Source organism: Rosa chinensis, chromosome 4 (genome assembly GCF_002994745.2).
Source record: "Rosa chinensis cultivar Old Blush chromosome 4, RchiOBHm-V2, whole genome shotgun sequence".
NCBI lineage: Eukaryota > Viridiplantae > Streptophyta > Magnoliopsida > Rosales > Rosaceae > Rosa > Rosa chinensis.
The window spans coordinates 62660970-62729231 of NC_037091.1; the positions used below are offsets into that span (position 1 = coordinate 62660970).

Sequence of the window (68262 nt, forward strand, 5' to 3'; positions counted from 1 at the left end):
TGGCTCGAGTAGCGGTAGTGAAACTTCAGGTTCACTTGTATTATAAATATTAAGTATGCTTAATTGATAAAACATATAAGATAAATTTAATTAAATAAATATTAAATATATGATAAATAAGGAAATAGCAGACACATATCCGTTATGTTAACAACATAAATCATAGATATATATATATATATATATATATATATATATATAAGGAACGTGTTAAAGCATACTTATTGTTCCGATCTTTGTGAAACAATATAGGAAACATGTTATTAAGTTATGAACCCAGAAATCCTTTTTATGAAACTATTCCTATTTAATTGGCACTGATGGTGATATAATGCCCACCAGAGCTTAAAAAAAATATTCAGTACATCAAATATATGCCAGTAATTAAACAATCAAATCTGCCCTCTCAAATATATGCTTGCGCACACCTTTTTTGTGCCGTACGTCACAAATCCTTACTTGAAAGAACACAAGTCTAAGTATGGTCTCTCAATTCTATGTACAGGAAAATTAAGGTCTATATAAATCAACAAACACCAAACCAACTTATACACAGATACCATTAGTATATTGATATACACAATAAAACAAAACATGATTTGCTCTCATATATGATCATATCTCATGCATATTTAGGGGATGAAGATAATTAGATATAAATCAATGATCATAATGATAAACGAAATTGGCATCGCAAGAACTTTCATTGAACATGAACGATGACCCATATATATATATATAAGATCTATTGGTATATACTAGATAAAGAAGAACATTTAGATGATAAACCCAATAAAACAAGTCATATATCCTATGCACTAAGCTATCGTTATTGATCAATACAAAGGTTTGATCAAATGAGTCTGCGATAAATAAAATCAATGTACAAGATAAAACTCATAGATCCAAGTTATTGGTCAAAACAATACGATTGCACCATAAACCTCATGGATCATCATAAAGTTAAATGAAAAGATGATAGAGCAAAACGTGCTGATAACGTGTTAAAAAGTATTGACTTACTTTGTAGAGAGTAAGAAACGTATAAAGAGAGATGAGGGGAAAATAGAGAAGTGTGTCATTCAGTCTTAGAGGCCTCCCTTATATAGAGGTAGGGTTTACATGATAAGTGTTTAAACTATTGAGATATTATATGTAGGTCCCTAACCAATAACGTGGACAGCCACATAAGAAATAATATTTACAACATATATATATATATATGGATTAAATACTTGTTACTCCTCAAATTTTTGCCTGAAAAACAGTTTAGTCTCTCGTCTTTCAAATTAAACTGGATAGTCCTTATTCTCTCTAATTCTTATATAACAAGCTCAAAATGATCCGAAATGACTATTATGCCCCTCATTTTCTTTTTCTTTTTTTCTATTTTTTTCAATTTTTCTCCCTTTTTTTTATACTCTCTCTCTCTCTCTCCCTCCCTCTTTCCCTCTACCTCTCTTCTTCTTCTCTTCCTCTGCCATCACCGGAGACCACCACTTCCGGCCACCATCTCACCAAAAACCTAAACTCTCCCTTTCTCTCTTCTCAGCCTCGCGTCCTTCTCTCTCTCCCAATGCAATCACATTTTCAACACTTTCATACACAGTAACAGTAAAAATTGAAGCTTTGGTTATGACTAACTATATAAGGGGATTAGAAACCTACATTATCTTACCTCCCTCTCATTGCACATAGGGATCTGCAACAACACCATGGGATAATCCTCCACATTCTCAGTCCCACCCTCCTCCTCACTAGACGGTGTCGTTTTGTACTCCATGGCGGTCTTGGGCTTGACTCGCCGAAACTTGATCCAGAAGCATCCGAGCACCAGAATGACGCGGTCCACCGACTGTAATTGACTCTGACGTGGAGCCAATTTGCATATACGATTCCGATGACCTCGGCGGACCCCACAGTTGGCGGACTGAAATGCCAGCCCTTAAAGTAGGCGACGAGCTCAACGCAAAGCAGAAAAAGCACAAAGATCAGGAACCCCTTGATGACTCGGTAGAGCCGCGACGAGGCGGAGTCGGCCGGAGAATCGGGCAAGGCGATGCGGTGATTGGTGGTGCGGACGAGGCCGACGAAGGAATTGGTGACGGAGGCGAAGGAGGCGGTGATTTGTTGGAGTTTTAAGAGCCAGAGCCAGGAGAGCTGGCGGGCGCTCCTGGTGTGGTCTTTGTCAACCGTCCGATCGGCACCGGGGCTGCTGATCTCAACGATGACCAAGTGACTGGAGGAATCGTCGCCGTTTTCTTGACGGAGAGAGAGAGAGAGAGAGAGAGAGAGAGAGAGAGAGAGAGAGAGAGAGAGAGAGAGAGAGAGAGAGAGAGAGAGAGAGAGAGAGAGTATAAAAAGAAGGGGAGAAAAATTAAAAAAAATAGAAAAATAAAAATAATAATAATAATAGAAAATTTGGGGTAGAATAGTCATTTTATAACTGTTTTGGACCTGTTGTGTGAGAATTAGAAAAAATAAGGACTATCCAGTTTAATTTGAAAGGCGAGGGACTAAACTGTTTTTCAAGCAAAAGTTTGAGGAGTAACAAGTATTTAATCCTATATATATATATATATATATATATATATATATATGTACAGGGCTCTTCCGGTGAGGGATATCTTTTTTGGTCTTTTATAGGGATAGGGCATTAGACCAACTTTTCAATCATATTTTGGCATCTCAACTGTTCAGTTTTTAGATCCTAATATGTAGATCACTTCTGCAAAATTTCAGCCAAATTGATTATCATTAAAGCATTCAAAATAGCAATTTAATATTATAAGTATGAACAGTTCAGATTTGACAGATTTTGTTCGTCAATTGATTTAATCTAGTTTGATACCTTAACGATCACCAATTTGGCTGAAAATTTGCAGAATTAATCTACACATTAGGACCTAAAAACTAAACGGTTGAGATGCCGAAATATGATTGAAAAATTGGTCTAATGTCATATCCCTAGAAAAAGCCTAAAAAAAGAATCCCTTAATGGAAGGGCCTTATATATATATATTAGCAGGTTCCACTCACTATGTGTGTGGTGAGAAGTTAAAGGTAGTGGGAAAACTTTTTGTACAACTACCACATTTTCTACTATTTTTTGTTGTAGGAAAATATGATTCGAGAGAAATTGTGAGTTCAATTATTGATAATAGGAGCCCTTTATATAGGGATTTACAGAGTACATACAAGGTAATAGAATCTGAATACAATTAGGAAATCTAGAACCTTCTCCTATTATAACTCTAGAACTAAACCCTAGTTTGAAGAGGTACACTAGAATACAACATCCTTCAACACTCCCCCTTGTTCCATTCAAACTTGGTGATGACGCTTTGATCGTTGCCTTACTAAAAACCTTGCCAAGTAACAAAAATCGAGTGGGACAAACATAACCCTGGTCAAAGGACAAAAAGAGCACAACACGTCCTTCACTCTTTAAGATCGAACATTTAGACATCGTCCTCCCCCTGATGTCGACATCTCCCCTTGATTGCTACAATCATGGGAGTTCGGATAACTTTCTCAATCCGATGCTCTTCACATGTTTCTCGAAGGTGGATTTAGGTAACGACTTAGTAAATAAGTCTGCTATATTATCCTCTTATCAAATTTGATTTACTTCAATCTTTAGAAGTGATAGTTGTTGCTGATTGTAAAAGAACTTAGGCGATATATACTTGGTGTTGTCGCCCTTGATGAAAGCTAATTTCATTTTCTCAATACAAGCTGCATTATCCTCATAAATGCATGTAGGCTCATCTGTGGTAGACTTCAAACCACAAGTTCCTCGGATGTGTCTAATTACAGACCTTAACCATATGCATTAATTCATGCACAGCTTCATGTAGGGCAATAATCTCCGCATGATTTGAGGAAGTAGCAACAAGGGTCACTGTTTTGTAGACCTCCAAGATATCGCAGTGCTTCCCATAGTAAAGACATAACCCGTTTGGGAGCAACCTTTGTAAGGGTCAGAGAAATACCTTGTATCAGCAAATCCCATCAAAACATCACTATCATTTTGATGGAGGGGAGGAGGATGACGCCAGCCACCTTTGGCGGCAGCGGCATTGCCGGTCACGACGTTTTGGACGACGCATAGGGCTAATGAAATCCATTCTCATTCTTCTGTCATTATTTTCTCTCTGCAGGGATAGAACAAACCCATATCTATTGTACATTTTAAGTAACGAAAAATTGTCTTTATACCAGTCCAATGAAGTTGCGTTGGCGCTGAGCTATATCTAGCCAACAAGTTTGCAACAATTGAGGTGTCCGATCTTGTATTGTAATAAGTACAATAATGCGCCTATTGTACTCAGGTAAGCACTTTTGTCATTAACACGTTTTTGTCATCATCCCTGGGACGAAACGGATCCCTCTTAGGGCCAAGACTACGACGACTATGGGAGTGCATCTTTGACATTATAAAAATTCCTAAGCATCTATTGACACGGTATACAAGTTCTGAATCTAGACAAAACCGTGTTCTCCCAAGGTCCTTCCTCTCAAACTTGGATTTCAGGTGTTCAACGGTTTCCCTTAACTCTCATAGGTTCCAATTATGTTTATCAACATAAACTGCGACAATTGCAAATCCAAAACTTGTCATGAAAATGCGTGGGCATAGTTCATCATATCCCTTCCCAATCAAGTAGTCACTTTAGTGAGCGTTTCAACCTCGTTGCAAACGCGCTCCGTGGTCTAGAGTCACTTGACTTGGGTAAATAAAATTCACAAGAACCTTCATTATATTCCGTATCTAGATCCCCATAAAGATACGTAATGACCACATTTGTAAGCTGCATGTTTAGTTATTCAGAAACTACCAAACTGACGAGGTAGTGGAGTGCAATGACATCCATTATGAGAGAATATGTCTTCTCGTAGTCGATTCAAGGGCGTTTTGTGAGAAACCTTGCACCATAAGGCGAGATTACCATATCTTTTTCTCATTACTCTATCTAATGAAGACCAATTAACGTCAACAGGTTTTATGTTAGGAGGTGTTGACATCTCAGGCCTGAAATCATTCCTTTTCGTTAGTGAATCCAATTCAACCTGGATCACAACTTTCCATTTAGGTCAATTTTCTCTACGTTGGCATTCTTTAACGGAGCAAGGTTCGATGTCATTGGTCTCAATAATCCCACGTCCTCATGTACACTAGAGTAATTTGTAGAGATCTCTATATTCTCAAGAATTGGTTCTAACGTTGAGGCGTCCCCCAACGATGTCTCTTGGACATAACCACAATCCAGAATATTCTCATGAGACGGATTTTGAGTATCAATGATCAATGGTTCAAGTTGTGCCAAAACTTGCTCTCTTCCTAGGGAAGAATCCATCGAACTTATGGGTCTTCTACGCTCTTTAGCGGAACTCATGGCCTATGACGCCATTATGCCACATTGTGGCTTCACTATACCACCATTTTGCAGCAAGTATATGTGATCTCGTCACTTTTAGGGGATCGAGATGAGACATAGTGGGGACAGACCACGACAATTCTTGTCGTTCCTGTTGAACGTTGACGTTCAAATCTCCCCCTAATGACAGAAAGACTGTCTCATCAAAGTGACAATCCGCAAATCTAGCGGTAAAGAGATCGCTTGTCAAGGGTTCTACATAGCCGACGGATAGTTGGAGATTTATATCCAACATAAATATATATATATATATATATATGCATTCATTGCAATGACCCATTTTGATGTGTTGTGGTGGCGCAATTAGCACATAAATCGCACACTCAAATATGCATAAGTACGAGATATTTAAACTCGCACCCAGTCACTAGCTGTAACACAAATAAAAGTTGAGTGGCTATGAGTCGTAGACAAATTAGCATAGCTGCATGTGATATTGCATAACCCCAAGCGAAAATATTAGTGCGCATTACCAATGTCCGGGCTACCATCATAGTTGTTTAATGGTGGCTTTTCCGTGAGACCATGAGGGTGTGTTCATGGGAATATGATGCCTAATATCAATCCCCAATGATAAGCAATAGTCATTGAAAATTATTTTGATGTAAACTCTCTAGTATTATCAAGTCAAATTGACGGAATGAGATGATCCGGGTAGTGAGCCCGTAGCCATATGATCTGGGCCAGGAGTTTATCATAAGCAGCATTACGAGTGAGCAATAGAGCGACACGTGACCAGCGTGTCTGCACATCAACCAACATCTAAACAGTCCGCATGTTGGTTGAATGGGTCAACTTAATCCCCTTGGATTCTTTGTAAGAATGAAATTATTTCCGTTGGGTCCTTTGCATAGGATGGTCTCGATCCTAATTTTGCTAAAGAGCAGGCTTTGTAAAACGAACGATGGGCCTTAGAAGCAACCAAGGAAGAATTTGGTTGAGCCACAAAGTCATAATGGACTTTAGAAGTAGAAAAATGGGCCAAGGAGGCATTGGTGGCGTCAAAGCCATCTTTGGGCCACAGGGGGTAGGCGGAGCCAGCCATTGATGGCTAGTTGTGCATAGGGACTGCGCCGTGTGGGGCATGTGCCCTTCCTTGGACCGAATTTCAGTTTTTACTTCTTTTCGTTTTGAAAAATGGATGTTCGTGTGAAGTCTTTAATATATGGATCATCATATCATGACCTGGGTGTCCCCAACGGTCGTGCCAAAGCCTATATGTGTCAGAATCTCATAAGTCATCTCTCATGACATGGTTGGGTTCAGTGATGTGAATAGTGGTTGCATACAATCCACTAGAGCGACTCATAAGTTTCTCTAATACTCGTTTATGTCCGTAGTAATTAGAGGTGATGCAAATGAACTCTTATCCATTCTCACAATGTGTTTCCACATAAAAATCATTGGCTCTTATATCTTTAAAATAATAAAATTCGAATTAAATTATGTCCAAGACATGAAATAAAAGAATCGACACTTTATTAATAGTCAATGATTACATCAAAGTTTCGTAACCAAAAATCTAATCCAAAATTTACATAATTCTTGGAAAATAAAAGACTATAAAAATCTGCAGCATTTTATCTTCATCGCCAGATTTGAAGTCTTCTTTGACTCAATGTCTTGATCACCATGAGGTGGCTTCCTTCTTATGTACATTGCAAACTTAGGTCTATTGATCAGACGTTCGAAATAGACACCATGAAGAGGATTCTCCCTTGATTGAGGCGCATTGGCGCAATGTGCATGGTCCTTAGGACCTGAGGCATTGGAAAATTATGACCATGGCCAATGTTGGCTTCATGGTTTCCAACTCTTCGTCTCTCAAAGTCACGGCTTCTACTGTCGCGTGATCGTCGCCTTTGGCGATTACCTTCATGAGCCTTTCGATCATATGGATCATGACATCTATGGCGAATTTCTCTAGCCCTGGAACAATGCTCTTGGTCGCCATCTCGAATCCTATCAATTTCTTTTCTCACAAGCTCGTTGCCATGTCTTTTAGCAGTGGCCATAACTTCAATAAGCTGTTGAAAACTTGTGATCCGTCTTGCGTTTACATGAATCAGGAATAAATTAGAGGACCCCATAGCATAGACAAGGAAAGTATTGAGGGTTTTCTCAATCAACTGGTCTTCTGTGATCATCTTGGCACAGATGCGCATCATTGCTTTGATGCGGCGAGCTTCCAAATAAAATTGCATGACTATATCAAATTTAGAGAAGCGAAGATCATTCCATTCTGCTTCTAGAAGGATGGAGTCACGAACATTACCATAACCTTCTTGAAGCACTTGCCATAGATTTATAGCGCTATCCTCATTCATGAACTCAAACTGGAGTTCTCTATCCATATGATGCATCATTAGGGCAAGTGCCTTGGAATTGTCAATCTCAGTTTGAGGGTCTGGAGCAGTTCCTTCAGAACAAAGCTCTTGGATTGTGTGCAATAGATCACGGGAAATAAGATGGAGCTCAATGTCCTGAGCCCACAATAGGTATCTTTTTCCTGCATAATCCAATGGAACAAAATTGAGTCCGTTCGAGTTCGACATCCTGAAAAGTGAAACAAGAACGAATTAGTTTAGGAGTCAATGCTTTCACGGAAACTAATATTAATAAGATTTCCGAACTATGCTACCAAGAAATCGATTTCCAAGTTTATTTGGATTAGACCGAAACAATGATGTTTAATATGGTCAAAGATCGATGCTTGAGGACGCTTTTAGTCCTACGATCACGAACACTCTTAGTTCGTATATAGCGTGAATCCCCACAATTCTGCTTATTTAAATAATCGAACTCACGTTCGTATATTGCAAATCCTGCAGAAAATAATGAAATTTAAAAGACAAGAAAGCAGGAACTTTAATCATAAAGACTTACTTGTTGAAATTCGGAGCAGATTCGCTTCTGAACAGCTCCCACTTGGATTGATGTACAGGTCCCAAAACAACTCCAATAGGGCTGAAATTTGGAGATTAGATAGAAGAGACAGAGGTGAACAATTTGATGAAGAAAGAATTTTGATCAGAGATCCCAAACTAGACGTTTCGGAGCATGCAAGCAGACTGATATGCACAGGAACGAGAGGAAAGGTGAGAGGAGGAGGATGCAACAGGCATGCGGCGGTGCTGCAGGGGCAGCAGGCGGCACATGGGTGCGCAGGGACTGTAGGGGCAGCGCACGGTATGGCTAGCTAGGGCTAGGAGCTTGCGACAGTTGGTATTGGCCGAAACAGGAAAAACTGGGCAAAAAGTCGTTTCTGCCGGTTTTTCTGCAGGAGGATCAGTTGGTGTGACCGCCGGTTCAGGGGCTTCTGGACTGGTTCTTGGAGTATCGCTTCCGGTTCCTAAATCCTAAGACAGAGACGGTGCTGTTGACAAAATTTGGTGGCAATTAGGTGTCCGGAAGGTGGTGAATCGGTGGAGAGATCGCAGCGGATGGTTTGGGGCTTCCGCGGCCAGTTCGGTAAGTTTCCGGCCGGTTTTGGTTGTGTTGCTGCCAGTTCCGGACTCCTTGGGTCGGGGGCTACTAGTTGGGAGGCGGAGGCAATTAGGGTTTGAGGGTTTCGACTTGTTTTAGGGTTTTGGTTATTTGTTTCAGGGTTAGGGCTCGTGCTGATAACGTGTTGTAGGAAAATATGATTCGAGAGAAATTGTGTGTTCTATTATTGATAATAGGAGCCCTTTATATAGGGATTTACAGAGTGCATACAAGGTAATAAAATCTGAATACAATTAGGAAATCTAGAACCTTCTCCTATTATTACTCTAGAACTAAACCCTAGTTTGAAGAGACACACTAGAATACAGCATCCTTCAACATTTTTTAAATTTTTGTTCTTTTGTTTCTATATTACAATGTACCATATTATCCCTATTAATTAATTATATTTCATAGTTTTTTAATATAAAAAGGTTAAATTGGTAAAAAAAAATTCAATTTTGGAGAGCAAGCTCTCTTCTCTTAATAATAATATAGATATATATATATATATATACATATATAATTTACATCATTTATAACTAACAAATAATGATTTGATTTTACTCATTCTACAGTAACAGTTTTCCGGGTAGAATTATACAGCACAACGTGTAATAGACTCAATGAATCGACAGTGAATGATGGCAAACCGCCTTTCCACCTGATACTCAATTATTCATCATCACTTTGGCATTAGCCGACTAGCCGCAATTGCACAGCTCAGGCAAGTCCTTCCTCCTCTTGCTTCAACTAAGTACATTATTCTATCTAGGCAACCTTATTGATCTCCCTGTATTCGACTTTATATACTCAGATAATGAGATGCTTCCCAGTGGAAAATTTAAGATGCTTCCCAGACCTTGTAGTCTCTTCCCTCAAGGCTTTTGGACCATTTTTTAGGCTCATTTGGGGGTTCATAGTGACCTGGTCCGATCTTCATTGCTACTTTTTCATCAATGATAGCGGCATACACATCTCTTTCAGCTTTGGTAATTTTAACCTATAATACAGTGTAAAAATTAAAATCAACTTTCTATAGGAACATCTATCTCATGTTGCTCAACAAATGAAGCTTATTATATTATCGTTGATACTTACTATGCTCCGACAGTTGATTGTGTTCCGGTTTCTCAGAGAGATTAGACCTGCAATTTCAGATTTGTAGTGTGAGAAGATGTGGTCATAGAAGACTGCAGGTGTTCCTGGATGAGTCAGAATGTATGCATATCCTTGAATTTCCTTGTCATGTGGAAACCTCCAGTGACCCTTCAAAAGGAAAGAAGAAAGTAAAATTATGCAGCTGGATGGTAATCTTACTGTATCCAAATGAGCAATAACATTATAAACATACGCAAAAACAGTCTCTGCTCTCCATTCATCTGATTCTGTGAGGTGTGAAAGTAGGTAGGAGGTAAGAGATAACTTAAATTGTATAGTGGTCTATCCACAATGTAAAAAAGACAGATATCGTCCAGCTAGGAAGGGCTCCTACAGAAGGCCAATCCTGGATTTAAAACCCAGGCAATGAACTTTAAGTTTGCCTAGCAAGAGAGTAATTCACTTTAGGAAATGCATTTCTTCTCAATCGGATTAGTATCGTGTTGAAAGGTACAGCCTGGATAAATATCAAATCCTTTTTATTTTTTGTTTAACTCAAAAGACAAGGACAGTGCACAAGCTTGTTTAGTACACAGAGTAGGTAAGTGGAGGAACAGATCAGTATCCTTCTTGGCTATTACATAACAGAAAATATAAAATAGAAAGTTCGAACCTGAGTAGAACCAGTATCGTGATTCTCTATGAAGGTAACAGCACGAGATGGCCACCATCCAACAACCCCAGGAGGTTTTCCCTTCTGATCCGATAATCGCCAATACTCACATCTTTCCAACGCCTATATCATATATTCCATTTGAATAAGAGTATCATCTACCATATATTCATGGAAAGCAAATAGCTATTGTTCTAGGAAAGTGATTACTGTATTCAGCAGCCTCATTCTTAGAAACTGATCTCTTCACTGAAGGTTGAACAATATCACATCCTAAATGAGAATAAGGTAACTTAGATCATCATATCACATGTATGATTATTTGAACCACTTTGGGGTGCAAAATTTTGGCCAACACTTGGGTAACTGGGTTTTTTCTTTGTAGGCCTTGGACAAGATCAATTGCCATCATAAGCACTTGAAAGCCATTTTATTTCGATTTTAGAAATATGTTGTTTAGTTGTTTACTACAAAAGTGACAAAAGGTGCTTCATATGGAATTAGCAAAAAAAAAAAAAAATACTGGCGTAGCTATAAAGAAAAATCTTACTGTAATCTGTGATAATGTGGGAAACAATTCATGGATGCAAAAATCAGTTCACTGCGCATATATATATATATATATATATATATATATATATATATATATTTCTAACAAAACCAACACTACAGTTTTGAAGGGAAAAATTAACATCCATATGAATCGAGATAAGAGGCCATTTTATGACATTCTGGTGCATCTTCACATAAACAGGTATTTAAACGGTAACATAGAGACCAATTGAGTACAAAGGTTGCAATGTAAAATTTACAAAGATGAACACTTACAGCATGAAGGATGCCTTTTGTTGTTACATCAAAAGCACCAGCGGCTCCACTAGTAGCATTAATCCAATCAATAATTCTCTGCCTATGTGCATCTTGATTGTGATCCATCTCACCATACGTATAACTTAGGGAATCCCAAAACTCACCAACAGCAAAGTATGGCTCGCTAGCATCCATGTAGTACTTAACATAACCACCCCAAAATCCTCGAACAAAATCAAGCCTCCATCCATCATACCCAATTTCTTGCCTGTGATGGTCACCCATATGTCCATAGCAAAAACTTTCAACATAATATGTCAATGAGGAAATGCAATTCAATGGATAAAATACACACACACACACACACACACAACTATTCAAGGTTGAAGCCAACACTGATATCACATGACATAATATGTATGAGACAGCCTCATCCCAAAAACTTCATAAGTGTCCGTTTACGACCAGGATGGTACCTTAGCAGACTACCTCTAAACTCAGAGCATGACCATAAATCCACTGAAGAGATCACTGCATTTATTTTAGTCAAAAAGACATGGTCCTAATGCTAGATGACACATTATGACTTCGGTCCCTTAATAGCTTTGAGACACTTCTTAAAGATGGATTCGAGGTATGCGTATGTGGCACATTATGTGTGTTTTTTATTTGAAACATTAAAAAAAAGGTAGAGAGGAAAAAAAAAAAGGTGAACCATTGACATGTGTGCTGTGATAGAGAGGTGATCGAGGTTGAGGATCTGTATTGCAATATCAGTGTTTAGTGATACAGTAATACGAAACTAAGTTAAACTTGCAAACAATAAGGATAGAATCCCAAGAATTGAGTAAATAGTCCAGACTTTTAACCTTAGCCAGCATAACCATTCTTTGATATCCTTCCTCACAAACTCTTGTGAATGATCAATGTTTGGTGCAGCATGAAAATTATCTCCACTACTTTTGTTGCCCCTACCCTGTACAATACAAAGAAGGCACTTTCACAAACCTAGAAGTTATATAGTATATTCTTTCTACATATCACATATATTTCTGTTTTCTTACAGTGTACCGTGTGTATGTGTGCATTTCAGTGTTTTGGCCTGTTTTTGTTTTGGAACTTTTTTCGGGTCAATTTCAGTATAAAAATTTTACAGACAGAGAGTAAGCTTTGATCTTATCACTCTATGAAATGTGTAGTGTATGATGGGAATTGGTAAGTTTAATCTGAACTTGTGGTGAGTTGTCTTGAAAATTGTAAGGCATCTACTCAGAATCTATTGTATTCTATATCAACTTGGTGTCTTATATTTTGATATATGTAGCATTCCAATTCCAATCATCTTAACTTTGAAAGAGCTATAACTATATAAAGTTGCTTCAACTAATTTCAGACAGGGAAATGCAGGGATCCAAATACCATTTCTTTAGGCTGGCGGAAAACTATTAAGTTCCATTTTCCTCGTTTTCTTTTTTTAATTCTTCTTGAAATCTCAAACCTTTAGGGCTCACCTCTTTGTTCGACCCAGACCAAAAACTCCGTGTGTATGCTTTCGTGCAAAGCTCACAATGTCATAAACAACACTGTCACATTTGCACATGCATCCACATGGAATGAACTAAATATCACATCTTTCTAAGCATACCCATGAATGCACTAGGAAAGAAGTTTAAGTCCTTGTGTATGTTATTCACATGCCAACAAGGGCACGAACTACATTATCACATGTGCCCATGTGTGCACATGAAATAACATAATTATCATGTCTCTTTCTATTTTGTTAATGTGCCTATACAAATGCGATCAGTTTTAACCTGTCTGCATGTTAATGGAAACAGGACTTCCGATTCTGATGTCTGAGAAATGCAGAAAAATCAAGGCATTCCCAAGAAAAACACAAAAGGAAAACCAGTATTCATGTAGATGTTACTAGTTCAAAGAGCATTTAAGATTGCTAAGAAAATCATTAGGAATGAAAAATTAGATACCTGAAAATGCGGATCATCTGCAACAACTGCACGATCATCCCAATTTAAACGACCACCAAATATATTCCATACACCATTGCTATTCTGATACTGCGCACAGCGGTGATTTAGAACAACATCTCCAAGTACTTTGATACCAACTTTATGGAATGCCTTCACAGTCTCCTTCAGTTCATCCATCGTGCCATATCTGAGAAGTGTGAAACAAAAGTAATCACTGATGTATACAGCATCCCTCCGGAACTCCCAGAACAATATTAAGAATACTAAAGAAATGGAACTCCCGAAACAAAGGAGTGGAATTTAATACCAACCAAGGTAAACCAAAAAAAAGAGAGAGAGAGTGAAGAAGAAGAAGGGTTCATCTTCAAGACTTCAGAGTTCAGACCAAAAGGAAAAAGAAGGATAAGGTCTGAAACTTTGATGGTCAGTACATGCTTGGTCCAACTGATTAGAAGTGCATAACCACGCAAGCAGAGGTTTGCGAAACCACCTTAAATTTTTTTTTTTTACCCAACGAAAGTTGGCCTTTTTTTGTATAAAGTTACTGCAAAAAAATGCAGTGTACAGCTAGCTGATTTATTTGGAGTCAGTAAAAGCTATGAAGATCATGCAACATTATTTTGTAGTATAAATTTATCATAGGGTACCTGCAGTTCAGATTATACAAATCCGTCGGCATGTACCCTTCAGGTGACACAGAATCTGTAGGCGGTGGTAACCAAATCACAGTGAAACCTAGTGAAGATAATTCAGCAGCTTTATCTTTGAGCTCCATGTACCATCTTCCAGATTTATGAGATTCCCAATTAAAACCTTGGCACAATATTTCAAACCCCGTGCCTGTCCCTGAGGTTATTTTCACAGAGGGTGGTAATTCTTCAGTTTCTGAAATAGCTTCCTCAGTAAATGTGGGAACAGTGCTTCTGAAGATACTATAGGCTTCAGCAGCCAATTTTTCTATTTCTTGAAGAATGCTTTCTTGCGCTTCTTTGGATTTTGTCTTTCGACTCTTCTCAGAGGAAATGCCACTCACCAGGGTCCTTATTTCATTTATTATTCCATTGGTATATTCAGTAAAAGAACTTTCATCTATTTCTTCTGCACTTCTCTCATCTACATTAGCACCTTCAGATTGATCCTCTTTTGCTGCAGCAGGTGAATTATTTGCGCTTGAAAGGGGGATGTAGAAGTCATTGCCCTTACATTTCAACCATGTACTTTCACTTAGCTTGAAAACAAAAAGAAATCCTGCGGTTCCTTCATCTAAAGTAAACAATGCCCAACGTCCATTTGCTCCCTCTTTTTGCTATAGACAGGAACCGAGAAAATAATTTATTAGCTTTGTAAAAAAAATCTCTTTAAGTAGCCACAATTGAGTAACATGTTTTTCAGCTTTTTATAGACAGCTTCGAATAAAGATGAAAGTAAATGAAGGCTTTCATTAAAGAAATTGTTCCGAGCATGAGGATTCATATAGCCAATACCGAATGCCACTATTCTCTATCACGTAATGGATTTTAAGTCGTGGCACTGAATAAAGTTCTAGTAAAATCCCTACCATGAACCTTTGATCACATGCATGCTCAAAAAAATATTTCCATCTTCTCATTGTCAGGGTTCCATAACCTCCAGAGATGACGATGGTGAATAATAATCCAAGTAGAAACCTTTTTCTTTTTTTGGTAATGAAGTGGAAACCTAAAAAGTGGCACTACCTATGCATGACCAAAGGAGAAAAAAATGTACAGTACTCCTTTCCCAGTAGTAACTTAATATGTTGTCATGCAGACTTAAGGGAAATTTTCCCTTCCCGAAAAACAAAAAATTAACCACAGTGTCAGAGCTAGCATATGAGCATATAAAAGAAGTACACACTGTTTATAGGAGAAACCATGGTACACACTGTTTATAGGAGAAATAATGGCCAAGTCCAGCCAGCAAAAAAAAAAAAAAAAAGGGAATCAAATAAGGGAGGAAAGGTAATAGCAAAGATGATAAGGTTATACAAACCTGCAGTCGAGTTCGCAAAGCCTTATCCTTGAACACTACTGTTTCTGGCGGATGTGGGGCTGCTGGAATTTCCCATCTTTTAGCATCATCTTTGCAAACTCCCCAATGAACAACAACATGATCAGGTAAATCCGTTTCCAAATATAGAAGATTCTTAGCTGTCTCAGGGCACTTCCTGACAGAAACAGTTACTGAATTCACTACAGCAATTTGTTTTGCGATAGGTAGTTCTTCGTAGAACCCTTCTAGAGACCTAGTTTCCTCTTTAGTTCCTCTGGATTCACTACTGCTATTTTTATCTTGGGAGTTTGATGATTCTGCCTTGAAAAATAAGTTGGATAACTTCCCCAAAGCTCCTAGAAGGAAGAAAGAGACCGAGCAATTTCTTTCAGTTCATGACTAAGCATAAATTGAAATGGAAATGACTGGAAAGAAACAACTGAAGATCCTCAACCACACACTAGTTTCAGACACTATGGATTCAATATGATTCTTATGTTTAATTAGAAAAATCATCACCCCTCTGGCTTTCTTACACCTTTTTTGGAAATCGTGAGTAATTGAGATTGAAAATACTTGTACTAAGATCAAAAAATGTAATGACCAAATAAATAAAGTAAAACAGAGCATATAATGATTGACAACCTGGCAATATCCCCACTCCCTTTTTTGCTCCAACAACATTGCCATATTCTTGCAGGTAGCCCACAAGAGGCACTTTGAAATCTCTTCCTTTGTACTGATACCAAGTGCCAGTTTCTTCATCCTGCATCACCAAAATACCCCGGAGAAGGGCAGAAACTCTAAATAATGATGGAATAGCCAGCATATAAAACATAAAGGACTGAAATTCTCAACTGTTAACATCTGAAATTCAGAACCTTCAGAACGAAATTTATGGCTGCAATTGCACCGTCAAGATGAAAATCAATCTTCACTTCCTGAGAGGTATCATCTCCAACAGATGATGCTGATTTCTTCAAGGGTGTTTCTATTGCATAGTCCTGAAAAGGCACATGTACTTAAGAATCATACTGCCAATGCAAAAGCTTCAGCTCTGCAATCAACTTAAGGAACGCCACGCTTACCTTAATTGGAATTGAACCAGGTGGCCTCATTTCATCAGGAGGTTGATCCCATTCACTACAAAACATTTCAATTCATTAGTGCACAAGGAAAAACATCCAAACACCACAGACAGAAAGTCTAGAAGCCACTCCATCTCCTACTTATGAGATCTACAGTAAAAAGCAAAACAACAAATCAAGCCAGAGTTTATAAGCCTTGATAATACACATTCTTCCTAATCCTAATCTATCCAGGCCTCTTAATCACTCGAAAAGATCACTAACAACTACTAGAACAGTAATACAAATCAAGATCATTAACAACTACTAGAACAGCAACACAAATCAAGCACCTACATTCATCAACAGAACAATTCTTCTCCAAATCGAAACACTACCGTCCTAGCTAAATATGAAGTCTAAGCTCTACCTGCCTACGTCATCAACATGTGAAACTCCCCAGTGCAGAATCCACTTTCCGGGAAGAGTACAACCAACAGTGAGAATCCAATTCCGAGCCTTCTTCCCGTGATCTAATCTCACAAAGATCTTTCCCTCCACCTGAAATTTCAAATCAACCAAATCAGCTCTCCCTAAAATCATCAAAGAGAGTCCTACACCATGAAATTGAAGCTTTTGAAGGATTGAAGGAGGACTCGAACCAGTTCAGTTAGCTCAAGAGGAAATGTTTCCTTGAAGAAAGGCGCGGTGGTCGCAGCTACGGCGGTGTCAGTAGAAGAAGCTCTGAGAGTGAGAGCAGTGGGATGCCGGAAGTTGCACAAGCTCCGGCAACGAAACTCGACCTTTTTCGGAAAGACACTCAAGGAGGAGCTGAGGTGGATGAGCTGAGGCGTTGAACGGTGCCGGGAGTTTCCCCGGCGACAGTGGTGGTGGAGAAGAGGCTCAATGCTCACCGTCGACATTGCCACCACTCGGACTGTGACCAACTCGAACAGAATTAGAGATTAAAAAGAAGAAAAAGGTCGATTCGTTTTTTTAAAATTAAAGTAAATTAATATCTGACCCTTTTTTTTTTTGATGAAAAAAAAAGCGTCAGATATTAGTATCTGACGCTTTCGTACAAGAGTCTTGTGTAAATTCGCAAAAGGTCTGCACAAACTTCAAAGCCAAGTCAAATCATTATTTGAGAACGTCAACTCCTGCTTCAAGGGTTCATGTTAAATTTGAGAAGGAAAATAATAGATATTTTCGATAAGGGCCAAAAATATTGGCCACTTGATATTCGACTCCGCAGTCGACAGGGAGGAAAGTGAACCTTCTGTTCATTATTGATTGTTTATGGGTACCCTTGTTTTTATCATGCAAAAACGTTTACGGTTCAAGCTAAAGTTCTTGGATCTTGATTTGCTTTGATTGAAAAGAACCACTTGTTCAAATGGACCACTTGTGCTTTGAAAATTTTGTTTCGTTAATAATTGTTTTGCGGAAGACGATAGCGGTTTCGTAAAGAACTGAATGATAACTATATCATCTCCGAAATGCCGTTCATTAAAAAGCTTGGTTCAGAGTTGCTAAGTATCAGATTTCCAGCCCTACAGCTTTCACAGTAACATTGCAGAATAACGAGTACAAAACTTGGGAAAGCAGGAACTGGAATACAACAGACGGGAAAAAACTCGGATATTTAAATTCTGTTTAAAGTACACCCTCCACTAGCATTGAGATGGGTGGAAAATTCGAAAGGAATTTGACATCTTGTTCGTGCCAATTATTTTTTACAACCCATTACCACCAAGATATGAGAAACCAATAGCACCACAGTAAAGGACCACGAGTTCATGACAGAAATTCCCTCCTATCTACCTAGCTTATTGCCCTCTACCATGCCAAAAACAAAACCCACCTTCCATTTGCACCTGATGCCTGCTTAGCTCATGGCTTGAGTGCCAAGGCCAAACCGATCTTTGCACTCTTCTCAATTGCCCTCGTGTCAACCTCTCCTGAGATAGTGAACAAGGACTTGGGACGCCACTCATGCTGGATAAGAGCACTTGCCCTGCCATAGTTGTTCACCCGAGCCTTCACTGAGGTTAAGGGGTCAAGTGCATGCTGAGTGCCGATTGTGAAAGTGTTCTCATTGCTAGAAAAGCTATGGGACATCTCAGCACCAACAGCAGTGTTAGTAAGGGGGCTAACAGTCTGGTAATAGGAAGCTGTGAGAGTATCACCCTTGTCATTCCTGTGTTCATCAACAGAATCCATAGATCAAATACAAGAAGCATCTCAACAAGAATACAGTTCTTTCCATAGAGAACCTGACATATATCAAGAGCAATAAGTGCTACTAAACTAGACATGATAATATTGATCAATATGATTCTTCTTTTCTTTTTTTGCTAAGAGATAATAACTCACACAAGCAGGGAGGCAATGAGGTCAGTATGGATGAAATTCAACCCAGCATTGAGTTTGGTCAAGTTCCCAGAGGCAGTGTCAAAGGAAACATCTGTTCCAAGAGAGAGAGCAGTGTTCCCAACAACACCAGAAAAGTTAATAACAGGGTTGGCAGTCAATCCAAGGCTAGTACTTATTCCAGCATACTCATGCTGGTATTGAAGTTCCACCTGTTTTCAAAAGTACCCAAAGATCAGACTACTGCATAACAATGGAGCTCATTTATATCAAGATGTATAGGGCAATTCCATTATGAGGGATACAATATAGTTGATACAACTGAAGGAACACCATTGCTTTGTAAGAACAGAAATTGATTTACCTTTCCAGATTTTTGATCAGGTACAATGAAGCTAAAGATTGCCTTGAGACCAGGTGCGGGTTCGTCAATAGTAATGGTTGTGAGAAGCTGTTAACAAACAATTATCAGTCAAAACATCAATGCATAGTGAGATTCAGATAGTGAAATCATGTCATTTTTACGTAATTTGATGTAGGTTTGCTTTTCTGATAACATTTGATACAAAAGATAATGCTTGCTTGTACGTTTGTACAGAACTACTGGTATGATATAACAACATGACTAGAAGAACCATACATCAATGTTGTTGCACTAACATGAGCACTAACTTTGGTCTGTGAGATTGCACTAACAGCATTAATGATTAATTCAATAATTTCTGGTTTAGTTTACATGAAAACCATCTTCAAAGTATCAAGAAAAATATGCAAACACTACTCATAGTTTGGTGTTCGCCATCCATGATCATAAGTAAACAGCCAACAGCGACTACAAGGCGAGTTGGTTTCTGGTCACTGCACAGACTAATTTACATACTAACAATGTAAAGGGAAAAGTAACTAGAAGTGCCTGATTAACTTACATTCGAATTGGTATCAACTTTAACATCAGTTGTGATGTTCTTGTTCTTCAGCTGAGTGCTCACATCCCCCAAAAGAAGATCACCTTTCTTAATTCCACTCGAAGTGATTGCCTGGAGAAGTATAACAAATGAAAATATCAGAACGGAACATGGATTGCATTATCCATCGAGACATAAAACAAAATGTTAACCATATACTGCAAGCACATCAATAACACTAAATGCATCAACATATCCGTCTCTGAGAACAGGTTCTATCACTAACATTATGCAAAGAACAAAATCCTGAAAACACTAAAACTACTGCGACAGTAAGTAGCTGAGTACAGCAAAAGCCAATTGTCTAGAAACACCATCATGCATCCAAGATTTCAATATTATATTTTCAAATACAACGAAACTATCAACTATGTGTTTCTCCAACCTCTCGGTAACCAAACAACTGATATATCAATTTTCTCACAAGCAGTTAGAATCCATTACAATCACCACACAACTAGAGCTTCCGAATAGATTCTGATCATATTTACATGAAAGTTATGGATCTTCTTTCTTTATATTCAACAAATTTCAAAGAAACCAAACAGACTAGCAATTAAACTAAAATGAATCAATATCCTACTCCATTAGCAAAACCGAAAAAGATTATAACCAAAAAAAAAAGGGAAGAAATAATAGCGGCGAAAAGAGCTTACAACTCCGGTAGAAGTGTAAGTGGTGACGGTGAACTTGTGGTCGGTCTGGTAATCCCTGTAAAGAAGATCTGGACCAAGAAATTACAGACTATGAGTGAAGAACAAAATATCAAAAGAATAAAAATAAATAAATAAATAAAAATTAATCGGAAAAATTAAAAAAGAAATAAGCATGGACCTCTGGCTTTCTTGCCGATATCTGAGTAGAGACCCGGACCCTTCACCATGATTGTTCGATAAAAATTGAAAGAGAAATAGGAGAAGAGGGTTTTGTGCTGTAGAGAGAGGGGGGGGAAGAAGAATGGGAGTGTGAATATAAATCGTAATGGAGGAAACCCTAGAATAGGTGTTTGGTGAGAGAGTGGGTTTGGGGCGTTGGATTTTGGGTAGGGAGGCGGTGTGGTGTTTTAGGCCGTTGATTTGGAAGAAAAGTCTCGGGGCCTTTCGATGACCTCGAGTATCGCGAGGGAGAGTTGTGTTTGGCATATTCGCCGTTTTGGTGCTGTTTTAATGCCACGTTGCGAAAAGAGTAGCATTTTCTTCTTTTTGGTGTGCTGTGCTGTTTTCTTCTGTAAACTATTATTTCAAATTTAGCTAAAAAAAAAAAACATTTTATACCTAAATATATTGGCTTCAATTTTCTCAATATTCTTCTCCTATCATTCACTAAAAAAACCACCTTGTGTAGTAAGATTAGTTGAGCGACCCATGTCATGTTTGAGAGATCTTCAAGTTCTTGCATTCTGTGACAGAAGATTAGTTTGACTTTACTGGAATATTTTCATAGACCTTAATTAATTGATTCAAATACTGACTGAATGAATGCGTTATTAATATCAGTGTGACTTACTATTTTACCTCCGATCAAAATAAAAAAACGACACACAAAATGAATACCTTCTCAATTTTTCAACCATATCGGATAGAGGATAATTGTAAAAGAATAAAAATCACTGACAAATCTTAGAGGTGCAATGACTTGGTAACTCGCTCATAAGCTCTTTCTTCAATTTTTTTTTTCTTTCCCGTTGGCCAATGGGACAAATTGCTTGTTGAGAATAGATTTGAAAAGAATACCAGAACCATCAATTCACAAAATTGAAAAATTAATAACCAAATAATCACCTTGGCATTACTACATAATACTTGGCCTATCTGAACGAATTCTAGGCTTATTCAGGTATGGTTTTCAAAAGAGAAACCCTGCTGCTCAGAAAAAAACTAAACCAGCCATAGTTCACATCGCTTCTAACTGAATAAAATATAGACAACCAACTATGAACAAGCATATAAAAACGTTCAAATCCACCTCCTATATACCATGTATGTCAAATGACGAAAGCACACCCAAATTGATTCTTAGTTGCCTTGCATGATAGAGCTAACAAGTAACCGTTGAAGCTTATAGACGCCGCACCTCCAACTTCATAGTTCGTATTAGGACTTTACTGGTGAGTTGAATTTCCTTGAAGGAGACCATCTCTTATCTGTGAAGCAATGTCTTTCACAGCACCAGGTCCATGTGGGATGAAAACCGAATTGGACTTTGAAGATGCACCGATCTCTTTCATTGTATCGAAGTACTGGGTCACCAGAACCATATCCATGACATCCTTTGATGATGTCCCAGGTACATTCTCAGAGAAAGCCAGCACGCTGTCTCTCAGCCCGTCCACAATAGCCTGGCGCTGCCTTGCTATGCCAAGCCCTGACAGATATTTGGACTCTGCCTCTCCCTCAGCTCGCTTAATCTGTAGTATCTTATCTCCTTCAGCTCTCTCAGATGCAGCCAACCTCATCCTAGCAGCTATTAATCACAGACAACATGAACATATTAGTCGTCTGCAGTTTTAGGAGAAAAAATAGGATACATAATGTCCCCAGATACAGGTAATATGGTGCAATTGTTCAAAGCAAGAAATTTTATTAGAGGTGCTCGTGTTAGCAAAGAAAAGTAATATTCCCACAATGCTTAGGCAAGCAAAGACTCCACTAATCCCCAAATCATACTGACGGTGAAAAATAAAGAAGCATCTGTATAAAACCAACTTCCAGGATTCCCATTTGATTAATAGTTCTAAAAAGAAATAAATTATAACCATATGACAAGTTAATTCTTATTTGTGATGAAAGCAGATAAACAAATATGACTATCAAAAGAAAATGCATTCTATGTATGTGCATTCACTATATTTACCTGCATTAATCTCATTCATCGCTCTCTTCACATGCTCATCTGGTTCGATATCCACAATCAATGTTTGTACTATCTCAAACCCATAATGTGACATGGCCTGCATAAACCACAACCAAAACAGTTACCAAAATGATACATGTTCTGCATTTGAATTCTAATCCAAACAACAGCGGACAGATCCATACCTTTTCAAGTTCTTCTTCCACAGCTTTGGCGATATCATTCTTCTGTTCAAAGGTTGAGTCTAGATCCAACTTTGGAACACTTGCCCTAATAACTGAGCAGAAAAAAGAATTCAATGAATTCTGAAGGTGCATTGTTAAACGATTAATGTCTAAACTCTAAAATACGCTCCTCTCCAAGGTGAAAGGTAAGATGACATGTAAATAAGAATTAGCTAGAGGTTCAGTGCAGACCTCAAGCCTAACAAATATTCTGCACCTAAACTTAAACCATAATAATGCAAATAAAAAATTATTAAACTGCAATCTCCATTTTCACACTCTCCTTGAAGGTAAAATGGTCCGGTTTATGAATAGTTCCAAATCAGATGTAGAGAAAAGAAAAAGGGAAACGCCAACAGTAAACTTATAACAATTTTCACAAGCTGCGCTAGCTATCTTTGTGATAAGTGATCATTCAAAACACAAGCTACAATGAATACCTGAATTCTTACACATGCATAAAATAAAATAAAACAAACAAACTTATGTCATTAACAAATCCGTACCATCAAAGACATAAGACTGGATCTGCCCCCTGGTATTGCTGAGCTTGTAGAAGGCATCTGAAGCTTTGTCAGCTAAAGCTCGGTATTGAATAGAAGCAACCACAGTAACAAAAACGTTATCCTGAAGACATACCATAATTCAGAATTGGCATATAAACTGAACATCAAAGTTTTCCTAATTTGTTTGTCAGCAGGAGTGCTAAGAGATGCATACATAGTGCGTGTGAAGTGCTTACTCAGTGTATATAAGGTTATAGCAATCTTTTGTGTTTAAAGGAAATTGAAAACAAACCTTGGTCTTTGTTTCACAGCGAACATCCAATTGCTGCACTCGTAGAGAGAGATGACCAGCTACTGCGCTACCCAAACACCAAGGCAAACAATGACAACCAGGTTCGAGCACATCATCAAACTTCCCAAAAGTTTCTCTTATTGCAACAGTAGACTGGTCCACCTGGATACAACCAAGGCACTGTCCCATTTTCTGATTCTGCCGAAGACAGTAGAAACAATGGTCATCAAATGCTGAGTAGCAGTACAGTTTTTTTCTTGCATAGTCAACAATTCTCCAAAAATTGTGTCAACATTAATAAAAACACATGCTACTGAATCAAATGAGTGCTAATATTTTGCCAAGCAAACTGAAGGTGCATCTCAAACCATTGCTGCCACATCAATAATCATAATTAAATAAAGTAACAATGATTCTCAAACTTCTGTTATGCATACAACCATTAAGTAATAGTCAATGTAAACACTAGTTTCAAAGAGAAACGTCACAAAAATGAACCCGATGATTAATTCAATAAAACTCAAGTCAAGATTATCTAGTTTCTAGGCCACAGTAATATGTGGAAAAGATTTTTTTTTTTTTTTTTTTTTTTTTTTTTTTGTAAGAAACAATGACGATTATGATTTTAGTAAACAGAACTAACCACTTTAAATTTGAATTTCCACTCAAACAAAAGTTTATACAGGAAGGGCCTGCTTAGGAAACTTCTATCTGAGTATATAATACTCGGTGCAGAGCTTGACAAGTGCTGAATCAACACATTACAAAACAAAATATAAACCTTTTCCCAGTACGCACTCAGAAAAACATATAAGTACATAATAGCATAGATAAGCCACCAAATGGAGCAATTGACTAACTGCTTCAACACTGAATTGATCAAGGGGAGTAGGTTTATTAGAAACTTAAAACCTTAAAAGTACTATACTATACTCCATAAAATAACAACAATATAACCTAAAACGGGCTGTAGCACTTGTATATCTATAACATCTCTCCAATAATTAAAATAACTCAGACGAATAGTCTTATTTTCTTTTTTTTATGAGTATTTTTTATATTCATTCAGGGATTCAAGAGCCTGAAGCAGCGTGTGTGCCGGGGAACCATAGAGGCAATATTTATATGTATCTTGCAATATGTAATACAAATTTATATATAAAAAGTCACAGAGAATAAAGTAAACAACCTTGAGATAAGAAAACGTAACAAACTACTGTATCAAAAACCAAAAAAAACTAATAAAGTAATAGTTATTTCAATTCGAAAGTAAAACTCAAATCCTTTGGAATTTCGTATTTCTCCTACTGATTTCTCTCAGTTTCTGAAAAAAATTGAGAGCTGAACAGAAGGTGAAAGCGAATTTCATAGCAGAATCATAAAATTAACAGCGACAAGAATTCATGTAAAATTTTGAAATTCATGCAAGACTTTCAAACACCTAGGGAAAATCGTATTAATCCTACCGATTTCTGAAACTTAAACGATACTACACTACAAAATTCAGAGCAAAACTAGAAGGAGAAGGCGAATTCCACAAAGAAAACATACAATTTAGCAACTACAACTGTGAAATGTGAAAAATCACAGCGTAAATTTCAAATCGGAGTGAAAATCCATGGCTAAGGAGCTCCGAACTGTAAGCGTACCTGTTCGAAAATACAAGGCAAGAGAGCGAGGAAGTGACGGAGAAGATTCGCAGAGAATTAAGCATTTATAGGGAAAGGGAAAGGGAAAGGGTGCGAGTGAAACGTGAGAAAAGTACTTTTACCGTGGCGGTTAAGTTGTTCCGGGGTAATTTTCGTGTGAAATAGCATGGAAATTTCCTGTGTGGAGGGGAAATGAAATGGTTTTTTTTTTTTTTTTTTTTGAAAGGGTTAAATTGTAAATTTATTTTAAAATAAGTAATTTATTAGAGATGTCTAAAGGGGCGTTAACCGGTATTAAAATACTGAGGATAAATTCTTAATGATAATAAACAAGGTAAAATGTAGGAATTACTTTAGCAAATAGATATTGAAGGACTAAAAGTCAATTTTCTATCACATTAAACAATAATTAAATGAATGATTAGAGATAGGGTAACAATTGTACTTCGATTAGTTCAGGATACGGCACCGATACTTCCACACAAAAGATCTAACAATATCTAAATCTATGGCCGATAAAGACTCATGGGAATAATCGATTCTTTGCATTTAACAAAAAGTATTTTCTTCAGCTCTTACAAAGCAATTGTTTGTAAGGTCACCTAATCCATTTTGCTATGAAATCTTCCGACCAGCACTCTTGAACAAATATGAGATAAGACAAGAATTTTGCTTATCTGTAAATATATGAATTAATCTTAGATCTCAAGCTCTATGTTGACTTGTAATGGTTTTGAGCTCAGCTCTTATCCAGAATGGACGTCCTACGCAGCACATCTAATTATGGTCTTCTCGATCTTATCGGTCTTACACACTTTCCCTTTCAATTTCAAAGCATGAATCAAAGATAAATCATATACTTTGTGCAAACGCCATCAGTTTCCAAATTTGTTAAGAATTTTTGCCCACCGAGTTCTTCGTCTTCGTCAATCACAACAGTGAGTGGATGAAGATATTTTGACAGTGCAAATGGAGGCGTCTTTTTCATGCTTACACACATTGTCTTTGTTTCGTGTCCCAAGCAGCTTGAGAATCTGGACATATTGGGCCTGGTAACTATAGCCTATTGGGCCATTTTAGTCTTATTGGGGACGTCGCTTTGTGCGCTTTCGTGTCCCAAGCAGCTTGAGAATCTGGACCTATTGGGCCTGGTAACTATAACCTATTGGGGCATTTTAGTCTTTTGGACGGATAAGTTTACTTAAGTGAGGCCCACTGGATTGAGCGCAAACAATCTAACAAAGCTAGACTTAGTTGGCAATGGCGGACTTGAAGTGTAAACCCACACAAGTTCGATTCCCCTTACCAACAATCTCTCATTTTGTGGGCAATCTAGAAAATATCCTGCATAATTCCATACCAATGGGCTGGGCTGGGCTGGGACACTGGCCAATTTCGTAAGTCCTGTTGGGTTGAGGTCGTAGGTTTGCCATGCCCCTGGTAGTGTAAGGAATCCTCCCTTTTACCTAAACTTTTGTTAACCAAAAAAAAAAAAAAAAAAGCTAGACTATTGAGCCTCTACACTCACAATATATATATATATATATATATATTTTTTTTTTTTTTGAGAAGACCACACTCACAAGTTGAGCGAATGAATAATGCAAGATGAACTATTTATCTGGGTACGATATTTATCCATATTGACAATTAATGTAGAAAAATCACATTATTTAATAAAATATTCTGATTAGTTGAGTTTTATACTACATCAGCTAATGTGAGTGATACTTAAATATGTACTTTATCTATTAATTCTATGATAGAACATATATGTTGCTTTTCTTTTCTACTTGAAGAAGCATTGATGTATCCCATGCTCAACCTCACTAATCTCATGAAAAGAAAAAATTACAAAAAACCAACTCTAACCCCATGTAAAAAGTGTTACGAATCCGACTTTTTAATTACATAAATGCACTTTCTCAATTATTTTTTAATAAATTGGCTCATTTTTACAAAACTAAATTCTAAATTTACACGTTTATCATCTGTTTCATCCCTAATCATTTTTTTTTTTTTTGACTTTGTCAAGGGGAACCCAAAGGCTTCCTAGGCCCAAGATAAACCCCTTCGGCGCATGTGAAATGCTCCAACTGTACATTGCAGCACAGTGCCTGACCACTTTGACAGCTTCATCCCTAATCATTATTTTTCTCATGAATAAATGGATCCCCTAAGTTGCAAAGAACTCGCCCTCACTTTCGGATTACTCCAAATCCATTTCTGAATTTTTAAATTCCATCCATATCTTCTTCAGTTCTAGCATCGAACTCTCTTTTATTTTAACATAGTATGTTTGTCTCTTTTATGTTTATTTATTTTTATTTTTTTTGTCACACGTTATAATCTGTACTCAATAATTAATTATTAATTGTTTGTATATACGTACGTCACCAAAGATCGATGGATCCATGTGGCGGCCAGACAGAACAGGAAGCAAGCAAACGCCACTAAACACATCGAAGAAGTTCAGCCAAAAAAAAAACACATCGAAGAAGAGAAAGAAGATCAAAATATTCCATACCACACAGGATTGTTTCCATTCCAAGGTTGAAGAAGACATGATTACGCGATTCTCCACCACCATGACCATGTTAAGAAGCTCCTCTATCTCCTCCCCATCACTTGACTCTCTCATTCCTCGCCAACCCAACAGTGTCAATCCCACCAGGAATCTCATCTCCCTCACCAAATCACCTCTTCCCCTGAATCTCAGATACTCAATCTCCATGAACAATCAAAATCTCGGCACCGTTTGTAGCTCCAAATCAGACAATGGATCCCATGACCCTTCTTCTTCTCAGGTTCTGTACATATAGACCCCATGATCAGTTATACATGTGTGCATGTTTATGTTTGGCTAATTCATATCAAGAGTCAAACGGTGTCGTGTTGCAGGGAGGTGAATCATTCTTCAGGGGAGTGTTGGCAAACATGGAGGCTGTGTACTTGAGCAGGAACCCTACAGCAAAGTCAGTGTTGGAGCTTGTTGGGTCTGATGAACAGATTAGCTATGATCATTTTGCATTCAGGACCTTTGGGGTAGATCTCTTACTTGTTCCCTCTATGTGTATTGATTTCGATCTTTATGTTCATTAGCATTGTTATTCAAGTTTGTTTTGTTATGTTTTAAATTGGAACAATAGGTGAATGGTTATGGGATTGATTCCATGGCTAGATTTTTCTTGGATTTCGGGTACACTCCCCGGGAGGAGTTACGATTCCCGGCTAAGAAATTGAGGGCATTCTGGTTTGCTCCTCCTAGTTATACCATTTCTGATGGTGGTGCTGGTGTTAATGGGCCTTTGCCGAGAATATTTATATCCGAGCTTCTTGTAGATCAGATGAGTCCACAAACTCAGGTACATATATATTTTGTGATGTTATATGTTCATGGCAAATATGGTTGGGACTTGGGACTGACATTACTATCTTTTACTTTGGCTTCTTTACATGCAATAGGAGCTTTATTATAGACATTATTATTCAGATAGAAAAAAGGAAAAGGGTATTGGAATCCACATTTACATTATTATGATGATTTCCTACTTGAACCTTTCCTATTTCAATTAGTTGAAGCTGTTTGTTTCAAAATTCAGGAGATAATCCGTAAGTACACTGAAAACTCTGGTTCTGGAAATAAGTATGCTGCTCTAGCAAGTGCGCTGGGAACTTTGACGTGGGAAAAGCCGTTGTACTCAGAATTTCAGCAATTGGCTAGGTACTTAATTTTCTATGTGCATTTCTTAACGTTTACGTAAGCGAAATTGCGTGTTCATGCCAAGGAGGTTGGATTTGAATGTGGTAACGTAACCTGCATTATATTATCTTTTGGAATTTTAGCATTTTAGGAACTTGATCTTGATCTTGATCTCCAGAGGCTTATATCTGGTTAATGGATACATAGGGAAAGTGAATATGCTGCCTGGACCCTTGTCAATGGGTATGCAGTCAACCATGTCACAATCTCTGCTCACCAGCTGAAATCTAAATTGAGAGATATTAAAAGCCTCAATCAATTCATCGAGGAGAATGGGTTCAGGTTGAATTCTGAAGGCGGAATTCTGAAAGGTATGTTACATAATTGTAGCACAACAAACACGTGTCTGGAACTATCTTAGGATGACATAATGTATAATTGTGTATGCTCTATTTTGCACTTTGATGCCACTCCAATTGTAGATTAAACCATGTTGGAAAAGAAGAGCCAAAATAAAGGAAATATGTAGAGAACGATGGCAGGATAATCAGAAACCGATACATGTGTCTTGAATCCAAAAACTGATATGTTTGTTGAAACTTTTTGCATATCGTGTGTTGCATCAATGACTTTTTGTTAGGATAAAATTGAGTTTAGGTGAAATTTCTTGAAATCTCTTGTATGGCATATGTGTTCCAATGCTGATTATGACCATATTGCATTTTCAACTTTGGAAATGTTGATGTAATGACTACTTCTTCCATTAACAGTGAGCCCCGATGGTCTTCTGCTGCAAAGTTCAACTGTCGCAGATCCAGTTAATTTCCAATTTAGGGATGGTCAAATTGAGTCGGTCCCCTGCTCCTACATTGAGTTTGCTCAACGCCTGGTGCTGCCCCAGTACAGCAATCTACCAAGCAACGAGGTAACTATAGTACTCAACCTCGTAGCCCTCTGGGTTGTTTTTTTAATGCACAAGTATGAACAATTTGAAATACAACTACCACAGGTTAAAGAGCATCACAGGCGAGATGGCTTTGAGGTTGGTAACGCGGACAAGATCTTTGAGAGCACATCAAAGGAGCAGCTGACCAGGAGGGCTGCATGAAAGACTTGGTAAACAACTGCATACTACCAAGGCGAGATCGGTTTCACTCTTCATGAAGCACCAAAAATAATAACCTCTGCAGGGATTAATCTTTGGTACAAGAAGCAAGGCTGACATACTAATTAGCTACTTATGCTCCAACATTAGAGAGGTTGAAGCATGTAAATGTATTTGTTAGATATTTTTAATAAATGAAGGCAGGTCCTATGATTTGCTCCATTGCAAAATAACTCTTTCGTTCTTTTAAGACCATGGGAGGGCAATTGTCCAAAATCAAAAATGAAATTATAAAAAATAAATAAAGAATAATAATGATAAAATGAAATAGAAATGCTGGAAAGCTTAGAGCTTTGGCATCGGTAAAACTTGTGGAACAAGATGATGATGATGCAGAGTACTGTTCAATAACTCCAGCTTATCGGCACATGAGTGGCACCAGATTCCGATAAGGTATTTACTTTGTTTGGTGAAACATGATAAGGGGCACTCCATTTTCATTTATTTTCTTCATCTAATGCCATCTGATTGTGATGGCACTAAATTTTATCCAAGTTACAGAATCACGGCCAAAAAAAAGAGACGTTGCTTGTTAGAAGTTGCTATATTCATATATTTGAAGCTGCCAAACCTGATATCATGCAATTGACCAAATTGATGATGAACTTGGGTAAGAAATAGATCAGAAGTTGACTAATGACTATGAAACAGGGACTTGTATTAATCGAAGGAATAAGATGACAAAGGATACAATGTAAAGGTCGGTAACAATCTTGGTAACCAATATGACATAGACATTTTGCTGGATAAGCCGCACCTGCCTTTACATTTTCCCTACCCGGAGGTCACCCCTCTAAACATAACATCAAGCAAACATGTCTCTCTGTTGCCTTTTCAGTTGTCCAGGAACAAATGATTTAACAGATGATACATCTATACTGAGGAAGAAGAGAGAAAAAAGATAAGGGAAAATGAATGCTGACTAGCGGTGGGAAATGATACAGATAGCTGCCAACCCTACCTTAAGTTTTTCCATTAGGTTTCGGAGATGGATGGGGAAATTGATGGTGATATGGAGAAGCATGGGAGCCATTTGGTATTGATAGGCTCCTGTGCCCATTCCTTGTAAGCAATCCTCCTTGTGTTCTGACACCATTTCTGGTATTCGGACTGGATCCAACTCGGTCACCTTGCATGGTCTGGAAATAATATGATGAGCTTGCCATATCCTTAAGGTTTGGCAATGGCTTTAATGCTTCAACAACATCGCTCATTAGGGGCCTTGCTTTTGGATCTCGACTAAGGCAATGGGCAGCTAGTTGTGCAGCTTTCTGTACACCTTTTATTGAAAAGTGACCTTCCAGCCGAGGGTCTATTAATCGGTAGAATCTTCTTCTATCTCCTAGATGTGGTCGAGCCCATTCCACAAGGTTATGTTCACCATTAGGTCGATTTTTGTCCATAGATCTTCTGCCTGTCAGCATCTCAAGTAAAACTACGCCAAAACTATAGACATCACTCCTCGATGTAAGATGTCCTGCAACAAATATACCAGTGAATCTAATTGGACTTCAACAAGTCTCGCAAGATATTGCATGTATCAAACAAGTAATATACTACAGGATAAGCGGTCATTGCATTTACAATTGCAGGACCTAGCTCCTACTATATAGACAACAGACGCAATAACAACACACACCAAGCTAGGTAAGATGAATGGATAAATTCCATCTTGATGGAAACCAAATGTTTCTTTAAGTCACTATGAATATGCACAATATGCAGACAATCGCTGAGAGGAAAATAGACGATTCAGGATAACTTCACATACCAGTCATTACATATTCTGGAGCTGCATAACCATAAGTTCCCATCACACGTGTGGAGACATGAGTTTTATCACCCTCCGGGCCATCTTTGGCAAGTCCAAAATCAGAAAGTTTGGCATTGTAATCCTGAAAACAGCTGTTCATTAGAAAGATGAATGATGCTAGGGAGAATGTTCAGTATGTCAAAGTGTTCAGCACATACTGCATCCAATAAGATGTTGGAGGTTTTAAAGTCACGATAAATCACAGGTCTTTCTGCCTCCTCATGAAGAAAAGCAAGACCTTTTGCCGCACCCAATGCAATTTTCATTCTAATAGACCATGGAAGAGGCAGGGACCCTGCATATAATAATAGATGTTATCAGAATACTGAAAGAAAATACTCCTAAATAGGTGAAATAAACAAAAATTATATTGTCAAAAGAGCAGTTACTTACTCCTAAATAGGTGGTTCTCCAAGCTCCCTCGAGGCATGAACTCATACACTAGCAGCCTTTGATCATCTTCAATGCAGTATCCAATAAGTTTTACCAAGTTTAAATGGACAAGGTCACCAAGGAAATTTACTTCAGCCTGTCACAAAGGAAGCCGAACAAAATTCCATGATTTAAAACAACATAGGAGAGAGAGCCGAAGGTTAAAAAGTGAATAATTTAAAAGTTAAGAGGAACATGTCCAAACCAGCCATTCTTTATGACCCTGAAGCCCATCATGATTAAGAGTTTTAACCGCAACAGTAAGTCCTGTGCCAGGTTTGACTGGAGCAGTTCCATTTTCTTCTATCCACCCCTTGAACACACAACCAAAACCACCTTCACCAAGAAGACTTTCAGGTCTGAAATTTCTTGTTGCCAATTTAAGATCGTTAAAAGCAAATTTTCGCAACCTTGAAGCAACTTTAAGTTCCTCTTCAAATTTTGAAGTGGATGCATTACTTTCTGTGTTACTAGTGGTTGAGTTAGACACTGCAGTAGCCGTCGGTTGGTCTCTGCTTGTATCATTTGTAGATTTGATTTCTGCAAAACCAAACGAAAAAGACAATGGCAATACATTAGACTACTGAAACAAAAGAATGGGTTTCTTATGAAAGTAAAAGGGAAAAAAAATTGCACTGAGTTGCAAACACGTCACAATAAGCAAGTTTCAATCACAGATAGAATTTGTGTAAGAACTTGACTAGAAGAATACACATTGCACAGGAAGATAGACCAACTTGTGTAGTTGATAAGATTCTCAGGAACCCAACACAAAATAAAATCTAAATGGAAAAGATTTAGCTATGATATAACTTGGTAAGTGCTAATAGGGAGACCATCTAAACTAGTCACCATAACCGACAGCCATCTAAATAGGCCATTTATTTTTGAAACCAGTTTATATCTACTCTTTCATGCCTAACTGGCTAATTGAATGAGCACTCTTCTAACCTGTGTCCTGTTGAAGATATTCCTATCCCAAAATCTGTCCTCTAACAACAGCTATATCAACTAGACAATTTTCACTATTTTGCTCATTACGTACAATCTGGACTCAAGATATTGTTACCCAGCCATAGGAGATATTGTAATAGGAGATAGTATACATGGATATGTCTTAATCTCAAAAGCAAGCTCACATGTTTCTTTGAGGATCATGAAGCTTATAGCCATCAATCAGCTCTCCTCTCATAAGAGATCAAAAGGACCTCACTTGGGTCTCAGCAAGCTCACATGTTTCTTGCAGATATACTATTTACAAATTCTGGGAATTTTCATATACTTGATTAAAAGTAATCATGAGTATGGATGTAAACCACTTGATCACAATTAATGTGATTGTTGATTTTGTGTATATACATTCTTAGTCAACTGTCTTCAATGCTATTGTTTAGGCTCAATTAACAATTCATTGTACTACAAAGACCCAACTCCAATGCATGAAAAATACACACAACAACCAACTTCTACAGACCATGGTGATAATGCAGCCGACTTACGGTTGCCCCGAGCAGAAATGGCAGTGTTACCAGTAATTAGTTGTAGATTACTTGCACTCCTATGTAAAGTTATAACTATATGGCAAACAAGCTATGACTGACAAGGGAAGAACTGTTTACAGTGCGCAAGCTAAAAGAAAAACAACAAACCACTCCCGAAAACACATCTGAACACGAAAAATTGCAGCATAACAGCTAGTAAAAATTGACTCCAAGAAACACAGAAAGTTACCACAGTGAGTACTGGTGCCACTAATTGAGCTATCAACTTTGGATCTTGAAGAAATGCAGCTCCCAAAAAACCTCAGCCTTAGCCAGCACCCGGTCTCCTCTTCCTCCACATCCACATCATCATCATCATCATCCACTACCATCTTCTTCTTCCTCCCCTTGGATTTGCTTATATCCCAAGACTCCACTTTCACTTTCCCATTCTCAGCTCCCAAACCCATCTCTCACAAACCCTATAGGCCTAAACAATGAAACCCAATTACCATTAAAAGCCCCAAAACCACCAACCTTCCCACCACTACAAAAAACCAGTCAAGCTCTCTACACAACCCACATAAAAAAAAAATGGTTAAAAAAACCCACCAAAAGCTCTCAAATTTCAAAACTCCGTTCCACACCCAACAAAATTTGGTTCCAAAAAAGATGACCCAGTTGAGAAAAGAGGTAGATCATAGAGGGAGAAGATCAAACAAAGATGGCAAACCCTTGTAAAAAGCTCCAAACTTGATCAGCCTTGTGAGGAAAACAACAAAAACCCAAAAGAGAAAGTGTCAGTTTCCAACAGATAGAGCAAACAAAACTCAGTTTATCCCACAAATGTCTGCTCAAAGATGCATAAATCTCAGAATAAGACTACTTCCCTTCCCCACAATCTGACCAGTTTAAAGTTGGGTGTGAACAATTAAAAAATTAACAAAAATAAATAAATGTTTTTGCCAAAAAAAAAAAAAAAATCGTTATAAACTTACAAATCTAAAATAGTACTCAGAATAATTCACACTCTCTCTCTCTGTCTTCTTTCTTTTCTATTTTTAATTCAAGTGAAGACTACAAAAAGGCAAAGGGAGCTGCCCGGAGAAAAAGGGCAGTGGTGTGGCTGCCCGGAGTGCCCCTATGTCGCTGGCCGTACGAGGTGCTTTGGGAAAGGAGGGCGGTGGGGGAGGGGCAGTTCGGTCAGAGAGAGAGAAGTGGAGAAAAAAGAGGGGACAGTCCGGGCAGGAGAGAGAAAGAGAGGGCGGGACCCATTGTGATGGTGAGGTGTCTGGGTTGTGTGGGCGGACGTGAACGCGCGCGTCAGGGCTGATGTCGTCGATTCGAGCCTGCAATGAGCAAATGCAGGATCTCTTTTCCTCTTGTTCTTGTTATGCTATCGGAGCCGCTCGTTTAAACGACGGTTTTTGAGGAAATGTAAAGAATAAAGTGTATATTGTGCTATCTTACCGCTGAAAATTAAATTTATGATTTTAAGTGGTTATAATTTCGACATTTAAATTTTATATTTTTAGTTAAAATTAATTTGATTTTGTTATATTGAAGAATTGTTTTAAAATTTTGTCTTCAGTGAAGAATTCTGAAGAGATTTTTTTTTTTTTTTTTTTTAAGAAAAAAGAATTCTAAAGAGATGAAACCTATAATATCGTAGTTGGTTATGAGTTATGACTATTAGTTGTCATACACAGATTATTGGAGTCGTTTAACAAAAAAAAATTCTTCAATAAACAATGAATATTTTTATCACAGTCAATTTTAGATCAGTCTTTAAAATAAGAATTTTTACCCTGCCAGTACTGAAACATCATTAAATTTCTTATTAGTTGGCAAATGTTCTACCACGTACTGTCCAAAGATAGTTTGCAACATTGTGAAGCAAATGTTCCACTTTTATATCTAATTATAACACGTTTAGTTTGTATTGCATAATTTCTGATGATTGGCACCATTATAAAAAGTGATTGGGTAAGGTTATGCCACCCTGCCCTAATCATGCCAAGAAGGTAATGCCGTAATCATGCCATTAAGGTAACAAACTGAAGACCAGCACCTATCAGCCTGCATTTTCAGGCATAACACATAACAAGATATTATTGTTTACTTTATCATATAGCACTTCTATATTTTATACATTTGCGAGAAGACTTTGGCACCTCACACTTAAGAAATCAATTATACATTTTGTATTTTAAATGGGATAATCAAAATCAAATATATAATATTAATTGGGAGTCAAATTCTCAAATGAGTGGGAATTCCAACTAAACAAAGCAGGGTGACTTACCCAAAAAAAAAAAAAAACTAGGTTAACCTCTCTGCCTGTTGTTACTTGGGATATTGCCGCTGGATGACTACAACAAGTATCTGCAGGCAAGGATGCTGTAGTTGCATTAAGCTTCTATACATACCAAGCTATATAGGTAATACCTGTTATGCAAGAACATGATACTCCATCAGAACAACAAAGTAATTCTAATAGTTAAGCACTTAATTTCGAGGGAGGAATTGCGGAGAGGAAAAGAACAAAACCTGCATAGATGGCAACCTTAGCGTCTTTTCTGTCTAGTCTCTTTTCTTCATATGCATTGCACTATGATTACCAGAAGGAACTGATCTTTCATTTTGTCGAGATTTTCAAGTGTCTCCAGGACCTCTTGATCACCAAGCTGCCAAAAACACCCCAAAATCCCACAATGAATCCCAGTGTGATGCTTACATACAGTCCTTTATATCCGGAACCATCCTTATCGATCATCATCTTCTTCTTCTTCTTCTTCTTCTTGTCCCGGATCATCATTATCCGATGTTGAGCATTGTGTTGGCAATGGCGCCCCAGAAAGTCCCGAGTTTCCTTTATACATGCATGGCAGGGTCATTGAAGGGCTGGAATTGGTTGGCTGATGGAATTGGCCCTGACAAGTTGTTATAGGACAAGTTCAATTTGCTCAGAGAAGTCATGGAGGTCATGCTGAGAGGAATTGGACCGTGAAGATGGTTACTAGAGAGGTCAAGAGTTTCTAACAGCTGTAACTTTCCTATACCCTCTGGGATAGTTCCTGTCAATTGGTTCGGAGATAAACTCAAGCTACGTACCCAAATAGGAAAGATTCGTTATCTCTTCTGGTCATTCACCCCATAGATTATTGCTTGAAATGTCTACGCTGTTTACAAGCCTTAAGAGATAACTGGCATATTCATATCCTACTCCTTTTACATTTAGGTCCAGATGCTGAAGATCATGGTAGGGCCTGTTCATGCTTGAGGTTGAGAATGACTCATACTGTAAGGTAACTGTTTCATATGTTCCAAATTGCCAAGGCATCGAGGGATGAATCCCGAAAGATTATTCTGAGAAAGGTATAGAAGATGAAGATAAGGGAGGTTTCATATCTGTTGAGGAATACTTCCGGTGAATCTGTTGGCTTCGAGAATTAATGCATACAGATTTTTTCCAATCCATGCTGGTATGCGTCCTGACAATTTGTTCCCTCCAAGATCAAGCGTAAACAGTCTTGTAAAGTTTTGAAAGGACTGGTCAATCTCCCCTGAGAGATTGTTGTTGCTTAATCTCAGCCAGGAGCCCAGGACACTGATCTAAGATGGTTGTATGCACATGAAGCGTGGAATTTGACCAGATAGATTGTTGTTGGAAAAATCTACGGTGCTAGTCATTACTAACCTGGGCATGGTTCCAGACAGATGATTCCTTGAGAGATCAATCGAAACCAATTTCTTCAGTTCTGTTATGGAAGCGGGGATGCTACCAATCAGGTTATTCCTAGCTAGAAAGATCTAGGGTCACCATCTTTGGCATCTCCTCGCCAATGCTCGTGGGAATTGGTCCGGAAAATGTTACATTTTGCCAAAGTGGAAGAGAACCCTCCAAGAAGTTGGTATTCAAATTAACGTATGCTCCAACACAAAAATTTACTGTGCTTGGAAGGCGTCCTCTCAATTGATTATCAGAGAGATCCACAGTAAACCACCAATCATAATAAGATTGTGACATTTTCCAAAACCAATCAGGTATTGAATCTGAAATTCCAACGTTTGAGAAATTTATTTCATCGAGGAAACTCTGATTTCTGAGCCACATTGGAAAAGCGGGATTCATCAGTTTGCAATCACTGATGGAGAGAAACAATAGATTGAAGGGAGGAGTCCAGTCAAGACTGACATGGAAAACCAAAGAGTTTGTGGAAGACAGAGAAAAACTTATCAAACTAGAGAGATTGTGAAGATGAATTTCAGATATAACACCTTCCCATGAACCACCCCAGACTCCCAGAGTAGCAATGCTCTCAACTCTGAAAGTTGTCCGATACTTTCTGGGATGGTGCCATTCATCATGTTGTTGAAGGCCAGGTCCAGGACCTGCAAATGTGACAGATTTCCTATTGTGGCTGGGAGAGGACCCGAGAATGAGTTCACTTTCCAAATATTTAAGGGATCCCAAAGATTCAGGCAGTGATCCATGGAGATTACTTGACATGAAATCTAGCACTTCTAAGCTACTATTACTGCATGTAGACAAATCCTCAACAAATTGTTGTACATCCATACTTAACAAAATTATATGATAGGCCTAAAGTCTGCAAACTGCAATGTTTATTTTTCCATGCACTTTCAGGAAGGGAGCCAGTAAATCTAGAACTAGAGAGACATACTGTGACAAGGGTACTGAAATTGAATAGCCACTGAGGAAATGAAGAGTGATGCGAAATTTAGATATGGAAGAGTCTGTGGGAGGTGATGAAGATGAGAAAAAGTCAAGTCCAACTCTAGCAGTGAAGGAAGCTTATTGCTAGCCGGAAGCCAATCAGCTGATGCCATGCTAAGATTCACCTCTGCCAAATTGAGGTATTGCAAGGAAGAGAGACTACAGACCCAATTCAAATCCGAAACCCACAAGCACCTTTCCCCTAATAGTGCATCTGAAGTGAGAGCAAGATGCACCAAGTTTGACAGATTCCCAAGATGAGGAGGGACCATTCCGCTAAAAGATGAGCTGGAGAGGTCAATTAAGGTGCCTCAACTTGTTGAGTGAACCTATGAAACTTGGGATAGGAATTCCATTGACCTTGTTGTGACTCAGGTCCAAGTAATTCAAGTATGTCAAGTAAAGAAGAATCTAACTCACCCCCTATGCATGCCATCGTGAAAGGTTTCATACTCTGTATACAGCAGCAATAGCTGAGGTCAAGCTTGACAACATTGCCGGTTTTGTTGCAGCAACCTACGCCCAGCCAGTTGCAGCAGTCTTCTCCAACCCAAGAAGAGAACTTATGTAAAGGGTCTTCCAGGCCTTGTTTGAATTTAAGAAGTGCCTTCCTCTCCAGCTCAATGCAAGCTACTTTGAAACTGTTGACACCAGAGTTAGCCAATCTTGTGGCTTCAAGGAAATCGAGCATTCAGTAAACAAAAGAAGGATAAAAAGAAGTTGACAGGAGGGATGCAGCTAATGCTAGCCATATTTGTCCCTGATTAAACAGGTAACAAAGTTAACTTGTTGGCTGAATTGGAAGTGCTGCTATATGCAAGTAAATTGGATCAAATTCCTTTGCTTTTAGTGAAAAGAGTTATCATTGAATTTCGCAACCTCCGCAGAAAAATATGCTTAATAGTTCATACTTGGTTTTTCGTCTTTGTTTTCTGGCGCTAATTCGACTTGGTCAAGTAATATTTGCATATTTGGATAAACTGTCAGCAACAGTTTGCACGGACTTCTGTAATTACTTGCTCTCTATATTGAGGCCTCCAATTGATTTCATTTGCAAAATCTTAGGTTTTAGTTATGGAACACATCTATTAGCTGAGGACCTACTCTCTGAGGCTCTGGCCTTGACACGACTCATGCCTGTAATATAAACATGATGTTGAAAGTTAAACTACCTATATGATTTGTATATAATGGGACACTTCTATATTTTATGAATTCGTGACGAGACCTGGGCAGCAACTCACACTAATCAGAATTTATCAAAACATAGTAAACAGAATCAGGAGAAATAAAAAAGAAACGTAAAAGTCAAGCCAGTGTTCATGAACAGGTGTATAACTTTTCTGCATTAATCGATTACATTTCACACAAGTAAAGATTCATTTACAAAGAATATAGTCTCTCCCAATAAGGGGTATGCTATAAAAATCCCTATTCTCAAATCCCGGTTTACAACCACATACTGTGAGGTTGTGTTTTCTAAGACAAATTGACATGACAATTTTAACTGAACAAAGCAAGGGAAACCTCAGTGCCTGTTGTTGAGAGCCTGATGCTCAATGACTACAGAAGTTGACACTTCAATACGAATGTGGAATGAAATGCATGTTGCACGGGATGTTTCTTAAAGAATCCCCGAGGAAATACTAGAAGTGGCATTAATCTTCAGCGAGTGCTCAGGTATGTAAGTACGACCTGTTATGCCAGAAAATATTACCCTCCGTCAGAAGAAGAAATCTATAGTTGCGTTTTGGCACGTAATTAAGGGCAGAAGTTTTCACAGGTATATAATGTTATGCAGTCAAATGGATGACCTATAATCCGCAGTAGAAACAGGGGGATAACTACCTTTTTCCTTGACATCAATCTGAAGAGTGTCCAGCGTAATTATGCCATCGGTCAATGGAAGTAGCTCAAGCTTGATGGTGGCCGTAGATTGGGAGGGAACACATCTAACATGACCGTAGAAGATTATAATAATTGGAATAACCATGAACATAAAAAAAAACAAAACGAGACGGAGTTGAAGTATTACCCTAGTGGAACTCTACTCTGAAGCCACAAATGTGTACAACCTAAACCAGCACTAGGAACAACATCAGATACTGGAGAAGCTTGTTCATTAGAAGAAGCTTGTTTCTGATTTGTCAATATAGAGGGTGCTGAGTTCAGCCTCTGCATTGTAGAGTTATGTCTCTCAGCAGTTGTTCTTCCTGTAAACCCAGGAAAACCAACAAATGGACTCATTGGAGAAGAAGGTGAAGAATTCAAGGATACGACTGACGGTGGCGAAGTAAATGAAGCCGGGGCAAGAACCGTCAGAGATAGATCTTCAGTTGTTAAGTTTGAAGCCTGAAGAGTTAAGACCTGACCAATTGAAAAGTTTAGATGAAACCTACTTCACAAACATTAAACAAAAAAAAGGACAGCTCCCACATACACATATGATACAAGCTATCAGTATATGAAACCTGAACAGGAAGTTGGGAGACTCCAGCATTTGGTGCACTAGATTGTCCAGACATTTCAGACGCAACAGATATCATAAGATCCCTTGAAATACGCGGTCGCCAACTTGTTGGCTGTTTAAAAAACAATCTTGACTCTGCAGACATACATAAAAGAATCACAATTAAAAACAACATACTCAAATTCCCTTTATATGGTAAACTAAAGGAATATAATTACCCGTGTAGTTGCACCGACAGGATACCATAATTGCATACTGGTAAGCAGTTGAAGCAGCCCTTTTTCCTTCAGCAGTCTTCAATGCTAGACGTGAACTTGATGCTGCATTTCCAGCCTGTGCTAGTGATTGTTGAGTGCTTCTATCACCACCAGTCTTGAAATTCTTCCACAGGGTTGTTGCTGGTTTAAGAATAAAAGAATGCTCTTCACCTCTCCTGTCACAAGAAATTCTAGTGAGATCAAGAGAAAGAAATAAGCTTAAGATTCCAAAACTAAACAAACAAACAAAAAATGTCTAAATTAAAGATTCCCATGATAGTATTGAACATCAATTTCACAATGTTTACAATAGCAACCTTAATAGCTACCGGTTAGCTACTGCTCTCTAGGTCTTAATCCTGATATCTACTCCGACAGGTTTCACAATGTTACGTATTTTCCCAACTTTTCTTTATTCATGCAAGTCAAATTCAAGACCCACAAAGACATGAACCTCCAGCCTCAAGCTTCTGTCTCCCTTTATGACTCATTGTTGCTGGATCCGTCTGCCAAGGCAATATCTATTATCACAGAATGAAGGTGAACATTTTCTGTGCACAAGGTGCGCATTGTGCTGTGTGAAAACCTGCCAACGAGTTAGACTGAGGTTGTTTCCCTATGCCAATTTGGTGTCAAAGCAGATGGAAGCTGTTATTCTTTTGTTCTGTTGGTCTTTAAGCTTTTTCAACTGTCCTAGGATTGTGCCTACACTTGTGCATATAAAGGCATTACTCCTACGTGAACACAGAGCAGCAAGCAATCAGTCCTCAGACAACTTGACCCCAACTCCTTGGCATTTGCAACTCATATAATGTCCAAAGTCCTAACCCTAGTTATATATTTCAATTAAGATTTAGAAAACACAAAAAATAGAATTTTTAGGAGTAACAGTAAAGATTGCAGTGTTACTGTGTGATAAAAATGAATTCTTAAATGACACCAAGACATAACAATAACCTGAGTGCTAAATTTGGTAAACTATGGTCACTTCCTGCTTCCACACATACAATTGGTAACGATACGGACTGTCCACCTTTTGAAGCCTCCTCAGAGACAATCGTTATAGCATCTACATACACCACAATATTTGGTGCATGTGCTGGAGAAACATTCTGCAAAACATATTGACAACTTCAGTAGGATCTTGAGATTAAAGATTAAAAAACATGCCATTCTAATGAATGATTGGATACTATGAAACTATCATAAAAAGAATGCATATTCAACAAAAAAACTAAAAACAATTTTTTGTTGGTAAATTACCAGTTGACCCAAAAAAGAAGAAGAAAAGAATGCACATTCAACAAATAAACTAGATCTGGTACTATCATTGTTCACACCTTTATCTGGACACAGAGAAGGTCGTCTGTATTGCAGTCCGCAGCAAAAGAATGAATTTCTACAGGTTGTATGATTTCAAGTTTTCTCCTCCATCTTCTTCCTGGTGTATAGATGCCTTCCAATCCACAACGAACAGAAAATCTTTCGCGCTCCAATGACACACCTCGAAAAGATAAAAGTCCGTCGTAACCAACTTTTTGACTCTTCAAGAGCTTCAGAGATGAAAACTGATCCCAGTCTTCAAGATCAAAGCTTGGCTTAGAACCGGCGGCTTTAATAGGTGCAGGTGGTTGTGTAGTATTTTGTGGTAGTGATGACATGGAGTAACTTCTAAAATGGGAGAAAATCTGAGAACTGGATGTGGGCTTTTGAGGTGTGCCACCAATTCCTGAATTGGAAGTTAAAGGAGGAGATAAAGGACGAGCTGGAGGAGGAAGTACGTTATCCAAAGGAAGCAGCCATTTTAACAACTCTCCACATGGGTCCGGATTTGCATAAACCAAGTTCTCCTGAGCCTCTGTACACAAACTTCTCTCACGGTACTTCTCAAACTGAAGAATCTCAATAACAGGGTCATTCAAAAAATCTACACCAACATTCACCTGTAAAAGAACCTACACCCTTCCAAACAAGAAAATGAAATGAGAATAAATGATTGTAAAGACAATTTAACAAGTAAGAGGAAAAAAAGAATTCAAAAAACTGGAAGGTATCGAAAAGCAAAACAGCAGCATATAACTAGCTTAAATCTCCATATTTTAGGCAAATGGAAAACTCCCACCCCCTCCTCTCTTTCCAGCCAGGTCCCCATTTAATATAAATGTGTGTGTGTGTACATATAGAAAAATAAAACAAATGACCTAGAAGTTTCACTACACGTACCACTATGTCTCCATTAGAAAGAGAGCAACACTTGACATTATTTCTTGCTACACCACCAGAGACGTTGGGATCAAAATTTCCTTTATCAACAATGGCATTGAGTTGAGACAATGCACTTTTCTGGGTTCCATTTTCCGTGGCCTCTGGACCATCCATCTCAGAAGATTCTGAAGACTTCTTAGAAGAACCCTTTTTTGACCAAAGGGACTCACCTGACTCCGCAATCCTAACAAAAAAATGAGACCTCTCAAATCTTTGCAATAATATTTCAGTTTGTCTTTTGTGATCCTCCATTCGAAGAAGGGATTCACTAGCAGAAACATCCTTTTGTGGATCAGCCTTCTCTTTTGACAGGGTTTCACCATTTTGATCTGTACCTTGACTATCAGGACTACTTTTTCCTTTTCTTGACAATGTATCATTTTCATCTTCCACATTCCCATTTTGCTTCGTTGGGCTTTGCTTTAAGCCATTTTTATTCATAGCTGCAGCTAATTTAAAAGGAGTAATAATTTCTATATCCTGCTTACATGCTGACAGCAATGCAAGGATATGAACTTGTTCACCTGAAAAAATAAAAAATAAAAAAAATAATAGATTTCAGGTCATATAGCTACTGGTATATTCTCCCATGTTTGGGAAAATACATGTCAAGAATGAAAGAGAGAGAGGAGATTCAGGAAACAGCTACCGGGAAAAACAAAGGAGCGGTCCATAGAGCGTAATGATTGTATATCCGGTGCATCATTCCAATTATCGGGGAGTTCTTCTACAAGAACAAAACGAGCCTTAGAAATACAAGACTATATCACAACAATGCTACAGTGTACGTAAGGAATATAAGTACCCACTGGACCGTGTTATTTGCATATTAGAACTCACTTTATGTGCATCCATAAGTGTCCACGCCACACCGAATATCAATGTATACAAAGTCAGTGTAACTTACTGTATGGAATCGCAATCCATCCTTCCTCATCCGAAACGTCATGATGCTTTGCTATAACAGATGAGTCGTTCTTTGCACCAGCGTCATGTTCAACTCCGGATTCATTTTCTCGAACGTGATCAGCAATTGCAGAATACTGTGGATATGAATCTTCAGCAATTAAACCCTCCAGAGTTGGTCCTGCTGGTTTCGGGGGAAGCTGCGCCTCTGGAGGTGGTTCATAAACAACCGGCTGCTCAGCAGCAGCCGGTACACGTTGTACATGTTGACTAGATATTCTAAATAAATTCATCGTCCCGCCGAAACAAAAAGCGCCTGAAAATCACTGCCAATGTCATTCCATTTCTAAAAAGGATTACTCTAACACAAGTAAATGTGTGTGTTTCTAGCTACAAACCTCTGAAGCCTGTGTTCTAATCAAATCGATATGTGATCTATATGGCCGAAAACTAACACTAAAAGCTAATGGCTGCAAAATTTTCGACACGAGAATTCTCCATTACTTCCTCAACAACACTACAGTCAGTAACTGAACTAACTTATCACAACATGATGTGCTAATCCTAATGCGCATCACCATCTAATATGAACTCCGGAAACAAACTCGATCAAAAAGCTAAAGCACTACGAATCTCACACTCTTGTATAAGCAAAAGCAACCAAACAATCAAAGAATATCACAATCAAATTCGTTCCATGGATTTAGCATTGAAATTTGAAAATCAACATTCCAGTGGCGAATCCACGATGAGACTAGGTTGGCCTGGGTACTTATATATCAGAAATGAACTTACCCGAGATCCGGTCGTCTTTGAACCTTAGCGGCGATCCCGAGCCTGAAACCTGTGCAGGCTGAAAGCCCTAATTAATTCTCCGATTATGAAAGCTGCGGAGGAGGACGACGAGTCGTCTAGGATTCGTAGGCGGTGGAGGCCGTTAGCAGTCAGAAGTGGGGAGGGAGACTGTGAGAGCTGTAATTGTGGAACCATCATAACTGTTGTTGTATCAACGAATAAAGAGAGGTGCAAATATTGTTTTTACACTAGTGAGATTATTTTTCATACGAAATGTAATTGGCATACTAAAAATTATTAACAGTTTTTTACCCAACACTAACTACTATTTGGTCTCATGACATTGGTATCTTATGAGTGAGCAATTGTCATTTCACCTCACAAATCATTTTTATCATAAGTAAAAAATCTGTCTTCGACTCCTTAATATATCATGATGATAGAATTTTAAATAATTTACTGGGTATGTTAAGATTGTAACTTATGTTCTTCATTGTTACTCAAATATGATGCAACAATGGTTGTCAATCCACTCAGCGAGAAGCGTCTAACTTATTTCTCCATAATCATCTAGTAAAATAGACCACCAATATTTCAAGTAATTTGATATTACTAATTACGTACGTAAAACTTATTGTAGCTCAATAACCTATTACATAAAAGTATTTGGTGATAAGAGCCTCTTAATCAACTTTTTTCATCCTTACTTTAGTTTAATTTAACGGTTTTTAATTGATTTAATTTTAACAATTGAATATAACTTTAACTATAATTTTGACATTTAGCTTCCATTAGCCACTCTTTCCACATCTCGTCTACTTGGCACCAATAGCTACTTTATTTTTGGCTATTGCATTTCAATTCGGTGAATTAGAATCCAGTTGTATATACAAATTTTTTATTTTTTCATTAAAAAAGAAAAACTGTAATTTATTTTTACGGAAGTCATATTGGGGGTCTTTTGGGCTAATGGGCTTTTGTGTGATCAAGCCAATACGTGATGCATGATCCAATCCATATGGGCTGATACTAATGTTGGAAGCCGGGAGTTGGACCTTTGCTGTGTTTTGGGTTTGGCTTGTGTGGGATTATTAAACAGAAGGAAGGTAGAGGCCCGGGGTCACATTACACGTCGCGCCAAAAAAAAAAAATTGGCGGGACAACACAGGATGACGAGGATTGGATAAGTTTAATCGTCGGTTGTGCCTCTTTAGATATTTTTAATCAATGTTTGATTTGGAATTTTGGATTTGGGAGCCTCGAAAAGCATGCAATTTGAATAATGATGTTATATTAACCCCCCACGTGTAACGCTTCTATTGAACCTGATCATCACCGATGGGTTTGTTTGAGCCCAAAAGCAAAGGGTTGAGGTCCACTTGATCATCATCGGTGGGTTGAGGTGCACAGGATCATGTAGATTTGTGAACGCCGGTTGAGGACAGTCTCAGCCTAATGCAACCATCAACGACAATGACTATGGAAGGATCCTGGTTCATTTCATACTCGCAAGTCGCAACTTCTTTACCTTATCTCTTAGTGCATAAATCCATTTGATTACTATAGTCAACAAAATTTTAAATATAATATATATAAATTATTCAAATAGAAAAACTTGTTACGATTGATCGATAAAAAATTTAACTAATTTAAAGCTCAATTGAATTGTTATATTTATAATTATATGATTTGGAAAGTAACTGAAAAACGAATTGAACTAAAAGGATTAGTGAGTTGAGATGATGTGTCTAAGTCTTACATGCAAAATGGGAAGGAATGGTCAGAGGGGCGGTGTGTACTTGTTAAAAACCATCTAGGCATGTCACAATATGAACAATGAGCATTTTCTGAATAATGCAAATATGTACAATTGTCTTCGTGAAATCAGATTAATATTTCTCATCTGCCTGTTTTAGGCAGAGTTTGACTGTTTTAGGCAGAGTTTGATAGTTTGCCTGGCCAATATATTTTAATGATGTTGAGTGAAAGTCATATGGCATAAATATAGCACAACAAATAGACCTAATCTAAAACTTAACAAGGTTTAATCCCGTGCTAAACCATTGACTACAAAATAGAGTTTATGAAACACATGATTGTAACTCAATTCAAGCAAAAATTAGCCAATGTCAAACTGTATCACCATAAATGCCTTCCACCCTTTTCATTTCTGGTGATTTTTTGTTTTCTTCGATAAATCTTGTATTAGCTATCAATTACGATTGTTTCCTAGAATGACTCCTACAAGTTAGGTTTGTTATTTTAACTCTTGTATATATTGGGATAGCCATTCGTTGAATATATATACATACAGAATTCAAACTCTTCTCTGTTTCTTTATGGTATCAGAGCCAACGCTCTTGAGACCTTGAAAACTCTCTCAAACCATCCTCATGGCTGGCGATGAAGAATCTAAAACCCAATGACAACTCATGAAGGGTTCAGAAACTTCCAAGGCTGCAGTACCATGGGAGAAGTCTAATCATCCACTCTTTCTCCACCACTCAGACCAACCGGGGGTCATGTTGGTTTCTGAACCCTTGGCGGAGGACAACTACTCAATATGGGCACCCTCAACTATGATGGCACTCGAAATCAAGAACAAAGCTGGATTTGTCAATGGAGCTCTTAAAAGGTCACAAATCAACGAAGAATAAGCTCTTCAATGGGACAGATGCAATACCCTCGTAAAGAATTGGCTTATCTCGTCTCTGACAAAGAACATGTCCAAATCTATGATTCACCGTAAGGAGGCTAGAACTATATGGCTGGAACTAAAAGACCGCTTCGATCAAACAAATTATGTTGCTCTGTTCCGAATCGAAGGCAACATTCACAACTGTGAGCAGGGAAGTCGTTCCGTCACGGCCTACTACACGGACTTGAAAGGGATGTGGGATGAGAAAGATGTCCTATGTTCTTTCCCTTCCTGCACCTGTGACGCAGCAGCAGAGATTAACAAATTCCTTGAGACACAGAAGAAAATGAAGTTTCTTATGGGTTTGAATGAAAGCTTTGAACAAACTCGTGGAAACATAATAGGAATGGATCCTCTACCAAGTTTGAGTAAGGCGTATGCCATTGTACATCAGCATGAGAAACAATCACAGGTTGCGGCAGACAAAGCCACTGCCGTACCAGAATCTACCGCTTTCACCATCAAAGTTTTGGGCCGAGAATCTAATGTTGTAGAGAGGGAAGCTGCAGACTCCTCCATCAACTCTGTCAAGAGAGGGAATCGAATTCAACGACCTGAAGGAGGAAGTGATTTTCATCGATCAGAAGGGGGAGGCAAGTACTATGAGAAGTGTGATATGACTAACCATAGTACCAAATACTGCAGAGCTCACGTCATATGTTCCTACTGCAACTTGAAAGGACATTCACAACCGTATTGCCGCAAACGGAAGAACGATATTGCGAATGAAAGGTTGCAACAGCCCAAGGCGAACCTTGTTGGAGTACAGGACGCCTCAGAGGGACACAATGATGGATTTCCTCTCACAAAACAAGAATGTCAACTCTTTCTTAACAAGCTCATAGCCCAATCACAATCATCTGCTGCAAATTTGGTCGGTAATATACAAAACTATGAAGAGTTATCGGGTAAAGTTCACCAAATTTCACAAAATAGCACTAAGCCTTTTTGGATCTTAGATAGCGGTGCCACTGATCATATTGTTTGTAGTCCTAAACTCCTCTCCTCCTACCAAACGGTTCCTAACCGAAGGGTGAAGTTACCAGATGGCACTTCAGTTTAGGTCACACACATAGGCACTGTCAATTTTTCACCTCAATTTGTCCTTCACAATGTGCTATGTGTTCCGCAATTTTATCTCAATCTCATATCAATTAGCAAACTGGGCTTTGATTCGTTTTATATCACCATCTTTCTAAGACAATTTTGCTTCATACAGGGCCTACTATCGGGGAAGATGATTGGGACGGGAACTGAATATGAGGGACTCTACCGCCTCAATCTTCTAGGGAAAGCAACGTGCAATGCATTTCACATTGAGTCCAATAGCTTGTGGCATCAGCGTCTCGGTCATCCGTCTGCTAAAGCATCTTCTTTATTTCCTTTTCTTTCCAATAAGTCTTGTGACCCAAACTCATGTTCTGTTTGTCCTCTTGCGAAGTTAACTCGCAAACCTTTTCCATTAAGTGTTAATCGTAGTCTTTCAAGCTTTGATTTGATTCATGTTGACATTTGGGGTGGCTATAAAGTTCCAACTTATTCTGGTGCTATGTACTTTTTGACTATAGTTGATGATTATTCACGTAGTACTTGGGTCTATTTGAAGCAACGTAAGTCTGAAGCTCGATCTTTACTCATCAATTTTGTTCTTTTTGTCGAAACACAGTTTTCTAAGCATGTTAAGATGGTTAGGAGGGACGATGGTGCTGAGTTTAATATTCTAGTTTTCTATTCTTCACGAAGCATCATTCATCAGACAGTTGCATCAACACACCACAACAAAATGGTGCGGCTGAGCGCAAACACCGTCATCTACTCAATGTTGCTAGAGCACTTCTTTTCCAATCACATTTGACAAAGCCTTTTTGGGGGGATGCTATCTTAACCGCCACTTATTTAATTAATTGAACCCCGACTCCTAACCTTCAAGGACAAAGCCCATTCGAAAAACTTTTTGGTCACCCACCTAGCTACTCTCACCTTAGGGTTATTGGATGCCAATGCTTCATGTCCACGCACCCATCTCGTCCGTCTAAGTTCGATCCAAGATCAGTTGAGTGTATCTTTCTCGGATATCCAAATGGGAAGAAAGGATATAAGGTATATAACCTTGATACAAAACAGATTCTCTTTTCCCGAGATGTCGATTTCTTTGAAACTGTCTTTCCATATAAACACATTGTCGACAAGCATAAACACAACCCTGATTCTATTCCTTATCCTATCCTTTTGAAATCTCTCACCATTGATTTTGATTCCCCCCTATAATCTCTCCTCAAGATTCCACTCCTATAATCTCTCCCCAGATCACGTCCCCTACCAATTCTCCTCCCACTTTTGCTCATAAGTCACCCCATCACGACTTCACAAACTCTTTACCTTTATCGTCTCCTAACTCTTCTCATACCTCTTCCGCTGATCACTCCCCTCACGTTCTTTCTGACGATCCACCTTCTTCTCCTAACTCTTCTCCTCATTCATCTCCTATTGCCACATACCATTCTCCTTCACCACCCATCTCGGCCTCACATCTGCCAAACCCTCCGCCAACAGTTCGACGCTCCACTCACGCCACCCAAGTACCCATGACACTGCATGACTTTCATGTTGAGGTGGCCCTCCCATCTCGCACAGTCCCTTCATCTTCTCCGGCCGAGGTCGTCAATCCTGGTATGGCTCACGGTCTCTCTAATGTGTTGTCTTATTCACATCTTTCTACACCTCATCGGGTTTTCACTGCAAATATTAGCTTGCATCGAGAACCATCCTCTTTCTCCCAGGTAGTATAAGACCCTAAATGGAGAGAGGCGATGCGCTTGGAAATCGAAGCATTACAAGCCAACAAAACCTGGAGTTTGGTGTCTCCCCCGGCACACAAACAACCCATTGGCTGTAAATGGGTATACAAAATCAAGTACAACCCCGATGGAACCATCGAACGGTATAAGTCGCGCTTAGTGGCCAAGGGTTATAGCCAAGTTGAGGGACTCGATTACCTCGAGACCTTTGCCCCAGTTGCCAAGCTTACAACAGTGCGTGTTTTATTAAGTTTGGCTGCTCTACAAAATTGGCATCTCCATCAATTAGACGTCAACAATGCTTTTCTCCACGGTGATCTTCATGAGGATATTTATATGCAATTGCCACCCGGATTTGAACGAAAGGGGGAGAAACCCGCTGTCTGCAAGCTACACAAGTCGTTATATGGCCTGAAACAAGCCTCTAGGCAATGGTTTTTGAAGCTCTAAGAGCTGCCGGATTTCGACAATCATGGTCAGATTATTCTTTATTCGTTCGCAATCATGGTGGCATCTTTACCGCCCTCTTAGTCTACATGGATGATGTAATTCTCGCGGGAAATAGTTTGGATGATATCACAAAGACTAAAGCCTTCTTGTCAAGTCAGTTCAAGTTAAAGGACATGGGAAAATTAAAGTTTTTCCTTGGATTAGAGGTGGCACGATCAAAGCAAGGCATTGTGCTAAGTCAATTTAAATACGCCTTAGAGATTTTGGAGGATACGAGGTTTCTAGGAGCCAAGCCTTCGTGTTTTCCTATTGAACAGAACATGTGTCTCACGCAAGGTGATGGAAAATTGCTGCAAGATGCATCAAGGTACAGAAGGTTAGTTGGATGTCTCATCTACCTTACGATAACAAGGCCTGACTTGGTCTATGCAGTACATACTCTCAGTCAATTCATGGACAAACCACGAGAGCCTCACTTGGAGGCAGCTTATAAGGTATTGCGATATCTTAAACAAACCCCCGGACAAGGCATCCTTCTGCCCTCTAGTGGATCTTTGGAGCTAACAGCATATTGTGATGCGGATTGGGCAAGATGTAAGGATACAAGAAGATCAATTACAGGATATTGTATATTTCTTGGAAGTGCTCCAATTTCATGGAAGACAAAGAAGCAAAGCACAGTCTCTCATTCAAGCGCTGAAGCCGAGTATTGCTCTATGACAACGACTTGCTGCGAGGTAACATGGTTGCTATATATTTTACATGATTTGAATGTTAGACAAGTACGACCAGTGAGCTTATATTGTGACAATAAAGCAGCGATTCACATAGCTTCTAATCCTGTATTTCATGAGAGAACAGAGCATATTGAGATTGATTGTCATGTGGTGAGAGAGAATGTGCAAAGGGGAATGATAAAGACACAGTATGTTAAGACCCAAGAGTAGCCAGCAGATGTCTTTACAAAGCCATTGAACTCGAATCAATTTCGGACATTGTCAAGCAAGTTGGGAGTGATTAACATCCACTCCAACTTGAGGGGAAGTGTCAAGAAAGAAGATTCTAGTTGATTCGATAAATCTTGTATTAGCTATCAATTACGATTGTTTCCTAGAATGACTCCTACAAATTAGGTTTGTTATTTTAACTCTTGTATATATTGGGATAGCCATTCGTTGAATATACATACAGAATTCAAACTCAATCTGTTTCTGTATATTTCCCATCACTTAGCTATCTTACATAGACGATTACGATGTGTGCCTCGCATTTACTTTTCTTGCCACAAAGATGAAAACAAAATCCAGGTTCCTGTGTCTCAAATCTCAATGCAGCTATATATATGCAAGTGGTCGACTTGTCAGTTCCGAGGTCGGTGTTAGATTCTTGTACTACTTCAAAAAAGAGTGAAAAAACCGAGGAAAATTCTTTTACCATAATAGTGAACCAAAAATAAATAATAAAAAAAACCAAAAATCTTTATTATTTTTGTGACTCTCTATGCAGCAAGTCCATTCTATATGTTTCGTGGATTCTCTCGCGTCAATCATATTCATATTTCTCTTCTTCTCCACAAATGAACCAAAAACGATTGATGGGTATTCCTCAACCATTTTTGTTCATTCGAAGTCACAACAATTTGCCTAAGATATTTTCAAATTTTCGATTGGTGGGTGTGCCAATTCACTCTAAGCTCACTCTCTTCCAAAAGATGTAGCCTTTCTCACATAGTTTTCACCCAACTTTTCCACATATTACCTCCCCCAGTTTTTTCATTTTGTAAATTTCCACGGCAATTTCTGAGAAATTTTGGTTCCTCTGATCACTTTTCGTACTGGGCTCCCTCAAAGATTGAAGCTTTACGGAAAAAGGTTGAAGCTTTGGAAGGTTGAGGTGCCACATGGGATTGGGACTGACGATTTTGAAGAGGAGATGGAGTCGGAGTCGGGTTTACTAGAGCAATCAATCAATAGTCGTTACTCGCTTTGGGTCCAAGAAGCTCTGAACGAATTGCCGGACAGTTTTACGGTGACTGATCCTTATATTTCCGGCCAACCCATCGTTTTTGCGAGCAAAGGGTTCCTGAAAATGATGGGGTACTCGAAAACCGAGGTGATTGGGAGGAATGGGAGGATATTTCAAGGGCCAGGTACTTGTAGAAGGTCGGTTATGGAAATAAGGGAGGCCATTAGAGAAGAGAGAGGTATTCAGATTAATTTGGTGAATTATAGGAGGGATGGGACACCCTTCTGGATGCTGTTTCATATGTGCCCTGTGTTTAGCAAAGAGGATGGGAGGGTGATTCATTTTGTGGCAGTTCAAGTTCCCATTTTGCGAAAACCGAGGAGGAGGAATGGGGTTGGTTTGGTGTATGAGGAGGAGAGTAGGGTGAATGAGAGTGTTTATGGGTCTTGTAGAAGAGAAGTGTGCTCTGATTCTTTGGTGGATTTGGGCAGTGCTTTGTCTCTGGAGTGTGCATTGGATGATGCTGATAATAGAGGTCTGGCATTGTTTAGTTTTCGCTTGTTTAATAGTTGGTTTTAGTTTGTGATTGTCGAAAATGATTGAAGTTACTTGTTAGAAATGTGATGATTATTTAGGTCTTGTTGCTGAGTCGATTGCTCTTGTAGGTTTGTTTCAATGTGATTTTGTGATGTTGATCTTTTGTGTTGTGAGCAAGTTTTGGTTGTGGATTGGGTGTTCATGTAGTGTCATGCATATACAGGACTGGAGATTGAAGAGACGTGTGAGGCAAGTGAATTAGAGAAGCAAAGAGCTGCGTCTTCCATGAATAACATCTTGTCTGTGCTAACACATTATAGCGAGTTAACAGGCAGACTGGTGTGTGGAAAGAGATGCAACTTAACTGGGGTGGGCCTTCTCAGTTCATCCTTAAATATTTCTCTTGGTAGAATCAAACAAAGCTTTGTATTGTGAGTTGCAAATTCTCATTTTTTTTTTTCTACTTTAGCAAGAATTGTAATTTCTGAAGATTGCTGATGGTTCTATTTTGTGTTTACTTCGACATGATTGAGTTGCCTTGCAGAACAGATCCGCACTTACCTGACATGCCTATAGTTTACGCAAGTGAGGCCTTCTTCAAATTGACAGGTAAAAGGGGATATGTTCTGTTTGCCAAATGCTGAACAACTCTTCAAACCATTCTAAACACCATTTACTTCGCAACTGCTTTGAACAATCCAGCATATGCGGTTACTCAGCTCAGTTTTTTCCTGTTGTATAGGTTATGCCAGACACGAAGTCATGGGACGCAATTGTAGATTTCTAAGTGGCGAGGATACGGATTCCTCAGCGACATATCGGGTATATCTCTTTTTCCGCTATGATTATTGGTCTTCACTGTGTGATTTCATTACTTGACAGAATAGATAGATCTTAAGTTTACCATCTCATTCGATCATTTCACCTCCTTTTCTTCAGATAAAGGAAAGCGTTCAGAATGAAAAAGCATGCACAGTACGTATCTTGAATTACAGGTTGCTACTTAACTACTATTCAATATCTTGCAAATGAACTGACATTATTCATCTGATTTAACTTTTTTATTGCTTCATTCTTAGGAAGGATAAGAGTTCATTTTGGAATCTTCTTCATGTATCACCAATTCGTAATGCTTCTGGCAAGGTATTTCATATGTTATGTTTAGATGCCTCTAGTTGAATCTTACTGTTAATCTTTGAGAATGAGATTTATAGTGTCAACTTGATATGCCTTTCGTTACACTCGGAGAAAAGTAGGGCATAATATGCCTTTTGAGTTGATTGACCTTTGGTCAACTTTGTTTATTCATGATGCAAAGTAGGGCAAGCAGGACAAGAGAATTTCATAGAACTGAAGCTTCTGGATTGGCTTTTTTTTTTTTTTTTCAATTACCATAATAGTCTGGTTAACTTGTAAAGCTCGTTGTTACTAAAATTTGCGTCACATGTTGTGAATATCTGTGTATGTTTAACACTATGGACAGTGAGAATCTTAGGATAGAATAGAGATTTTTAACTGGTAAAGAACAGTTGGCAGAGCTGGAAATGTGCAGTTTGTATTGAATTTTTGTTTTTTCTCATCTTCAAGGATTAATCGAATGCATCACTCCAGAAGGAGTTGCATTAGATTCTTTGGTTATATGCAAATCATGAAATAATTTAGTGTATCACCAATGGCCATTGGTTATGATGTTTGATATGCATTTGATGATGCTGTGCTTGTTTTATCTCATATAATGTTGGTAAGATTCATTGAAAAATACTTTTTAATTGCAGCCAGCAATTGCCTGTTTACTGTTTTTGCTTATGATTCTATGTTCTTTGTGATGACTCCACTTTGATGACGATATTGATGCATTTGAGGTGATGTCTGAAAATAAAATATAAGAATTTATGTTCTGTGGATTCATTTGCTGTAGTAAACATATCTCCACACATTTATCCCCAACATTTTGTTTACTTAACCACTCTCCACAAGGCTCTGCCTTTTCTTCTTGCAAACTTAGATATTGGCCATTAGTATGCATGTTAATTCATTGGTAGCTGATATTGTCAGAGCTTTTACACTTTAGTACTTTATCAATTTCTGTTATTTCTCCATTGTACAAAGAATATGACTTCTTTGTACAAGTACCCCGAAATCCATAATTATCCAGATTAATACTAGACTGACATTGCTGAGTGCAAAATCATTTAAATTCCATTCACTGTATCTGATGGCGGGGGACCAGAAAGAGCTTCTGATCATTTCTTCTGTCACTATATTTGTCTTACTGTGTTTATGGATGGGTGTTCAGATTGCGTACTTTGTGGGTGTTCAGATGGAAGAAGCCTGTAAGAACCAGGATGGGCATGGGCTAAGCCCTGAGATGAGGCAGCTTAGCGCCGTTGGAGCCGTCAGGATTGCAGTGAGGAGTTTATCAATGGGTGCCGGCACATCCAAGTCTTGACAGGATTGCAGTGAGAAGTTTATCAATGGGTACTGGCAGATCCAAGTATTGAGAAGATAAGCGTATAAATTCTCACATTTGTAATCCTCATCTGGCAGTAGTTGAAAGGGGAGAAGCAGAAATTTTTGTGTTCGGTGTGCTGCATCAGATCTTTGTTACACTAACATTGTTTATATATATATATATATATGAAAAGGGGAATTTCCTTGGTTCATTCCAGCTCTGCTCATGAGGATTAGCCTCCACATCCCATTGTTTATCTTTTTTGACTCTCTGTTTATAGTTTTGGTATCTTAATCTTCCTAATTTGGTGTACCGTAATCTGGAGTTGCAACTCTGATGTCTGTTTCAGCTTTTGGAATTGTAACTCAGGAATTGATGACCAAGTGTCTTCATAGTACCTGACAGATAAAGAACTATGATCAAATGTCAGTATTTTGATACCGTGTTGGGCCGGGCTACCTCTCAGCGAGCTGAACTCATGTTGGATTAGACTAGCCCATCCTCTAATTCCCGGTAGCCTATAGGATGAGGAAGCTAAGCCTTAGGACCGGCCATGTACCTACATTCTATAGTCCCCAACACCAAAAAATATGAATAAAAAAGGAATACACCTTTTTTCCATTAAAAAAATTATAATAATTATTATAAATATATAAATAAGAAGGAGTTTACGGTTTACCTATGCCCACAAATTAAAATAAAATTAGATACACCTTTGCTGATGAAATTTGCGTCGAATTCTCAGGGTTGCACCTTGTATACCTTACTTAGCCGTATGAGGACGTTTGGACTAGATATTGGCAAACAGATGCAGCCGGTGCCTTGAAAAGGTTAGCGCAAAACTCAAAATTTATGACAGACCTTGGCAGCAGCTATATGTAAAGTCTCAACTGAATGAGGGATAGTATTCTTGCGTACTAGCTCATACAAGCATACCAAATATGCTAACAAAGACTCAAATTAATATCGATCTAACCACCATTAGAAAATCATTTGCTATCCAGCTAGCTGTATTAATAGTAACCTGTAATTTGGAGCTTCGAATGTGGAATAAATTAGGGTTTAGGGAAATCAGGGAGTTTCGAATGGGAAAATCAACCAGCTAACATAATAGAAGCGCTTTGTAGCTTTGTTTGATGAGATTTTTTTACGAATCCATCACTCTACGAGTCTACGTGATTAACAGGTCACCTAATTATGAATATTGATCCGCGTCTGCTAGCAATCTTAGTCAAAATTGAAACTTAATGGCGTCAAATTAAGTTCATCTTCTCCAAAATCAGATGCAAGCTAGTGTCACTATATAGTATCTAGCATATAATTAGGATGCTTAAAACTATACTCAATCATGTATATCTTCGATCATTGACCAAGATATAGATAACTAACACACTCATATTCTTCATTTTTCATTTACACTATCACCTAATCTTCTTAATGAAATGCTGAGATATGCTAAGATGAGTGTGTTTACTGACTTTATTTTGATAAGCTCACCACTTAAATAGGTAATTGAGTGTATTTGGAAGTAAATCAATACAGTACGTCAAATCCCTATCAAAAAAAGCTCACCATATTAAGGAAAAACTTGAAGGGAAAATCTGAATCACGAAATATCAGCATCCAGTTTTGGCACATAACAATGCATTAGATCTAGGGCTAGCACAGTCCTACACTCCTACTATATATTCTTCACAGTAAATGAGCCCAATTATTCATACGAATATTTTCCTAAAAGGTCTTTCTAAATGTACCTAACAAAAATTTATATAAACCCATAAATATATTTATTTCTAAATATTGTTAATTAAACAAACTGATTTAATATTCCCCACTTGAAAACGATATACCCGCAAAAAGAAACTAATTGACAAACAAAACCTGCCCAGCTCTTTATAACCGGTATCTCCATCAATCCCCCAGTTCCTATTTGAAGTTTTCAATCCCAACAACAAGTTTATAATAAAAGCACTATCAAAAGTGAAGTGAATGAAGTAAACCAACTTTCTCAATCTAAAAGGACTTTGAATGGCTTGCCCAGATTAGACAAAAACAAAGTGCGAAGTGATTTTGTTTTTCTCTTTTGTATTGTATATTTTAAATTGATGGAGAAGCTCTGAATTTTGATTTGAGTGTAACATCAAAAATGTGCGGAAACTTAATTATTTGTGCTCATGTCGGCTCGATTGGTAAATGAAGTTTTGAAGGAATGAGATGAAGATAGAAAACTGAATTAGACCACGATAGGCAGTTGAAGGAATAATCTTAGCGACCTCCTTAATCATGACGGCGATGATCTGAGTAATAAAAAGATGTGAAAGTATCATATCAGTGTGTTCAATGGATCACGGCTTAATAGAAATTGTTGAAGTGGACAAGTAGAACAGCGTCTGCAGAGCAGTTGCTGGGTATATTTTATGAGGGTATTCTGAAAATAATTATTGTGTTTAATTAGACATAATTAAAGATATTTAAAAATAAACATATTGTTGGGTGGGGACATTTAAAAAGACCCTACTCTTTCCTAAATTTTAGGCGGGATATTAAAGTCGAAATGACACATTTCGCTGGCCAAAAAGGTCATCAATCCAACTCATGCATGCACGAAGATGAAGAGCAAGCGCAAAATTCAATTCACCACGCAATTACTATATCAGTACACATGATTAATCATATTCATGAACCAGTAACCCCAACTATATAATAACTGAAGATCTGAAGAGCAACACTTCATTTCATCCATGGCTTTATTATTATCCCCCATCTTCTTCATTATTCTTCTCTCCCTCTATGTCTCCCCCTCCTTTTATGCACATCCGAGCAAGGAAACTGCGGCGGAAACTCTTTCAGCCGTCGCTTCCAACGGAGGAGGAGAGTGGGTTCTTCTTCAAAAAAGCATCGGAGTCTCGGCAATGCACATGCAGCTTCTCAAGAACAACAGAGTCATCATCTTCGACCGCATCAACATCGGCCCTTCCAACCTCACACTCCCCGAGGACAAAAAGTACTGCCTCAACTACACCATCCACAACAAACCCGAGCTCCTTATAGACTGCACCGCGCACTCCGTCTCCTACGACGTCGCTTCCAACACTTTCCGCCCCCTCGTCGTCCGCACCGACCCGTGGTGCTCCTCCGGCTCCGTGGACCCTACCGGAACTCTAATCCAGGCCGGAGGCTACGGCACCGGCAGCCGCGGCGTCCGCACGGTCCCGCCCTGCGACGACGACACGTGTGACTGGACGGAACATCAGCAAGACAGCCTCGCGGAGAACAGGTGGTACGCCTCGTCGCAAATCCTCCCCGACGGACGCGTCATCGTCGTCGGAGGCCGAAAAGCTTTCACGTACGAGTTCTATCCCAAAACAAACGACAGGCCGTCGGATAAATATTTCCTAAAATTTTTGGTAGAGACTTATGATCAGAGAGAGGAGAACAATCTCTATCCATTTTTGCATCTCTTGCCTGACGGGAACCTCTTCTTGTTTGCAAACAACCGGTCGATTTTATTGGACTACGCCAATAACAGGCAAGGACTAAAATTATTCTTAATATTTTCCGAATTACAGTTTTTTACAAGCATCAATATTAATATTCAGATGTTTTATTTGATATTTTATTTTTAGTATTTTGTTAGTTGATTATACAATTTTTATTTTTTATTCAAAATTTTGGTAAAATTTCCATAGATTATTCAATATCTCAGAAAATATTTTCATCAAATTCGGTAAATTTTTTCCGAATTATTTATATTTGCATGACTTCCCATATTTTGGTCATTGATTAACAGGGTCATCAAGGAGTTTCCGGTCATGCCCGGTGGTGTCAAGAGGAACTACCCGAGCACGGGGTCGTCGGTGCTCCTCCCGCTCAAAATAAACGGGTTGGGTTTACCCGAAGCCGAGGTGTTGATATGCGGCGGAGCAGAGCTTGGTGCGTTTTCATTGACAGACGGAAAGTCGGACAAAAAGAAAGTGTTCAAGGGAGCCTCTAGCACTTGTGGTAGGATCAAAGTGACGGACCCGGATCCCAAATGGGCCATGGAGACCCTGCCCATGCCACGTGTCATGCCGGACATGCTGTTGTTACCGACGGGTGACGTGATCATCATCAACGGCGCGTCGAATGGGACTGCGGGCTGGGAAGATGCTACAAACCCGGTTTTGAACCCCGTTCTTTACAGGACCTACGAGAACAAACCGGAATCTCGGTTCACTGTACTCACTCCCTCTGAAATTCCGAGAATGTACCACTCCTCGGCCGTGCTTTTGCCAGATGGCAGGATATTAGTGGGCGGAAGCAACACTCACGAAAGGTACAGTTTCAGACGAACATTCCCTACTGACCTCAGCTTGGAGGCTTATATTCCGCCGTATCTGGGCCACACCTTCCATACCCTGCGTCCTACAAGCCTGTCCGTTGAATCGAGGAGCAAGACTGTATCGTACGGTCAAAATTTCATGGTTAAGTTTCGGTTAGATGTGCGTACTGATGATTCTTCCAAGTTTTCATTGGCCATCGTAACGCCGTCGTTTACGACGCACTCGTTTGCTATGAATCAGAGGATGGTGGTTTTGGAGATTGTTAGGTTGAAGCATTTAAACAGTAGATATAGAAAACCGTCGGATAAGTATGATTACATGATTGTGGCCCGCGGCCCACCGAAGAACACTGTGGCGCCGCCGGGTTACTATATGCTTTTCCTTGTTCATGCTGGAATTCCTGGCCAGGCTACTTGGGTGAATGTGGAGTAAATTCATGTCTCACTTACTGCTACATGGTTGTTCTGCAGATACATATTCCTTGATAAAATTGATGAATTCGGTTTTTTGTTGGATTCGTTTGTAATATGTAGATCTAGTTCTCATGGTTTGGCATGAATTTCCATGGCAATTAATGAAAGATTTTTTTATTTTATTTTTTGTGTCAAGTTCTTCTATTGAATTTCATGGTAAACAAAATAGTATATATAGAATATAAAGAATGAATGCAACCTAATTGATTTTGAATTATATGTTGAGATAAATGGTGAAATGGTGGTGTGGATTCCTCGAGCATGAGCTTTACTGCTTTTTTTTTTCCCTCTTTTTGAAAGAGGATCAAATGATTTCACTTCTGCCCTCATAGTGACTCGAAAATCCAGGATCTGGATCCTAGGTAGTGGGTGCTCTAACCACTGAGCTACACCACTTCGCTTTAGTACTCCATGAAATTTATATTTTAAATGGGGATCGAAAAAACTTACGATATGAATTATTAGAAAGTTAAAAGTTAAAAAGAGTTCTAGATTGGACTCTAGGAATTTCACTACAAGTAAAATGATACCCAGAGTAATCTAATATGATAAATATGTTTCAGAAAATAACTTATCTAATTATCTCTACCAGCTAAAATAACAATAGCTTATCATTAGCAGAGCTGCAGAAGTGAAGTCACCTGGAGAAGATTCCCTTGCTTTGCTTTTCATAATCTTAGCATTTCTCACTTTATAAATTTTGCACTATATATGGCCTGCACTCTCTTTCTATTTATTATTAATTTTCAGTTTTATTTCTTTATTTCAACTTTTGCGGAGGTGACAAGATTCGAACTTGAAACTCTATTAAGTATTGTGAATGAAAAGCATTACTAGACCAATAATTAAGCGGTTATGTTCAAATTAATTACTTGTATTTCTAATCAAACAATGTTTGTTTTAGAATGTGAATCCGGCTTCTCTTTTAAGTTCGACTTAAGATTCTAATAACAAAGTATTACCTATATAATGTTAAATTTTAGGACTTAAAGTAGAGAAATTTTATTCACACATCTCAAATTTCTAAATACACATTCCACATTTCTTGAAAAATTAGATTTATCCCTCATTTTAGCTTTTAATCAAAAAAATAAAAAAAAAATCCTTCTCATGCCTCTGATCTGCGGCGAAGGTGAAGAAAATTCAAGCTCAAGTTATCTTTCAAGTGGTTTTAACGGAATTACCTTTGGTCCCTTAACACCAAGTTGCTACTACGATATTTTATTTGTGACTGATTGTTGGGTTTATCATATATACGATGGCCATTGGTAACTGGGGAGCTTCCTGCAATTTTTCAAGATGATTGACTGGTCATTGAATTGTTAATGCCAAATACTGAGGATTTCTTTTATATTTTCATCAAAATCATCGAATCTTTGTTCTTAGTTCTATAACCAATAATTTTTTTGAGAGCTTCTATTCATACCTCCAAAATTGGCATTTGGATCTCTTTCTTTTTTCAAGTGATAGTTGATTTTGTCAACTCATATCAAAATACCAATAAAGACACAAAAGAGAAAGAAAAATTAATTAAAAAAAGTTTTTTCCCTTTTAAAGGTATGAAATCAACCCTCATGCCATTTTTTCCCTTTTGTTTTTGTTATGGTCTTCATCCTTACCAAGCAGTGGAGAAATCAACAGACCAGTTTCTTACTTTGCAGTTCCTTGAGTCAATTTCGGATATGCAATATTCTCTAACCAAAACACCAATAGACCACTTTCTCTTAAAATCATACTTATCCATTGGAGCGTACTGTTCGAGCAAATATATGAAACGAGGGAATCTTAGGAAGTTGAAGAAATGAAATGCTCTTGGTCTCTAAAGATGCACATGCCTACAAAATACAACAATAAGCAAGGGAGGAGGGAGGGGGAGAGAGCTATCAATTGATTTTTTTTTTCCAGCTTAGTTATATCAAGAGTAAAATAATATTGTGAAGTGTTCAAAAATTGATGGAGGTCTAACTACCGATTTTGGAGGTATATGAATAGAACACTCTAAAAAAAAGTTTTTATTGATATTATTGGATGATGGGTATTATGGAAAAATTAGGGAGGTGTAGATAGCATATTGGTAAGTAAGTTTGAGGTCTATTAAGTGGGGAGGTCTAAATACTAATTTTGGAGGTATAAATAGAAGCTCTCTAATTTTTTTTCTGTGAAAAAAAAGAAAAAGAAAAAACTTAAATTGTTTTATCAAAAAGTGAAAAGAGATTAGTTTTGTTGTAGACGGCAGTTGCAGATGGAGAAGAGTGAGAAAATGGTTGAAGTAAAATGAAAGAGATCGAAGAAAGAGGGGGAAGGGTAGAGAAGGAAATATTGGGAGAGAATGTGGCAAAAAAAAATTAAGGAATGTGTGTTGAACAAATAGAGATGTGTCAATCAAATATCTCTTTAAAGTAGTATTGTAAATTTACTTTAATTATTTGAAAAAAAAAAGTAAAACCATTTTTGTGCAAATAAGCTTTGGACTCTATATTAACCAAAAAGTATTTACATCCAAACATAAAGTATTTGTTAGGGATAATCTATTTCAAAATGCAATCCATCAGTCAATGTCAAACTAAGATCGAACTTCTAGCATACAAATTAATGAGAGATCAATACCACTAAATTAAGTAATTTTGGACAGCGCTAACCTATTGTTTTTAGATGGCTCCATGCCATCAGGTGAAGGAATAGAGAAACTAAAAAACACATAATAACTAGTCTGAGAGTCGAACTGAGAACTTTTTACTTACAAATGCAAGATTAATGATGTGATGTCATTAGACTGAACACTACTGGGTAATGATAACCTATTGTAATTCAATAGGTGTTATCTGATTGAACGCGTGGTGGTGGTGAGGGTGTTCGATGTGGTGTCGGAGAGTTGCTCGTGGTGTGGTGGGGGCTGCGAAATGTTTTTACTCAGAGGGGTGGGGATAGGTGCTGGGTCAGGCCAGTTATGTTGTGCGTTAGGGCTGTCTTTCTTTTCGGTCAGGTTGAGCAGCTTATTGGTCATTCATTTTTGGATTGTTCTTTGGACCTAGGGCTACAAATTTAGATAGTTTTTTTGGTTTTGTCTAATTAGAATAATTTATTTTTATTAGGAAGCTATGTATTTGATGTAACTCTAACGCCTCTGGAATAGTACCAAATGAGGATTCTCGCTATGTCTACATATTTAAATGTCTAATGATTGGATCTACCACCATTTCTTGTCTGTCTATAGATAGCAGTGGAAGAGTACAACAACGACCCAACATATAGAATAATTAAATCCAATTAAAATTGTACAAACTTTACTTGACACAAAAGACTATCCATTCTCAAAATATGGATCATGGAAAACAACAAAAAAGCACAAAGACACCAAGAACTGAAGTCAATCAACATAAATACGCCAGTTTATTTTTCGCTTGACCCTCTTCAATGATCCTCACTGGAACACAAATAATACCAATTCAACTCCTCAAGGAAGCAAATCCACAGGTGAAAAAAGAAAAAGAAAAAGAAAAAGAAAATTTCCCAGCAAATCCAAATTAAAATTGTCATTAACCCAAACACACCCTAACGGCCTAACCCTCACAAGTCACAACGATACAAAGCCCCTGCTGCATATTTGCCAGCCCTAGTGTAACAAAGATCGATAAAGACCAGTCTGAGATGCCTATCCCATCCAGCTCAGGTTAAGCAAAAACCCTCGTCAATTTTCACTCCTCAGTTACTCATATAAATCCAAGCCCTATCCCCCACCCTTACTCTCACCACTGTCAGAATCCCAGTCCACCAACAACCACGTACACCAAGAAAACCATGGCTATATTCAAGAACCACGCCGCTCTTCCCACCGTCTTCTTCTACGTCTCCGCCACCCTCTTCTCCCTCTTCATCGCTTCCCCGGACTCCTACTTCAACGACATGTCGCCGGTGCCGGCTCCCACCGTGGCACCATACGACGGCGGGCAGTGGATTCTTCTCCACAAGAGCATAGGAGTCTCCGCAATGCACATGCAGCTTCTGAAGAACAACAAGGTCATTCTGTTTGACCGCACCGACATGGGGCCCTCCAACGCCACGTACCCCCCCGGCGCCGTTCAATGCCGCAACTACACCGTCCGTAACAGAACCGTAACGGACTGCACCCCTCACTCTCTCTTATACGACGTCGCTTCGGACACCTTCCTCCCCTTGGTCGTGAAATCCGACACGTGGTGCTCGTCCGGCGCGGTGGACCCCAACGGCACGCTTGTCCAGACGGGTGGTTACGGCACTGGGATTCAAGCGATCAGGACTTTCACGCCGTGCGACGATGACACGTGTCAGTGGGTCGAGCTGGGTGTGAAGCTGTTGGCGCAGAGGTGGTACGCGACTAACCAGATTCTCCCCGACGGCCGCGTCATCGTCGTCGGCGGAAGGCGGGCTTTCAACTACGAGTTTTACCCCAAGGCGGACGACAAGTCGTCCAAGCTTTACACCATGAGGTTCTTGTGGGAGACGACGGACTTTTACGAGGAGAACAATCTTTATCCGTTCTTGCATCTCTTGCCCGACGGCAACCTCTTCGTTTTCGCCAACAACCGGTCGATTCTCTTCGACTACAACAACAACACCGTCGTCAAGGCTTTTCCGGTGATGCGAGGAGGTGTCAAGCGGTCCTACCCGGCTACCGGGTCGTCGGTGATGCTCCCGCTCAAGATGAACGGGGTTCTTGACGGGTCGGGTCAACCCGAGGTGGAAATCTTGATTTGCGGCGGGTCCTACGGCGGCGCTTACTACAAATCGAACCGGGAGAACGTCTACATCGGCGCATCCGCCAGCTGCTGCCGGATCAAGCTCTCGGATCCGAACCCGAACTGGGTCATGGAGGAAATGCCGCTGCCACGTGTCATGGGCGACATGCTGCTCTTGCCGAACGGTGACGTCCTCATCCTGAACGGCGCGGCGAACGGAACGGCAGGGTGGGAGGACGCGATCAACCCGGTTTTGCACCCGGTGCTGTACAAGACCTACGAGCCCGACCCGAGCCGCCGGTTTGTGATACTGAACCCGACCACAATCCCCCGAATGTACCACTCCTCGTGTTTGCTGTTGCCAGATGGCAGAATACTAGTGGGCGGGAGTAACCCCCACCAAATGTACAACTTCAGGCGAGCTTTCCCGACCGAGCTGAGCCTGGAGGCGTATATTCCGCCGTACCTGAGCCCCAGCTCGGCCCTTCTGCGCCCTACGATCATATCCATCGAAGCAGAAGGAGGGAACATCGTATCGTACGGTCAGGAATTCTCCGTCAACTTCGGACTGTCAGTGTACCGGCCTGGGGTGGCGATAACCGTTGCGCTCGTTTCGCCGTCGTTTACGACGCATTCGCTGGCCATGAACCAGAGGGTGGTGGTTTTGGAGGTAGCGAGTCAGAAGCGTTTGTCTGTTTTCGATTACAAGATTACGGCGCGGGGCCCGCCGTCGACCACCGTGGCGCCACCTGGGTATTACATGATATTCATTGTCCACGCTGGAGTTCCAGGTCAGGCTCTGTGGGTCAAGGTGCAGTGAATGCCAGATGGCATTGAGGGTTTTAGGGTTTTTGTTTAGGAACGAAAATTCAATTCAATTTGTTTGTTGGAATTGTAAGGATTACAGAAAAGAAGAATAAATCTATTAATAGTGAAGTGTATTTTTTTGGGTTCCAAATTGATCTGCTTTTTGTGCTTGCTTTGTTTGATTAGCCTAATTATTATTGGGTAAGCTTCTACTAATTGCCATGAGGTTGGTTTTGGATTTGAGGGACTTAAAAGGAGGATGAAACATAGAATACATAGAAGAAGACGTTGCCTTATTTAATTTTGGCTGGGTCACGTAGACAAAATATTGTTGAGAGTTGAGACCTAAATGCATTTCTGTAATGCCAAACCCAAATTATTAATGATAGCATTTATCATTTGTTAATTTTGTATTAATGGGCGTAGATTTATTGTTGGAATATATGATTAGAAGTTTTTGTCACCGAAAAATCATTTCAGTTTAGCCAGTTGAAGTGTCCCTGCTAAATGTATCTTTGCCATGTATGCAAGTTCCATGTAAGCAACAGAAAGCAAATACAACTTCGATGGGTCAGCCAAGCCGGATGGTGAGTGAAATACAGATTGATTGGACTAGGAGATAATGTGTGAATAGGGAATCAAAAACGTAAATAGTAGTTTCAGGTGACATATGGGGTAACAAAATCTTTTAAGTCATACTTGAGCTACGTTTTGCACGCATTTTATTTTGTCATGAATGCAAAGTGGTGAATAAGAAACTAGGTGTGAACTCGTAAGCAAGAATGGCCCTCATGAAACTTACGACCATTAGGCAATAATCATGAAGCCCATAGTTGGGCTTGTATTTTAAACTTTTAGAGAGTGGGTTATTAGTGTATTATAGACAAATAGATAGATCATATTTTCAATATGAAATACACTGATTTCATGTGTTGGTAAACTTACTCAACTTGATCTTGAATTAATATACAACTGTAAAGAGATAACCAAAGTTGAAAAACCTAAACAAGGATGAACAGAACCAATCGGAAAATCTACATCATGAACCATTTATCATGAGAGATGAAGTTACGGAGAATTACTTTGTGTAGGCTCTGGATTCAATGGACCCAAAGGACCCAAATATGTCATCTCCCCAAGGCCCAAGTTTTGTTCTGTACGTGCACCATTCGGCCCATACATTTACAGCCCAAGGAGTTTATCTGTTGTGCCCCATAAACTATCAATTTACTTATTTGCCCCCGTCGTTCTGTATTTATACCGGCAGGCCCAGAACAGGTAGTGCAAGAAGTTCAACCCACTGAGCACACACATGAGCCAGTAGAACCTCTCCAGATGATAACTGTTCAACTTGCTTCCCGCTAGCCATTTATGATCGGAAAACTTGCCGGAGACGTCGTTCACGACGGACACGATGACGGAGCTGAGGTAGTATCCCATGGCCAGAGAGGCCCAAGTGAGCGACGTGGCCAGCGACCTCATGCTGCTCGGCGCCTCGGTGAAGAAAAACTCCAACAGCCCGGCAAGCGTGAACAGGTCCGCCGAGCCCAGAAACAAGTACTGCAGCGCGATCCAG

At 38.9% G+C, this 68262-nt stretch overlaps 12 protein-coding genes across 17 annotated transcripts in view; 5 read left to right on the forward strand and 7 right to left on the reverse strand.

Moving 5' to 3' along the window:
- Positions 1–7015: 7015 nt before the first annotated feature.
- Positions 7016–9372, reverse strand: LOC112195774. The gene is made up of 2 exons (XM_024335971.2): positions 8328–9372; positions 7016–7997 (listed from the first exon to the last, which is right to left on the reverse strand). Exon 2 carries the CDS (start codon positions 7994–7996, stop codon positions 7121–7123), a length of 876 nt encoding a protein of 291 aa, XP_024191739.1. The 5' UTR covers position 7997; positions 8328–9372; the 3' UTR covers positions 7016–7120.
- Positions 9373–9565: 193 nt separating this feature from the next.
- Positions 9566–17574, reverse strand: LOC112198246 (alpha-amylase 3, chloroplastic). The gene is made up of 13 exons (XM_024339330.2): positions 17242–17574; positions 17010–17140; positions 16601–16655; positions 16394–16516; positions 16158–16278; positions 15513–15868; positions 14150–14808; positions 13500–13689; positions 12381–12487; positions 11530–11779; positions 10702–10824; positions 10029–10196; positions 9566–9930 (listed from the first exon to the last, which is right to left on the reverse strand). The coding sequence occupies exons 1-13, from the start codon at positions 17500–17502 to the stop codon at positions 9772–9774; spliced, it is 2703 nt and encodes a 900-aa protein (XP_024195098.1). The 5' UTR covers positions 17503–17574; the 3' UTR covers positions 9566–9771.
- Positions 17575–18191: 617 nt separating this feature from the next.
- LOC112198249 (mitochondrial outer membrane protein porin of 36 kDa) lies at positions 18192–20936 on the reverse strand. The gene is made up of 6 exons (XM_024339334.2): positions 20752–20936; positions 20574–20641; positions 19879–19989; positions 19317–19403; positions 18956–19164; positions 18192–18779 (listed from the first exon to the last, which is right to left on the reverse strand). The coding sequence occupies exons 1-6, from the start codon at positions 20798–20800 to the stop codon at positions 18473–18475; spliced, it is 831 nt and encodes a 276-aa protein (XP_024195102.1). The 5' UTR covers positions 20801–20936; the 3' UTR covers positions 18192–18472.
- A 700-nt stretch (positions 20937–21636) lies between these two features.
- On the reverse strand, positions 21637–25594 carry LOC112198248 (hypersensitive-induced response protein 2). Of its 2 annotated transcripts, none has more exons than XM_024339332.2 (6): positions 25442–25594; positions 23793–23990; positions 23501–23621; positions 22956–23047; positions 22771–22867; positions 21637–22380 (listed from the first exon to the last, which is right to left on the reverse strand). In XM_024339332.2, the coding sequence occupies exons 2-6, from the start codon at positions 23979–23981 to the stop codon at positions 22019–22021; spliced, it is 861 nt and encodes a 286-aa protein (XP_024195100.1). In that variant the 5' UTR covers positions 23982–23990; positions 25442–25594; the 3' UTR covers positions 21637–22018. The 2 variants fall into 2 exon arrangements, with proteins under 2 accessions (XP_024195100.1, XP_024195101.1); XM_024339333.2 differs by having other exon boundaries at positions 25344–25458.
- Positions 25595–27843: 2249 nt separating this feature from the next.
- LOC112198251 lies at positions 27844–30482 on the forward strand. The gene is made up of 8 exons (XM_024339337.2): positions 27844–27902; positions 27933–28248; positions 28343–28486; positions 28591–28806; positions 29044–29165; positions 29352–29515; positions 29915–30069; positions 30154–30482. Exons 1-8 carry the CDS (start codon positions 27856–27858, stop codon positions 30250–30252), a joined length of 1263 nt encoding a protein of 420 aa, XP_024195105.2. The 5' UTR covers positions 27844–27855; the 3' UTR covers positions 30253–30482.
- A 456-nt stretch (positions 30483–30938) lies between these two features.
- On the reverse strand, positions 30939–35448 carry LOC112198250 (probable serine/threonine-protein kinase PIX7). Its single transcript, XM_040518865.1, has 7 exons — positions 34286–35448; positions 32760–33094; positions 32516–32651; positions 32281–32417; positions 32081–32204; positions 31271–31786; positions 30939–31187 (listed from the first exon to the last, which is right to left on the reverse strand). Exons 1-6 carry the CDS (start codon positions 34503–34505, stop codon positions 31272–31274), a joined length of 1467 nt encoding a protein of 488 aa, XP_040374799.1. The 5' UTR covers positions 34506–35448; the 3' UTR covers positions 30939–31187; position 31271.
- A 4645-nt stretch (positions 35449–40093) lies between these two features.
- On the reverse strand, positions 40094–45668 carry LOC112198252. The gene is made up of 11 exons (XM_024339338.2): positions 45470–45668; positions 44676–44990; positions 44418–44495; positions 43727–44292; positions 42844–43458; positions 42461–42615; positions 41465–41679; positions 41248–41381; positions 40812–41143; positions 40625–40728; positions 40094–40471 (listed from the first exon to the last, which is right to left on the reverse strand). The coding sequence occupies exons 2-11, from the start codon at positions 44965–44967 to the stop codon at positions 40401–40403; spliced, it is 2562 nt and encodes an 853-aa protein (XP_024195106.1). The 5' UTR covers positions 44968–44990; positions 45470–45668; the 3' UTR covers positions 40094–40400.
- A 2524-nt stretch (positions 45669–48192) lies between these two features.
- Positions 48193–49230, forward strand: LOC112199729. The gene has a single exon (XM_024340707.1). The coding sequence runs from the start codon at positions 48193–48195 to the stop codon at positions 49228–49230; it is 1038 nt and encodes a 345-aa protein (XP_024196475.1).
- Positions 49231–52951: 3721 nt separating this feature from the next.
- Positions 52952–56580, forward strand: LOC112198145 (protein TWIN LOV 1). 5 transcript variants are annotated; one of them, XM_024339207.2, is made up of 7 exons: positions 52952–53915; positions 54141–54348; positions 54462–54526; positions 54660–54739; positions 54857–54912; positions 54997–55060; positions 56238–56580. In XM_024339207.2, exons 1-7 carry the CDS (start codon positions 53348–53350, stop codon positions 56364–56366), a joined length of 1170 nt encoding a protein of 389 aa, XP_024194975.1. In that variant the 5' UTR covers positions 52952–53347; the 3' UTR covers positions 56367–56580. The 5 variants fall into 5 exon arrangements, 3 of the variants coding, with proteins under 3 accessions (XP_024194975.1, XP_024194976.1, XP_024194974.1); XR_002935874.2 differs by having other exon boundaries at positions 52953–53915; positions 54857–54892; positions 56214–56298; XR_002935875.2 differs by having other exon boundaries at positions 52953–53915; positions 54857–54892; positions 56238–56253.
- Positions 56581–59082: 2502 nt separating this feature from the next.
- On the forward strand, positions 59083–61204 carry LOC112199730 (aldehyde oxidase GLOX). Its single transcript, XM_024340708.2, has 2 exons — positions 59083–59898; positions 60160–61204. Exons 1-2 carry the CDS (start codon positions 59111–59113, stop codon positions 61121–61123), a joined length of 1752 nt encoding a protein of 583 aa, XP_024196476.1. The 5' UTR covers positions 59083–59110; the 3' UTR covers positions 61124–61204.
- Positions 61205–64802: 3598 nt separating this feature from the next.
- On the forward strand, positions 64803–66819 carry LOC112195811 (aldehyde oxidase GLOX). Its single transcript, XM_024336010.2, has one exon. The coding sequence runs from the start codon at positions 64963–64965 to the stop codon at positions 66697–66699; it is 1737 nt and encodes a 578-aa protein (XP_024191778.2). The 5' UTR covers positions 64803–64962; the 3' UTR covers positions 66700–66819.
- Positions 66820–67585: 766 nt separating this feature from the next.
- The window catches only part of LOC112198340 (protein NRT1/ PTR FAMILY 4.6), a 4319-nt gene continuing 3642 nt past the window's right edge, over positions 67586–68262 (reverse strand). Inside the window, exon 5 of the mRNA XM_024339440.2 lies at positions 67586–68262. This exon is cut by the window's right edge and continues 641 nt beyond it. Coding sequence (XP_024195208.1) covers positions 67914–68262 — 349 coding nt within the window. The 3' untranslated portion in view covers positions 67586–67913.

Bases quoted from the DNA above. Each gene is read 5' to 3' on its own strand.
- LOC112195811 (XM_024336010.2), top strand. From the start codon at position 64,963: ATGGCTATATTCAAGAACCACGCCGCTCTTCCCACCGTCTTCTTCTAC.
- LOC112198246 (XM_024339330.2), bottom strand. From the start codon at position 17,502: ATGTCGACGGTGAGCATTGAGCCTCTTCTCCACCACCACTGTCGCCGG. The intron at 16,279-16,393 runs GTTCTGAATTTC...TTGGTGATGCAG, and splicing joins CCATAAATTTCGTTCTGAAG to GATGAAGAAACTGGCACTTG. The intron at 11,780-12,380 runs GTTAAAAGTCTG...TGACCATCACAG, and splicing joins GAATGGTTATGCTGGCTAAG to GCAAGAAATTGGGTATGATG.
- LOC112199729 (XM_024340707.1), top strand. From the start codon at position 48,193: ATGTCCAAATCTATGATTCACCGTAAGGAGGCTAGAACTATATGGCTG.
- LOC112198248 (XM_024339332.2), bottom strand. From the start codon at position 23,981: ATGGGACAGTGCCTTGGTTGTATCCAGGTGGACCAGTCTACTGTTGCA. The intron at 23,622-23,792 runs GTTTGTTTTCAA...GTATGTCTTCAG, and splicing joins GCTGTGAAACAAAGACCAAG to GATAACGTTTTTGTTACTGT. The intron at 23,048-23,500 runs GTACGGATTTGT...TTTTCTGCTCAG, and splicing joins CCAGTCTTATGTCTTTGATG to TTATTAGGGCAAGTGTTCCA.
- LOC112195774 (XM_024335971.2), bottom strand. From the start codon at position 7,996: ATGTCGAACTCGAACGGACTCAATTTTGTTCCATTGGATTATGCAGGA.
- LOC112198250 (XM_040518865.1), bottom strand. From the start codon at position 34,505: ATGGGTTTGGGAGCTGAGAATGGGAAAGTGAAAGTGGAGTCTTGGGAT. The intron at 32,652-32,759 runs GTTTGGACATGT...CCTTTGTGACAG, and splicing joins AGGGTCATAAAGAATGGCTG to GCTGAAGTAAATTTCCTTGG. The intron at 32,418-32,515 runs GTAAGTAACTGC...TATTATATGCAG, and splicing joins GGAGAACCACCTATTTAGGA to GGTCCCTGCCTCTTCCATGG.
- LOC112198251 (XM_024339337.2), top strand. From the start codon at position 27,856: ATGTGGCGGCCAGACAGAACAGGAAGCAAGCAAACGCCACTAAACAC. The intron at 28,249-28,342 runs GTTCTGTACATA...GTCGTGTTGCAG, and splicing joins ATGACCCTTCTTCTTCTCAG to GGAGGTGAATCATTCTTCAG. The intron at 29,166-29,351 runs GTACTTAATTTT...ATGGATACATAG, and splicing joins GAATTTCAGCAATTGGCTAG to GGAAAGTGAATATGCTGCCT.
- LOC112198249 (XM_024339334.2), bottom strand. From the start codon at position 20,800: ATGGTGAAGGGTCCGGGTCTCTACTCAGATATCGGCAAGAAAGCCAGA. The intron at 19,990-20,573 runs GTAAGCTCTTTT...ATACTTCTCCAG, and splicing joins CTTACACTTCTACCGGAGTT to GCAATCACTTCGAGTGGAAT. The intron at 19,404-19,878 runs GTAAGTTAATCA...GTTTGTTAACAG, and splicing joins AAGTTGATACCAATTCGAAT to CTTCTCACAACCATTACTAT.
- LOC112198252 (XM_024339338.2), bottom strand. From the start codon at position 44,967: ATGAATTTATTTAGAATATCTAGTCAACATGTACAACGTGTACCGGCT. The intron at 44,293-44,417 runs GTAGCTGTTTCC...TTATTTTTTCAG, and splicing joins CCGCTCCTTTGTTTTTCCCG to GTGAACAAGTTCATATCCTT. The intron at 42,616-42,843 runs GTGTGAACAATG...TATGTTTTGCAG, and splicing joins TTCTCTGTGTCCAGATAAAG to AATGTTTCTCCAGCACATGC.
- LOC112198145 (XM_024339206.2), top strand. From the start codon at position 53,348: ATGGAGTCGGAGTCGGGTTTACTAGAGCAATCAATCAATAGTCGTTAC. The intron at 53,916-54,140 runs GTCTGGCATTGT...ATGCATATACAG, and splicing joins GGATGATGCTGATAATAGAG to GACTGGAGATTGAAGAGACG. The intron at 54,527-54,659 runs GTAAAAGGGGAT...CCTGTTGTATAG, and splicing joins GGCCTTCTTCAAATTGACAG to GTTATGCCAGACACGAAGTC.
- LOC112199730 (XM_024340708.2), top strand. From the start codon at position 59,111: ATGGCTTTATTATTATCCCCCATCTTCTTCATTATTCTTCTCTCCCTC. The intron at 59,899-60,159 runs GCAAGGACTAAA...ATTGATTAACAG, and splicing joins TTGGACTACGCCAATAACAG to GGTCATCAAGGAGTTTCCGG.